We start from the raw sequence: 72,089 nt of genomic DNA, 5'->3' as shown, positions 1-72,089 counted from the left end.
CGTATATTGTCATTTTAAGAAATATAGCAATTTTTTATTCATACTCATTATAACAAAAACATGCGAATATATAAACGGAATAGTTGCGAGTGCTGTGAAGGTTATTTGCGTGAAGAGGCGATTTATCATAAAAAAAACTAACTGGATCAAACTATAGTTATCTGCTAGCTATAAAAATGCAATTTATGCTAAAGTGATTTATTGAAACTGTATATCGTGGCATTAACCATGACAAGGAAACATTTGATGTTAATAAAGTACTAAAGCAAAAACAAAAGCATGTAGTAACGTAAATACTAAATAAGATATGAAATATAATAATAGCAGCTCTCAATTTATGCTGTAAATCAGAGTATAGATTGTTCTCTACTAGTAATATTATTATTTCGTTGAGTTTTCCAGGGAGGGTTTTGATTTGATTAATCTGATACAGTCCTCAATTTTGGAAATCTGCAATCTTATATCTTCAAGTTAAGATCAATATTTTTAGATTTCTCTTCGTTCAGTGGTATAGTACATTATGGTTAAATTACAATTATAGAGTTCTACCTTCTCATATCTTCAGGTAACACTAATGTTTACGTTTGCATTTGTTCAGTGGTACAGTAAATTAATTAAACTACAATGTTTGAGAGATTTTAATAAACCGGAACTAAAACTAGTTTTTACAACATAAAACTATAACTTAGTTTTCTATACCCTAGATAAGTACATATAATAAGACTTTTTACCGTCAGTAAATGCTCACTTCATGGCACTTACCTTCCATTAAATAGAGCGTGTCTACTTTAAGTGTAATAAATTAGAAACCTATTTAAAAAGATTTAAATAAAATATTAGTGTTATTGTTTAAAACTGTGCAAAAGGATACTTTTATACATTGTTCTTTGAAAAACAACTATGTAATTGTCAATTATTAAACAAAGAGTGGTTGGCCCAAACAAATGACGTAATAACACAAATAACCTCTCGCCCCGGGAAGAAAACCATTGCACGTTCATTTTGCTTATTTGTTGTTTCATTCATTCTCTCTTGTAATACGTTTGCATTGGTTGGATGTATGAAGCTGGTGGAGATAAAAGCTTTGCTTCTGAAAATATATATCTTGAAATAAAATTGTACTCGAATAATAATTTATGAGAAAGTAATAATTTCATTAAGGCAGTTGATGTGCGAAACAGATTCCTAATGAAACTACAGGTATGTCTGACACTTCTTTAATATATGTAAACTATCTGTCGTAACTCTTGAGTAGCTACAGTCTGTTTACTGAATACGTAGACAAAACAAATCTGAGATAGCGCTTCATTACAATAAGTCCTTACAGGATTTATGTCCTCTGCAGGAGTTACAATATACAAGATATAATAATATGGGTAAGGTTTTTATAGGTACCACCTCCTGTTAAGATGCTATCTTTCATCCATTAATAGCAGAGCACTGTATTTCTGATAAGATATCTGGGAAGAAGGGGAAGTTCTATTCTGGGCACTTGTAGTAAAAGGTAGCAGGAGACTTGATACTTTATTTATCATGTAGAGCTTTGTACAATCTTTAATACTAAGAGAGCTCTCTTAGTATTAAACCAATATTACCATCTTTGCTAACCTATTCTAGCAGTCTGCTTCCGCAGTATACTAGACGTAGCGACCAACCCCTTTATCTCAGTAGCTCAACGTTTATGTGTAGTGACGTACTGTTTCTGAAACACTTCGGGTTCCTAAGATTTGCGTGACACTTATGTTGAAACCAGTGTAGGTTTAACTTGAAGATAAAAACCAGTTATATTTGAAGCACTTTGGTTTAGAAGTATTTGTTACCCTTTAAAACAAATTTGAATGTGAAAATTCATGCTACAAAGATAAGAAAGATGTCTAAAAATGTGTTATGAAAGAATAACAAAATAACAAAATAAATAATTATGAAGGGAAATAACTTTATCAAATAAGATAGCGTAAAGTACTTTAGCACCCAGCATTTGATTATACCCAACACTCAAAATACATTAACATCTGTCACTTTAAAAACTAACATGTACAGGGTGGAGCGCGGTAATTTGCTTTTTTGCACTATAGGCTGTGGAGGCACTATTGGTTGAAGAGAAGGGAGAGTGGGCGTGGCTTATAGTGGCTGAAGGGAGATTTGTATTCCTCCGCGTTCCAGTTGCCATCATGCAGTGGACACGAGAGGAGAGGTCGTTGTGTGTTGAAGCGTATTTTTCAAATGCCCACTCGATCATTGCAGTGCAGCGTGCTTTTCGTTTACGATTCGCTGTTCCCCCACGCAGACCTGTTCCTGGTCGGCAATCAATTGTGAATTGGGTAACTGCATTCAGAACAGCAGGGAATGTGTCATGTGTACGAAGGGGACCTCAGAGAAGGATTATAACACCGGAAAACATCAACAGAGTTAGAGCAGCAGTACTGAAATCTCCAAAACGCTCTGCTCGGAAGCAATCAATTGCTCTTGGCATTTCAAGACGTTCTCTCCACCAGATTCTTCGTGATGAACTGAGATTTCACCCGTATAAAATGTGCGTGGTCCATCAATTGTCAGCACGGGACTATTTTACACGGCGTACTTCTTGTGAAGACATGCTTGCAACTATACCGCGTGACGCAACTGTGTTCTTTTATGATGAGGCACATTTTCAACAAGCAAAACATACGCTACTGGAGTGAAACAAACCCCAGAGTCCTCTAGTCCACCAGAGACCTCTGCATTCTGACTGCGTCACTGTGTGGTGCTCCATATCACGAGTAGGCATCATTGGCCCTTACTTTTTTCAGAATAACCGTCGTGCCATAACTGTGAACTCCGAACGGTACTTGACTATGAGACAGGATTTCTTTCAGCCGGCTCTTGAGGCAATGCAATTAGAGGATACATGGTTCCAACAGGATGATGCCACTGCACACACAGCGAGGGTTACCATGATTTGTTTGAGACAAATGTTTCCTGGACGACTTATCTCTTTGAGGGGTGATGTGAACTGGCCGGCACGCTCACCACACTTAGCCCCATGCGATTTTTCCCTTTGGGGTTACCTGAAGTCGAAGGTGTATATCAACAGTCCCACACCTTGGCAGACCTAAGGAACAATATTGAGGCTGAAATTCGCAGAATACCAGTCGACATGCTTTTTAGAGTGAATGAAAACTTCAGAAAACGTATGCAGCAGTGTGTGGATGCCGAAGATCGACATTTGCCAGATACATTATTTAAAACTATGTAATTTAAAAATTCCCTTACTGTTCAATATAATTAAAATAAAAAATAATTTTTTCTAAGCTTCATTATTTTTGTGTTTCATTTCCAAACCAGCAAACATACGAGCTCCACCCTGTACATGTAATACCAGATGTTTTCCTGTTTTTTCCGTTATTCCCTTTCCTAAATTTATCCGTAACCGTACTTTACCAAGACGAAGGACATTATGTTACGTGATTACTTATCCAAACATGCAATAAATTATTTATTTATCTATATCACTCCTAATTTATACTCGAATGTAAAACACATTAATATTAAAGTTGTTACATGTTGCATAGTATTAATACTATATCGTAGTGACACAGTTTCTTGCTCATAATATAAAAATGATTTATTTGTTTTATAGTGACCTGATGAGGGTTACATCAAATTTAATTTAATGAAATAGGTTATTTAATTTTTGAATTCTAAACTTGCATCAATATATATTTGTAAGAAGACATCAGGGAAAAAAGGATGAAGCTGATATTTTGAGAAAATTTATTTTTATTTTTCAAATCAATATTTCTCAAAATGTGCGCATAAAATGGATTTAATTTGGTTATTGTTTTGTTCATATACTTACGGAGAGCATACAATGTATTTATTCGGGTTATCCATGCACATAGGCAACAATAACAAATAAAAACATATTTTAAAACTCACGAAAGTTTTGGCTAAAAAGATGAGGGTCCTTAAATTTCTATTAAAATGAAGCTAAACTACAGGTAAGAAAGGCTATATTTTTACATACAACAAAATTACAATTCTGATTTTTTTGTTAAATGAATACAGTTTTAAGTATGTGGGAGTGCTTCAAAATATGTTTGCCATTTCACAGATCAAAACCTTTTCAAATGCTGGATATCATCAAATTTTGTTTTTGAAATGGTCCATCATACGCCAGCTCTGGTAGATGAAAACATCCTTCTGGTAGTGATATTAGTTTCCTCATGGGCGCAATGGCAATACTCTCTTCATCTCTGCCATTGTAGGTCTGACGATGTAACATAATTCTAGGTTGGTGCAGAACAATGCTCATTTTCCGTATATGTCGTGTTTTGAAAGGACAACTTTTTGTGTACAAAGTAGAAAGGAACGCAGTCCATGACCTAAACATTCCATTAATGGATCCAGTAAACCCATAGCGGTTGCTTTTTTTGTCTTTTCTTTTTGTGCTTCATGCCTGGAATTTCTCTTGTTCTTGTAAAAAAACATCAGCTTTCTTTGTGTGTAATAATTTTTTTTGTAAGAGAATTTTAATTTTCTGCTTTGCATCCTTGGTGGAAGTAAGTATGTTTTAATGGAAAAGACATTTTTTATATACTTCCACATTAAATTTATATTTAATTTATAAATTTAATGTGGAAGTATATAAAAAATGTCTTTTCCATTAAAAGAGAATTTTAAGTTCAGAGTTAAGTTTAGAAACATCAGTGTGCGTATCTGTAGGCATGGATTGGCTTAGCTTAGTTTAATTAAGTCAATTTTTACAGTTAGCTCATCACATGTGCTACATGTGTCGCACCTAGGGTACATAAACGATAAGTTGAAATTAGAGTTAAATATTTCTCTGTACTTTAGAACAGATAAAATATTGTTTGGAAATGCTTCTTTGTAAACAGAAAACATTTTAGTGACATTAAGTTCTTCAGGTAAGTATTGTTTTTTTATTTTGCTAACTCATAGTGGGGCTTCACGTTTTAAAGGATTTAATGTGATTAATTACAGAATAAAAAACATCATTGGAAACCTTATGAGGCCTAGAACTATGCTTTCCATGTGTAGCTATGTATGTCTGTTGGTGTAACACCTGTTGATTTTAGGCTTTTTTGTAAGTTTTGTATTCTTTTCGCAGTGATGCCATGATGTGACATAAATGCCTTGTAGCATACTGGTATTTCTACTACACGCTCACTTCTTCATACTCTCACCTTAAATGTATACGAAAAGGTGTGAAAATCAGCTTTAGATTCTGATTTTCTATGACGATGACGCATGACAGGACAGGACAATATTAAACCACAAAGATACATTGATTGATTTCCATATGATTGAATTGAATTGAACTTATAAATAATATCTAGTCGTTCATTTACACTTATGTTTTGAAAGCACTCAAGTTTTATACACTTACAGTCTGGTCCTAGTTCATGGCTACATAACCTCAACTTCTTCCATGCGACCAATGCTTTTTCTTTTCTTTGAACACTTTTGAAACGTTCACTCTCTCGTACATAACATTATTTTATAAACTAATGAATTAAATTTGTATTTAGTAAATAAATTGTATTTATATCATTATTTTATCACTAAAATGGATATGTTTTTATTTTATACTACTAATGCGAAGGGTGCTTTTTTCGTATATTATGTTTAAGGAAATAATGCAATTTATTTCTAAATATTAGTTACCATTGACTCTATTGAAGATTGTTGTTTGTAATTATATACTTATATTTTGTAAACTGTTATTGAAAATAATTCCTCAAAATGATTCGATATCTTTATGTCCACCTCTAAATGGTTTAGTTTATGATGTTTGCTCAAAACATTTGAATGAACACAAAATAATGATCCTCTCCTCCAGGCAACGCTGGGATGTGACATACGTGAGTGATTGCCAATTCACAGAACTCACTCAACGGTATTGTCTGTGCGCTGTTATGCGTGACAGGCTGTGAGGCGTCATTATCGCGTACGCTGCATTGAAACTGATTTGCTTTTACAAGAAGTATTCTGTTTTAAAATCGAGTAAGATAAAGCTTTTTTCAGCGAGTGATATATTTCGGTAAATATTTTACATAACTAATAAAGGTTTCACCAATTCTCTAATATTCAGAAAATTTATTCAGTGCATGAAAATAATATTGGAAATAAGCACGAAAAGGTTTTGCTTGACGTAAAAATTCTCTTTATCTGTTTTGTAAAGAATTATATCGTTTATAAATAGTAAAAAAGCACGAATATTTTTAAATTTTGCATATATCCTGAGGTATAATAAAGACGAGTAGAATGTTTAATTTTTTTATAAAAGTAAAAGTGATAATAGTTTTTAAATTTCAACAGAAACTTTATTACAAAGTACTGGATTTAGCAAAATATACACATGTTATTTTAATACTGGGAGCCTATAAATGATAATAATTCATTTCTTGCCGCTTAATAAAAATCAAACAAATAAACACAACATTAATAATATCTTAGGAGACCCTAGGAAAAAGATTATGTATATAATAAACTTCTTTGCATCTCACAACAGGGGTTTTTTATATTGCAATACAAACTAAGTTATGCTGAGTGTAATAATGGAGTTATTTTCATCTTCTAACTCTTCTAGTTCAAATTATAATTATTTGTCGAAATGGAAGCTAGTTTAAATAGTAAGTATTTATAATAAACGTTATTTTCAATATACATTTTCTGAGTGTTAGGAAAGTCATTCTGAGGACTGCAAAGATTTCCTTTCTATATGCCTATCTGACTGACTGACGTCTATTTCACTGTTACTCCACTAAATCTATAAAATTGACAGACCTAGAGACTTAAGCATGAAGCTTTATTTATATTTGACTATAGTGTATTTTACTACCTTGAACCTAAGTAAGCGTTATCGAATATTTATATCCTGGTCTTATCAGTCACCATAAAGGATACGAGGAAATATTAATATGTAAAACAAATAAAGATTTTCAGATGAGATTTTAACATGTGACATATCTACTTATGGAGTTAAACTATCACATGATATCCCACATAATTTTATGCTGACTTGTTAAACAGAACGTTATTGTTTAAACATAAGATATAAAACCCAATGTCAAGAAAAACTTCATGAATGTGGTATTTGGCACCTTCAGATCTGAAAAGTTCTTAAGAGACTTAATTTAAACATAGATAAGTTATAAATTCTATGGCAACTAAATAGGCTGACATATTTTCTTTGTGGTTTCCGTACGAATTGATGTAGTCATATGTGAAATAATGATCTAATCTGGGGATATGAATTTTTTTAATCGAACTTAGGTAACGGGTGGTGTGTCGGACTCCTCACTTGATTAGACAATATGAAATTTAAATGTTCAAAGTTTGAAGTTGATAATCTCTATGCTCTATTTTTACTTACTGTATATGTTATTAAGTCATTTACCTGCCAATATATAATATAATATATATATGTGTGTGTGTGTGTGTATGTGTGTGTGTGTGTGTGTGTGTGTGTGTGTGTGTGTGTGTGTGTGTGTGTGTGTGTGTGTGTGTGTGTGTGTGTGTGTGTGTGTGTGTGTGTGTGTGTGTGTGTGTGTGTGTGTGTGTGTGTGATACATTTTTAACATAAAATTTGTATACATTTTGATTTGAAAAGTAAGTTTTTGAGATCAATAACAGGGGTTTATCTTACAGAATAGTTAAGTTGTTTAACTATTATATATACGTCCTTAATCTGTTGTAATATCAATTTAAAAATAAAATTTAAGACATATCTAAGAGACAGATTAAGCATACCTCCCAATGTCAGAAATTTTTCTATATTTAATTTTTTGTGTGTGAATATCATTATATGCGTGAGTAACAGAAAGATTAACCTATTATCACAATAATGTTCGATATACTATGTTCAAACACATACTAAATAGTCCATCTCATACTTTGTACTTATTCAGTTATAAAGCATTAAAATGTTCCAATTGATTAGCTGGAACCTACAAGAAACTCGTCTAGCAGTAATGGCTCACTTCGCTATCTGTATGGTAATATCCAGCCACTGTCAGTAGCAGTATTAGTTCTTAAGGCACAATAAGGACTGGCTGTGGCAAAACAATATCCGCCTGCATATTTACAATGTTACTGTATAAGAACAGTTCTCATTACTGACAGGAAAAGGTAATAATTGTTGGTTTAATGTACATCGATATTATGTTCAATATCTCATTTTATTGGTTTAAGGTTGTAGTGTAGAAAACATGAAGGAGACTTGTAAACACCATCGTTATACTCTAATTATATTACATTAAAGGAAGCAGAATTATTAGTTTTCGGTTCTTCAACTAAAAATTATTGCACGCACTTGATGCTTTTGGTTGACAGTATTGATCCCCTAGCTTCCAAAAAATGTTGGAGTTGTGTTTCAAAACTGACTTCAAATTCCTTATCGGGCTAAAAGATTCCAAACAGAATGTTCTCGCGATCTAAATCTAATTTACTTGTCAGTTTTTCACGGTAATGGCATGTGGCATATTTTGGATTCTCAATAGTAGGTCTAAAGTGTGCGGGTTAATATTATATACCGACATGAGCGTAGATCAACATGAGCGTATTTAGAAGTAAACACAAATACTTGGTTCAAAAGTCCTTTGCGAAGGCCTTTTGGACAGAGCGTTGATGCCGTTGGCTAAAGAATCCTCTAACAAAAGTAAGCAAAAATTATCAACAAAGCTCTAGACCCATTTTTGATGTGAAAATTTCACTTGGTAAAACAATAAAAGGTATTGAAACATAATAACTACCACTAGGTTTACTAACTATCAATAGATTACAACCAGGACTAGTTTTTGAGGAAATCAAGAGTATTTACTATCAATAATTTTAATTGAACAAAATGTTTATAATTAAAACAAATATATTACAACGACATTCCTATTAGAGAAAATGTGTTCTAAGCACTAACTTGAGCTAAAGGTATGTGTGCACTGGTCTGAATATGTAAGTAGGTGGTTTTGGATTGTATCATTTTCATTCATTTCTTAGATTAAATGTACCATTTCTTACATTAACACATTAAAATGTAAATTTCTCTATATTTATATAATTACAAAAAAGCTTTAACATACATTTAAAGAAATGTAATTAACATGATTTGTACATAGTCTATGTACGTGTTTATACAGTTTGATCAAGTTAACACATAATTGAGAGTCACGACTTTGAGGGCAAAGTGTTACTTCTTTATAATTGTACGTTTGACATGCATAATCCTTCAAACCGTGTTTCGTTAATAAATATTCTACGTGAGTAAATGTATCAAAATAATATCAGAAAAATATTGTAGAAAGAAGGTCTTATACCACTTTATACTCTAGAAATACGTGAAATATAGATAATGATTTGCTAAAGTGCAGATTGATTAAATAGTTGTGAATAAAGTATTCTAATTTGGAATATGACGCCTAATGTAGTGGCGTAATGTAATGACGCCATATTATTTTGTGGTGACACCGATATATTAGGTATTATTAAGTGCCAACAACCTTATTTATTGAGAGTTTAATCAAATATACGTAATCGTAAAAAATAATTTTTTTTTAATTATTAGATTGCGATTTGTAATGCATTTGAAATTTTAAAATAAGATTTTTAAAAAATTTATAGTTCCACATGTATTTGTAACTAATAATTGTAATATATATCTATACGATTATTTCTTAGATAATCCTCTAAAATAGATTCAACCATAGAGGATAAAAATCACACTGCTTGTTAAAGAAAATGCTTTTTTAAGAGTTAAAATAAATTTAAATGGCAGAACACAACAATATTGTTTTAAGATTGCACAAGCATGGAAGAACTAAGTATCACTTTTATCTTAGCCACCAGTTTCCATATGGATTAGAAGGAGCTCAAACACTTTGAGGGAAAGGGGAATTACTCAGGGTAAGATGGAATGTAAATGTATTCAGGGTGGCATAAGACAAACAGCTGTGTCAGGAGGCAGCCATCTTTAATCAGCTGCTTACAGCAGGCGTGATTGTAGTTAAATATTCATTAGCAGCTGCTGTTATTGCAGACGGCGCGCTGAATCAACATTTGTTCTGTTTTAGAGGTAAATATTTGTTCTCATAAATTTAATCAATTTAGTCAAAATTATAGAATATAGTGTAAAATATGTATGTGGTACTCCCTCTTTTTATATAAACAACAATAAGTATATTTTAAGTAAAAGGCGTTTATGTTGCTGCTACAGTAATTATTCAAAGTTTTCATCTACATATGCAGTTTTTCTTCTTTTAACTATTGTCATTGAGGTGTATGACATTTATAACTTGCTTACCTATATTACAATCAGTATAATAGATTTTCTATAATTCATTGTTTTTGTCCCAGTATTGATTATCATTTATCATATTATCATAAGCAGCGCAAATATCATTTTACAAAGCAAAAAATGATTAGAATTTTGAATCTTTTTTAGTAACATTCAAGAATATTTTCATGTAACCACAGAGAAGCCTGTTACATGCACTCGGAGAAGCGTACTACTAACATTTTCTTTCTGTACGATCTTTATGTATTATTCCAAAACAACAGAAATGGATTATTTATGTAGCAGAAATGTTTTAGTAAAGTTCTATTTTCACTTGATGTTGACAGATTAAACCAGTGCACGATACAATAGTAATGATATCTATTTTACTTTTCACTTATTTAATGGGATAAGTTTTGTGCAGACTGTCTAAATCTAATAATGTGTTGTGAAAAGCAATTAATATACATGAATATTTAAATTTACATGCCTTATATGATATAGCAGTAAAAGTTAAAAAATGTTAGAATTTTTTGATAATAATTAGATATATTAGATATTTACGTATTATGTTTATTTCTACAATGAATAGAAATAAGATTCAATATTAAATTAAAATGAGTAATTATTGATGTAAAAATACCTAAATTGCAACTTGTATTTTGAAATTATCTAAATAAATTAATAATTCTAAACCAGTAAGAAAATAAATTTGCGTACACGATGTATTTAAAATAATTCTAAGGCAAGAGAAATATATTTGGTGGGATCAAACTTTAATGGCCTTGTGTATACACAAGGTATATTTTCTTGATCGGTGCATCAACGAAAAACAAACTTCCGTTTCAAAGTGACATGAAGCCCCATTATTCATGAGTGTGTTAAATAAAATAAAAACTACGAACTTCAATGTAATAGTTCCTCTATTGTGGCAAAAAATAGATTAACTCTTATTGAAAACGTTTGTTAAGAAATATTGGAGTGAAATTCTAGTGTTTTTGTAACATGTTTGTATTCGCGATACTACTACTATTCATGGTACTTATAAAAACTCATTCACTCTCCGATCTGGCCGCCCAAAGTTTTAACCATAAATACAAAATGGATTAGATGATTGAAATATTTATCAGGGATTATAATCTAGTTTAGTACTGTTTAAAATGTAATTAAAAAAGAATTATCCAACGATAATCCTGTTTTTCAGTAGGATATTGCGTGCAGAGCCTTAAAAAAAGTGTATTTTTATAAAGACTTAATGATATGTAAGGACAGTTTTGTTTATAAGTCTCAAGAAATTTACATATACATAAGAATTAATTAATGAATGCACTTTTGTGTACGAAAACAATAATTTTGATATAAATGATTTTTATAGTACAGAAAATTAGCGATTTCAAAGATAAATTCCAGTTTCAGTCTTAATGATTTATAAGTAAAATAAAGAAATAAATAATTTAATTCTTTTAACGACTTGAACTGTTTTCTTGACTGATTCTAAACGTCATTTAGTTTAAATGCAAATAATTTTATCATACGTTATTTCTATAACCAAGGCTTTTGCAGGTAAAATGATAGGACGGCTCATAAAACGTATTACACCCTCCCAGATAACTACTTATTATACGTGTTCTTTGAACTTCTTACGTTCACCAATATGTGATAACGCCGCGCCATCTCATCCCTTGATGGTATTACTTCTCCCACGTGCTTAAGATCTCATTCAAGCCCTAACAATGCGAAGCCAGATAACCTTAAGGTGGTTATTTATAGGAGATCTCCGTGCGTAGCTTGGTAGATAAGATACATCGCTGAACAATGGGAGTAAGTATTTAAACGTGAGAGTCACACAATACCGATTTAGAGCTTCATTAAGTATCATAAGTTTATTATCCTATTAGTAATGTTCTACAAATACTCATATTATATTCTTTGTGTTACAAACTACAGTGGTATTACACTGTTTTACAGTGTACATAGTCCGGTACCAAGGTTTTTACATTAAAAACTGAAGTCTTATCAATATAATAAGAAATAATTACAGATATCGAAAAGGGAATATTCATATGAAAAATTACATCTAACATGTCAATGTATCTATCTTATTGACCTCTACACAATATGTATGGTTATATAATTAAAACAGTCATGTCTTTTTAAAATTATAAGTGTACAGATAGATATAAAACAAACCTATATTACATGTTGTATAATAAAGAGTTCCAATACGTTTTGTGCTCTATATTTCTTTATAATGATTAACAGTAGAGTCGACTACTAGATGTTTAAACTTTATTTCAATTAACTAGGTCAATATATTTGTAATAATAATATTTAATATTTAATTATTGAACTTTGTTTTCAATATCGAAAAGCTGCTAACGTCCATATTGTATAAACTCAATATATCATATTGTACAGATTGTATAAAATAATAATTTTTGGGGTAACTGGATTACCGGTGGAAGGAGTAGGCCCAGAAGAATAATAAGGACTGGACAGTACAAAAGAGGCTGCTATCAGCGAGGCGCGCATCGCAGATGGCAGTGTTTGATAAAGAAATTGAGAGGTGGGGTGAGGTAGACGTGCCGTACCTTCCGTCTCAGTTGATCGGAAGTTATAGTAACGAGTAGACTTTGAAAGTGCTTAGAGTTAATCTTTTGCTAATCGTCATCGAACCTGCGGTTAAGTGAACCTTTTAACTGGAGTCCAGTCAATATTCATTCTTAGTTATTTTGAATAATTATGGGGAAAGAAATATTGTAAAAATTAAATTTAATGGGAATTTAGGAACTTGTCCTTTTGATATTTGCAATATAAAACTTGTTGGTGCAGTGAGCACATGTACATAAAATTGTATGTAAAAATACTAAAAGAGTTTTGTGGTTGTTACTGATGCTTTCAGCAATAATTTTAAATCTCTAACACTGAAGAATTTTTATAATAAAAAATTCTAACACTGAAAAGAATTTATATTTAAAGTAAAGTAAAGAAAATTAGTAACAAAATAAAATTTAATTTTAAAGATAAATTAAAGTAAAGAATTGCCAGATCAGATTAGAGTGTGAAAGTTTTGAATTTTGAAAATTGAATAAAAGACAAGCTGTAAGAACTTTGTACATTTTTGGAGTGACAATTATATTACAAGTTTGAATTTAAAAGTCATCAAGAAGTTTTTATTTTAATTTTAAATCCAGTAACTATTTATAAGAAGAAGTTTTATTTTAGTTTGAACTTTATTTATTTCAGAACATTTTCGTTTTCCTTTTTTTTTGAACCTTCACAAACATTTAAATTTTAAAGCTAACCCCTCATGTGCCAGTAAAACGGTACAATATTAATTGTAAAAAGACTTTATAGTTTATCGAATTATTCAGTTTTCTTCCAATAATTAATTCAGATTACAATTATTTATGTTAAAGATGTACATATAAACAAATATGGACTAATTTTACAACAATCACTCTCAACATTAGGTTATTAATCATGTGTTAAAATCGGCAATAATGGTGTTTATTATTCAATTGTTATAAGCATTTCATGATACAACAGCTGGATACCACCACCCACTTCAAATAATATAATCGTGTTATTAATGTTACACGACTTAGCCGGATTTACCTTTTTTTACATCGGATCATTAAAAGTTAAGATCAAAGGTAACAATGAATTAAAATAATATAATTAATAAGTACTAAGCATGGAAAAGTTAAAGGTTTTATTTTTTTTTTTTAACCAAAAAAGACTTTTGAGGAGTAGACTACGTGTAACATATCTCCTTAGTCTTTTAACTAATGCCTAATGCAATTAATAAAACAACAAGAATCACCATAGAATTTGATAAGAACTATATAGAAATGAAGGTTTATGAAACATTTTACGTCTACGAATCACGGAAGTATTGTGGGAAAAGACAGGCAGATATACAAACTCCAAGCCTCTCTAGTGATAGCCTTCAGCAAATCATGAGAACTGAGTGATTTTATAAGTTTTATTATCTCTTAACTGCCTGTTTTTTTTTTTGATTTCTATATAGTAGTTCCCTATATCATATATCGATAGTGTCACTCTACATCAATCTCACTAATCCCGCTGATGTTAATTAAGATTCATGAACACTTAATCGCCTTTTATGGAGATTAGCAATCTCATAAATTATGTAGTTTACACTTTGACATACACTAAAACAAATAAACGCGTCTGTAAGAAAGACGATTACATTTCCTGAACACCAAGCATGATTGAATCTAAGGTTAACTCCAACAAAGAACAAAAGCTTCTGTCTAAAATTGATTTCAACATTGTTTTATAAATCCGTTTCTCTTCATTCAAAACATTTAATTATCCCAACTAATTAGTTAATAGACCATAATTTAACAGCAATATGTATTGTGTTTAAACAAGTACTTTTAAACAGCGTAGATTTCAGCGAAAATCATTGGCTAAACTTTTTTTGACCAACCATTGCCTCTTGTAATAGTCTATTTTCTGACTGAGCAATGAGACTTTGTGTAATATATAACACACAAAGACATGTTGACGTCAGTTGAAAATCTATCAATTCTCATAACCATTATAGTAGCCTGCACGAGAAGAGTCCGATTGTGGCTGGTGGGTCTGAGTCACCCCCCTCCACAATTCCATGCGACAAACATTGTTGCCAGTTTTACGTTTATGAAAAATAATTAATCCGTATCTACTTGTGTTGCAATAAACCACCATTACCAGCTGTTTCTTTTAACAAAATACGGATACTTAACTTTATTTATATGAATCAAGTAAACATAATGAGACAATAGTAGTGTCAGAGTCGGGACCGCCGGTGCTTAGCAGCGATATGGCATCACCGCCTTAAGTGTCATCAGAATATTTTCGTGTGGGTTACACTAAGAAGAGTCTAATTCAATTCATTAGTGAATACCAGCATAAATAATTTAGTAAGTGAATTGCAATTTTATCAATTTATTACCCTCTCGTACTTTCAATAAATCTCAGTTGATTTCACTACGAAATGATCCTTCTTTAGACTTTTCAAAATTTGTCAGGTTTGTTAATAAAACAAAGTGCATCGTCTTTCATATCCATATATTTTATTAAATTATGTTCGTAATATACAAATACATTTTTACACATTCTTTACACTAAAACAATAAATATTTATGCTATATCACAACCCATATTAACCCTTTAGGGCTAAACTAATTTTCCATATACAAACGTAAAAAATCGATTTTGTATGTTATACTATATGTGTCCTTCAGCCTGTTTTCAATTATGGTTAATCACATATCTTTAAAAAATGATGTCTCTTAAGTCCAGGTTTTAAAATGAAATAAAGAATGAAAACATACACAATCATAATATAAACCAGATCAGTGGAACAAATTCAATAAAAAAAATCTATTGGTTAAAATTGTATGCAATACTACTATTGAAACAGTATAAGATTAAAACACCTTTATAATGTCTATGTAATGTAACATAATTATGCCTCATAGTGTTAAACATGTGTAGTAAATAAAAAGGTGTTTCTATTTAGAAGTTGAAATTTATGCAATACAATGTTTAGAATAACAATATTACAATTACTTAAATAGGAATTTACTTTTAAATTAATATATTAAGTAGTAACAATAATAATATTTAAAACCGTTTTTTGCTGAAAAACCTGCTGAAGTGTACCAATTATTATTGAAATAAATACGATCAAAAACAGCTAAAATAACTTCAAAAGCATATATTATTATTAAGTCGTTTGGATATGTTAAAATATACTGAGGTACTTACATATACATTAGACTGATATGGAGTATGATATTACCTTTATACATAGTCCGTGAAATGTCTAAATATTAGTTTCATTATAATTTACATATTACAACCTAATACCCTAGTAAATGGAAGTAAATTATCACATTACGTCTCCTGTAAACTTTTGTTGTTAAAACTATGTTAATAAATAACTCTTGAAGAAAAAGTTATTTTTAGGCTACTATAGACTTATAAACTAAATGATAATTAGAACAGTAGGTATTTAGCAAATTATCAATAGGGAAAGCCTATATTAGAAGTGTTAAATAGTTTCAGGTTTTTACAGATTACCATCAAATTAACATTATTATCTATCACACGTTTCACAAGTATTTGAGCCAATTTTTTTATCAAAACGAAGAACAAATCACGTAAATTTTAGCAGAACTATTTCAATATAAAGCTACAAACAAACAATTGCATGTTTTTTGTACGTCATACAATGTAATTTTCTCAATTTAAATCTGTAATTTAATAGTTATTCCTGTATTTTTAGTATTTATTTCTCGTTTTATAATCATAATTAATGTAGGAATACATCAGTTAATCACTTAAATAGAACTTTGTCTAAAGTAGAAATCCAGCTTTATTATAGAATTGAACAGAATTGAGAGCTTTTATTTGTCTGTTATTATTATTGCATAAGGTTACTCAAAGTATTCTCATACTGGATCTATATATGCAATGAAGATTCAAATGCTTATTAATAACGTAAAAGGGTTTTTAAGAAAAAAATTATACATTAAAAACTTACAAGTTAGTAACCATGAGTTCTTCATTGGTTATTTTGTATTTTGTTTTAAAATATTTCGTTTAACTATTTTTATGCATGAATAAAATCACTATATTATACCAATGTGATTACCAAAAATGAATCACACACTCTGAAGCAATATCGAAAAAAAGGATATGGAGTTTGTGAAAAACCCATAATAGTGGGACGGTGGTAAAATCTTAATTCCATCGTTAAAAGTATTAATGATTAATCATAGTTACTCAAAAGTATTGTTTTCCTAAACTTAATCAAAGTGAACCTTACAAATAATTACAGACAAATGTTTATGTTACAAATGTACACTTTAGTGTTAAATAACAACAAGTATTTTACACGTTCATCAACAACGCCGTACAAAACGTAATGTGTATTTTCACATCTAACACTAACAGCATGAGGGCAAGCCTCTTGTAGGAAACAAATATGGCCGCCACAGTGGGCAGCTGTCCAGGACTAGACTAGTGAGCAGGATGTTCGTACGTCAGTGCTGGACTAGTGGCGTCATCTAGCGGAAACCGAGAGAACTAGCAGAGAGGCGAGCATCCACAGTGGTTCCACAAGTTGCCGAGAGATCCCGCTAGTAATGTGTTGTCTGCTGGATACACCAGATATCTCGTTGTCGTTGTGATCCTGGAATATGTCCCGTAAATGTGGCTCCGTCACGTAAAGTGGATCTGCAAAATTATATCAATTTTATGGTAAGGTTTTTGTTATATGTAAAATTAAAATAATGTCTAAATACTACCCAATAATTATTATGTATGATAAAAAGTTATTTTCACATATGTTTTTAAAAAAAAAAAACAACAACACAAAACATAACAACAAAAAATTAGGTGTTATTTGTTTAAAAATCAACTGGCAGTATAAAAACTATGAAATATGAGAGAAAAAACTGGTTCGTTATAGGCAATTACAATTTGTATATATTAGAATAATATCTTATGTATTTTATTATAAATTACTAATAATTTAATTTAAAAATAAATTTTACACTCCTAAAAGTTTTATAAAGTGGTCTTGGGTAATTTGGTGTTTGACTTTGTTTTGGTTTTAATTATAATACTGACTGTTTTTAAATCTTTAGTAGACTGAAAATATAAACTGTGAAACAAAAATTAAGTAAGTAAACTCGTAAGTAGAATATTATTTAGAATACTGTAAGGGAATATAACTTTCCCATAGCAATTACGTTGATAGATCAGAATCGTCAATGGAATTAACGTATGTAATAAATTTGGTATAGATAATTAAATTTCAAAATACCAATTTTAGATATATAACTTTATATTTTTAACTTACATGGAAAGTATATTTATCCGAGCGTAGAGTTTGAATCTAAATTAATATACCTAAATTATTTCATTTTGTTGTTTTTCGTTATCGTGGAAATATGTTTCTATGAAGTATTTTCTTCTTTAACATAAATGAGTCTCATTTGAATTATCGTACGTATAAAATATAGGTTTAAACATTATAGTGTTATTAGATTAAAACCTTATATATTACAATAGTGTTTTAATAAAATAGAAGTTATGAGATTAAAAATGTAATCTTAGTCTAAGAATAAAATAGTATACTTGCTACTTACTCATAGTCGTAGGCAGAACTTCCTTATATACTTCGGTTGTAGTCGTTTCCCGACCTGTGAATATTCAAATTATTTTTCACAAATACAAGACTTCTGGTTATTTACATGGCTTAAATGACAACCTGTACATTCTGAATAATGAGAACATAGCCTATCATATTAAAATCTAATGTAAATTAATTACAAAGGAATATATCTATTAATAGGTATTTAGAAATGTTTTAAAAATGTACCACTATTGCAAAATATTTAATATAAAATTGCATTGCATCACAAGAACGGATATTTTATCATTCAAATCCTAAGTAAGCTATGAATATAATAGTATATTCGTAAGGTAGGTCCTGATGGTTTATCTTTTGCCTAAAATGGCTCCCCACAGTTATATTGTTCACCTGTATTTTACGCCGATTGAAACGAAAAGCCTTGTTTATAGATATGACGTCAACCGCATAAACATAAACATTAAGTATACTGAATAAACTTGTAATACTTAAAAATAACAACCATAAGCTTAAAATAATAATAACATTCAGTATTTAGAACATGTCAATAACATGAATTACAGAAGATTTTTCCCATAGCAATTGCGTGGATAGATCAGAATCGTCAATGGAATTAACGTATGTAATAAATTTGGCATAGACAACTTAAGTTAAGTATGAATATTTAATGTTACTCTCCTGAGGAAGTTAAGTTTTTAAATTTACAGTCTAAACATGTATCATATCTAGACTCTCATAAGGTTCATTCATCAATAAGCAGTGTATATTACTGAAATAAAACGGCGAAAATAAAAAAATGTCGCTAAACACATTAGTATAGGCTCCGTAGCTGCAATAAAATCTACACTTGTAACGTATACAAGAAGATAATGCTTAAAAGTTTGTCATTATAAAAACGCTTTCCCTCATTTTTATAATAGACTTTTCATCAATCTCACTTAATGAATATGTTTACATTCTTTTTTATAATTCATATGGGTTATTTGTTAGCTATAATAAACATGTAATGTAGAATGTTTGAAAGATTAGCTTTTTATAAGTACATACAAGGACAAATTAAACACTGCATGTCTAACGTTATAATGCCACATTTTACATATACATATCAGTATATGCTTTAAAATTTGACGAATCTTATTTTAATTTATACATAACCAGTTTTAATTTTATAATTTCTATTTCGAAAAGCGTGAATAGTATTAAAATTTTACTAAAATATCGTGTATTGTAAGACAAAAGGCACGTGAACTAGAATGCGTTGGACTCAGTTAGCCTTTTATAGAGTTAACATAATTAAATTGTCGAAATGCAATTAAAATGAGACTGTAATTTACAATAAAAAACTACAGAGTTCAAATTTTAAAAAATGGTTTATATCTCTGTTTTAACAACATTTTTCAGGAAGAAATCTGTTTCATATAAAAACGGGAACAAGTTTTTATAGTTTTCTCAAATCATCCTTTGTGTTTTAAAAGTACCTTACAGATTTAAACTTATGATACATAATACGAATTCTAGTAAACATATTGCTCAAAATAATTTAGGTTTCCACAACTATCAACTGTGTTTAAAAAGTCTAAGAAATAAGCAGAGACTTTTTACACGTAATAAACGCAAAGTTCTTTGATAAGATTCTTAAATGGAATATTAATTATTGTCAGTGCGTGTTTAGAAAGTACTATATTAACTACAGTGTAAACTTACGTGGAATAGTAATCGTAGTTGGCTCCGTTGTTGTTGTAGGAAGGATCGTTTGTATTTTGATTTCTGCAACACAAAACACCCACTTTTAATTATAGACCGTATATAAATTACAATAATATCGTCGTAAACTGAGACATCAAGCATAGTAAACATAAAAATATATACGCTTATAAAAACCAATTATCTAAGTATTTTTTTATTCATAGTTAAAACATATGTAAATATAACATGTAAAAAAAGCAAAGGCAATTGTTACAGCCTTTATCATTTAAGGGGTTCATTAAGTTGACGCTAAATCAATGAACGTTACACATAATGTTTTGTAATAAACGTTATTTTGTCATATGACTGATAAACTCTTGGATATTCTTTTCTAAATTTTAATTATAAAATTTTACTGTAATCTAATAATTTGCACTAACAGGTGATAGTATTTCCACTGTTAAATTGTCATATGATCTCATTGAGCTTGCTTGCAAAATTAGACGTTTCTGATTGCCACCATGGATACCGGCAAAAGAAATGTAAAATTATTTGCTAAACTTCAACTACATACAATGCAGTGACATGCACCATCATCAAAAACCTTGATGTTGATTGTATAAAAGTGATGCTTCACACACAATTTCAAATCTGTTTATTATTTATCGTGAATAGAGAAAGACAGACAGACTTGAGCTATTTCCAGTAAATCGAGTATAAGGCTTCGCTAACGCTCAGCCAAGATAAGGTGATAGAAGATTAACTTCAGATCGCTCGAGTAGAACAAGAAGCTGATATGATTCCCATTGTATTTTGTCTTAAAATTAACTTTGGACATATTTGTGAGACACTTTTGTAAGGCAAGAGATATTGGGGTTGGAGTCATCTTCCTTTCGAAATCCCATGAAGATGGATAGCTAGCTATATCTCAGTAGTGTAACCTTGGAAAAAGATAAACTAATCTCTGTTGCAGCTTTTCCGGTCAAAGCGGAAATAGGACAGCTCTCCCTCATGTCCTGGCTAGGAACACCTATTAATACTAAAGGAGTTCCACCCTATCCAATAGTAATCCTTCGCAGAGGACTTACTATATTGGATATAAAGATACCATCTTTTCACAATCTTACTAATCCATAAATAAAGCTCCATACAAAATTGCAAGACTATAAGTCAGTCTTATTTTTAGACATCGTGCGGACATTCAGACATACATGAAAGAACTTTTACAGCCCCACAACGATAGGCTTCGCTAACGCTCAGCCAATTAACATGACCTGAGCATCAATAAACGACTTAAAAACTGAGTAAAGTTATAACTAGAGGTAACGAATTGTTGCTTTACATACAAGAAACTCACCATAGAGCCTGACTATTCCTTCGGCATTCCCCATGGAATTGGATGAGACACACATGTAAGTCCCAACGTCGCTTTGGTTGAAACCTTTTACGATCAGTTTCATGTGGACTTTGTAGGAGTTTCTGATCTCTTCTATCACAGTTTTGTGACTGAAACAAAATATTTTATCAACAGAATTTGCTCTCTTGATCTCCTTATCTTTCAAACTTATAGAATGTGATTTATTTTATATGTAAAGATCAACTTAAACTAAAATCAAGGTATATAGATGAAATTATTTTATTGAAACTTTTATTGAAATTAACGTTTCTTAAGCAGTATCCTAATATAATTGAATTAATATATATTTGTCAATATGGTCGTACAATTAAATTAGAATATAACGAGAAACGGGAAAACATGAAACTGAATGGAAAAAGCTCACATAGTATGAAATTGATTTCAGCGTGCACAAATAACATGTTTGTTTACGCGCGTACGAATAACACACGCTCCCATCACTCAAATCGTTATTTACCCGTGTTGTTCTACATATATTGCTCTCGTGAATATCTGTTTTTTTTGTTTTTTTTTTTTATTAATCTTTGTATTATGACAACCAATGTTCAGAATTTCCAGTGATTAGTGTACTACAATGCTCTACATTAAGCGTACTTTTATGAGCTGAATACAAATTGAGAGTGGTTTCTTTAATAAATAATTGTAAATTATTTGTCAGAAACTATTAGAATATACCTTATACTTGTGGTATAAATAGATTTTGCTATTTAAAAATATATTTTTATTTTAAATGCTGAACCTTTTATGTAAGTTTCTCTTAAAACGAAAACACTTGATTCCAACAGAAAACCTATTGCACTGATATAACATATATATAAGAGAATTTGCTCTACAAAAGGTAAATTCCCATCAAGCTGAAAAATTAGTAGGATTTAACGTTAACAACAATTATGTGCGGTCTGTCTCATCATGTAAAATAAGTTTTAAATCTTAATTAAAACTAAAAATACCCATAAAAGTTTTTATATTTAAAATTTAATCACTTTCAGAAGTGTTTTCAGCACCCACAATTTTGGTACCTATATGAAAAACTCACTGGTAAATTTTTTCACCGACCTTCGAGACCTTATATAATATCAATTGCAGGTTTATTTATATTTCTATTGGATTTATTATATTGGTTTTGTAATGTGGAATATAACAGGAAAAATACAAGTTGCATTTTATTATTCTGAAGGATTGAGATTACGTTTAGGTTTAATCATATTCAAACTCAGTAGGCGTTTAAAGTAAGAGCCTATACAATAGTCTTTGTATTTTTTAAATTTATTTTGAATCAAACTTTTAAAAATATAATAGTTGTTTACTGAATATTTTAACCCTCTACTTGAAACTGCGGAGCGGTTGGTTCGTAAGTGAAATATAAATTACTATAATTATAAATATTTCGAACAAAGGATTTTATTTTTATATAGTTTAACTATTCCTACAAAAACTGTAAAACTAGGGGAAATAAGGTATAAGGCACATATTATGGTTACGTTAAATCTTAGTCGTCAGTGTTTCTCACAACAATTTTTAACGCTTTCAAGGGATTAAGTTACATAAAACTGCGATATAGATGGATAACGAGCTCTATACATTACTTAAAAATTTCATATTTATTTAAGGAATCCTAATATCTCCACTCTATCCTTAAGTTGGCCCTGGCAATAAAATTGCTCACGTCTTCAAACAAGGACGTAGTAAGAACCCTGGAAAACAGAAACATTTTCTCCTGCGACCTTATAAGTTATTATCAGGGTACCAGAAATACCCAAATATGTACAATTAATTGGTTTTAAAAGGTAAACATATATTTTATACAACGTGTGGATGTTATCATACATAGATTAAAATTCAGTTAGTATAATATTGATCCCTGTGAAATTCCATAACTTGCACCTGCACTTTGGATTTTTAGGTATGATTTTTTTTAATATTCGTAAATTAGCGTGTTCATCATTTTTAAAATAAGCTATATAAGGAATAAAACTCTTAGGCATAGCCTAGTAAGGGGTAATTGAAAAATATATGTGAAATTGTAGGAGCTCATTAACGTAAAAATAATGACCAAAATTTATAAACACTGTTTTGAAAATGCTTAGTTAGTGAGTTACAGCTAAGGAAAGATTTCAGCTTATAATGTAAAACACAATCATCTTGAAATTCTAATAGGGTAGATTGGAGGCTATTTATATATATATTCTTGTGGTTTTTTAATCTTATACAATGCATGAGATCTGTAAGTTAAAAAGTGTGTTTTAGAAAACACGTGTCAAATTAAAAAAGATAGAGTGGAAAAGTACTCTTATTATTAATATATATTGTAAACAGTCTCAAGCTCTCTTTGATGATGATGTTGATACGCGCTTTAAGAACATATTTCTTCGGGACCTGATCACGGAATCTTACAAACAGGTGACGAATATCAATATCCTTTGACAAAGAAGGATGATTCTAACGTTCTGAATGGTTATTGGAAAGGATATGGTAATGCAAAAGGTTCTCCTTCTTGTAATTTAAGACTATGTTCAAAAGGCCTTCAATTGCAATGAATTATGGAATATTTCAATAAAAATCATATTTTTGATACAATCTCAAAGTTATAGAAGTACCAGGTGCTTTTTAGTTTCCATAATGTAAGTCTATGCGCGCTCGATGTTTCGTAACATACATTTTAAATGTAATCGATATGACGCACTTTATTAAAAATCACAACAAACGAGTTTCAGGTATACTCTCAAGATACCATCACTAAAATATGTTTTAATTAAACCTAACATTAACAAGTACAGTTATAAACGAAACATATAAACCCAGCTCATAACAATAGAGCAATCAACGAATCAATTACATGTGGACAACCGACAAGTGTGAAATAAATAATGACCGTAACGATAAAAAGTGATAGTTTACTATGTGGTGGATCTTATTTAATTGTTCAAACTAGTCGCTAACTTAAAGGCCACAATACTTACTTTCGCACTAACCAACTACAGGCAACTGACGAATGTCTAATAAATGGGAATTGTAAGGAGTATATGAATAATTGTGACACATGACAAGAATATTACGATATTATATTATTCGTTCATTCAATGTGCTATCGTTAAAGATACGATATATGTGCTTAGATAACCAGCCACAGAAAACTGAGCTATGTCCAGTATATGAGAATTGTAAGGGGTATAGGAATGATTGTGGCACCTGACAAGAACCTGATCGGTGCCAAGGTGCGATATCATATTATTGGTAAATTCAATGTGCTAACGTTAAGGATACGATATATATGCTTAGATTACCAACCACAGAAAACTGAGATATGTCCAGTAAATGAGGATTGTAAGGGGTATAGGAATGATTGTGGAACCTGACAAGAATCTGATTGGTGCTATAGTACCATATCATATTATTGCTTCATTCTATGCGCCAACGTCAAGGATGCAATATATATCCGGTAACGATAGTTACATAATTTAAATTAGAACTAAGGTTTACATGTAAAGTTAAATAAGTGATAGTTATGATTAAGTAACCCACCACAGAAAACCGAACAGTGGGCAATAAATATTGATGGTAAAGAAAGAAAATTGATGTGGCAACTGACGAGAACGGTGGTAGTGTATTATATTTTGTGTTCATTTTCGACGATAATTTTTAGGCCATAATACGTGTGCTCACAATAACCAACTACAAACAACTGACCAGTGGGAAATTAATAGTGATCGTAACGAAAGAAACATTATGGAGGCAACTGGTGGTATATTATATTTTTAGTTCATAGAGGATGACTTCAAGTTTATACATAATACGTATGAAAACAGTAACCAACCACGTACAACTGACCAACGGCCAACAAATAGTTATCGTTCAGAAAGATAATTGTTGGTTTATTCTTGGCGCTTACTTGAAGCAAATGATGCCTATAATGTGGAACTAATTTTTCATTCTACTTTTACTACTAGTCATCCTTTCAAAGATGTCAACATATTTAAAAAATAAGTTATAAACACATACTTTGATGTCATATCGCCAAAAATAACAGGTATATCATAATGTCCTGGTGCACGCTTTTCCCATAACCATAATAAACCTTGTTGTTAGGGAAAGTTGAGTCTGTGGTCGCTGTGGCTATCGAACTGTTACGGGAAGTTTCCAAACTGTACTTCTAATACAGATAACCGTAATTCATGTGGACACAAGTTGTACCGAAGTTTGTACCGTGTTCGGGATCTAGGTGGGCTCAAGTCTCATTACAAGTGGTCACTACTAAAGCCGGCTTTGGAACCAGCCTTAGTTGGCCATATTTGTCAAGGATCTTTCATTGTAATGCTTCCTTGTCTCCTTAAACTTTCGAGCCTTGACAACAGAATTTGTTTTAGTAGTAGTTTTGAGTAGTTGAGATAACTAAATTAGCTAGTAAACCCAAAAAGGAATAAAATATGTAAGTATAAATGGAATATTTAGGTACACAACTTAATTTTTAAAACCTACAGTTGTCCCATAGCACATTTAATGCATATATGCATTTATACACACCGGAACATGGGTTTTTGAGTGTATAGATTAACTTTAAAGTGTTATATATAATGTAATCAAAACAACAATTCGAGGGATTTACATTGTACAACTTTTTTAAAAATGTACAATTAAAATGCTTCTTTAAAAAAAATCTTACAATTATACATGCTTAAATTTACAATTAGTTCTAAAAATTTATATTTCAAGAATGGCTTATACTGTAAGAACGTTACAAGTAATATAAAATATTAAGAATCCATTTAAAATATTTTCAACAAATATAAGGAACAAAGTATGTTTAAACATGTTCAAATGTCTTCTTTTTTCAATATAAACAAGTAAAATATGCCAAAACTTTTAAAACTCTTTTTAGTGTAGTGGGTTGCATACATCATTTGCAGTTTCTTAATAGTAGATAAAGAGAGCAATTGGAATTGCAAACACCTGGTATCCTTCATGAATTGAGAATAAAATTCTAAATGCTGAGTTTGCAATAGATGCACTTTAAAACAACACTGGTCGCCATGGAACAATTATACAAAGATTGAGGATGGTGAATTTGCTTTAGTACTGAGCTCTTATTACACCGTTACTTCTTAATTAATTTCATTTATATTTAGTAATGGTTTTATTTGTAATGAATACAGTACTGACCTGGGTAATATCACCTGATCCATATTCTTCTTCCAGTAATTTATGGTGTTTGGAAAAGCCTCGACGAAGCACTCCAGTTGCACGTCAGTACCCAAAGGTGCCCCAAGGAGCTGATTTGGTACTTTGATAACAGGAGCGACTAAAACAAAGTTGTTGTTGAAGATATGTTTTTATTGTTTTTCAGAAGTTCTTACTTAGTTTTGATACTACAAAAACATATAGTCGTATCAGTAGATATATATTTTTCAACAAGGCGCAGTAAGAATTTATTATATTTATGTTGTTTATAAACATAAATTCGGAATAGTTTTTATTAAAATATTCTACTAATACGTATTACCTCGAGTTATAATTTTATCTCCTACCGAAGGTACTGGTAAAGCCAGCCGCGGATCGTCGTAAGAATTTTTGTTATGCGACCGCGTTTTTTCTAATTTCTTGAACAGTAAAGTTCAGCCAATAGTATTTTATCTTCTCAAGTTAATGGTTAGTACTAGAAATTGTTTCTTTATGTTATCATTTACTTATAGGTACTTCCTCTGTGTTCACCAAATACAAGTAAACTCCATTCATTTCATAAACAGTTTCACCATTTCAGGTGAGACAAGCTACAACATATTATTGTTGTTTGAATATAAAATGGTTAAAGTTTATTTTATATACTCAAAAAATACACATTATTTATAGAAATATATTTCATTGACTAAGCATCAGTATGCCACACACCATAGCGGCTGGAGGAATTAAATTTTTACTTGCTTAGTAGAAAATATCTCGAGTATAAATTAACCTAGAATAAAAAACTTTGCATAAATATATATAAATAAATATTATAAAATCTAGTTAAAAACGGTTCAAATGGTGGCAAAATTTTCTCCAAAAATGGTGCATGTGACATAGTGGAATTTGACAGAGAGTTAGTGTTCATGTGTGAATTTGTCTTCTGGGCAACTATAAGGCAACGATAAAATCTCAGAATAAATCAGTTTGTCAAGAAACTAAGTACAATCATATAGCACTTTAATGTGTAACATTAATGTGGAAACTAATAAATAAGGTAAAGAATTTTAAATGTTGTAGGCTTATTCCTTCATTGTTTAATAATAGAAACTCAAATTCAGATTCGAATCATAATATAGTCAGAAGTAAAAAATATCCAGCGCTACACTATAGATAAAAAGATATTATAAAATATAGCATGATTTGTTACTTTTAATGGGCTAGTGGTGATATTACCTGATGATATTGATATTTACTAACCTTAAAACACAATGACCCTTAGCAAAATAATGTATAATAGCAGGCGTATATCTCTGGCCTAGGCTGAAAGTAATGGAACCGATAATGCCTCTGTGAGAGAGGGCGCATTATCATGACAAAAGTCGTATCAGCGAAGGTATTATGCACCAGACAAATATGGAGTCCGTGAGGGGAAACCTAAACATCAATATTCTATTCCTGGCAAATCCAATAGCGATGTCTGGCATACGAATGGTATTTTTAGTACAATATATGGCTGAGTGTCTTACTGAAATATTCACACACTAACAACACAGTGATGGAATTAAATTACACAAATATTTGCTCATAATTTACGAATAATCCTAATGCCTACAGGCAATATTAATATATATATATATATATATATATATATATATATATATATATATATATATATATATATATATATATATATTAATCTTCAATAAGAATTCTTCAATTATTGTAATAAACATTTTCTATATTTCGGCTTAAGCCGTCTTCAGGAAATTACAAAAATTATATAAATAGGGCTATAAGAACAGAATAAACATAAAACATCAACACAGAAAATGAAAAATAAGAATGAATTATGTATAATGGTGAACATATGATTTAATTTTATAAATTCACTTTGTTGACTAAGTCACCTTAAATTTAATCCACTTGGAAATTTTGATTTAGTGACGAGTTGATGGGCTTGTTCCATGGTTCTCAGACTGTGTGTACTTAAATTTTGTGATATTTTTCTAATTGGTTTCACTGAAAATGCTTCTTCAAAATTTAAATTATGTATTAAGCCATGTGCCACTACAGGTTGCTCTGTTTTTTTATGTTTATATGCATACCTGTGCCCAGTCATCCTTGTTCTAAGAGAATTTATCGTTGAACCAATATAATCTTTAGTGCATAACTTGCACTGAATTTGGTAAACAATATTTTTTGATTCACATGTTAAGTCTTCAAATATACTGTATGATTTTTGTGTAGAACTACTTGTAAATGTTTTTGAAGTAGAGCACATATTGCAAACTAAACACCTGGGTTTATTGCAAGGATGTGACCCAACTGTCATGTTTTCTTGGTCTTTGTGCTTAGGTAATTTTGGATGGACTAAAATATCTTTCAAAACTGGTGGTTTTCTAAATCTTATTTTTGGAATGTATTTGAATATGTTTTTAGTTGAAGCAGAACTGTCCAATAAACTGTATGCTATTCGAAGTATGCTAAATTCATGTTTATGACTTTCTTGCATATAGCAATATGTTCTTAAAAATTTCAGCTGATATAAAGAGTCTATTTTAAATTAGTTTTCAATGTTAAAATATAAGCTTTGTTGCCTGTAAACATACTGTAGTCCCCCATAAATTTTAAACTTAAAATGAACAATTTACTTTTAAAAACAAGGCTTGTTCGCATTTAGTATTGAAACATGACAAAAAGTTAACCAATTCAAACATTAAAGAAAGTATTAAGAATCAAAATTTATTTCTATATAATATTTTTAATATGTCTATACATTGCATAAAGTTTAAGTGTATACTTTATTTCAGCCACATATAGGTAAATACGTTTGAAAAATCAGGTTTTTACGAACTTCTAAATAAAATGAAAGATCAGAAATTCAAAGAATTTGTTATTCTTTCTCAAAAATTTCACGAATCACCTTTCAAAAGATTTACAATCCAAGAGAAACTTAATTTGAAGTCTATATACATTACCTATACCGCCAAGAATCTTTGAATAACTTATTACATGCTAAGATAAGTAATTGGTTCGGAACCTCGTTTTGTCAAGCTTAACTTCCAATCTTAATTTGCAGTATAGTGATTTAGGGGCAACACGTATTTTTCCAACGGTCTTCTAGTATTTATGGGAATTATGAATGAATCAAACAAGAGTGTTATATAATCTTAGAATTATTCATATGTTACATATACTGTCAAACCCCTAATAGTACTAGACAAAGATACAAGAACTGTTATGATATAATAATTGTTTTATAACACTTACAATTGACATTGAGCGTAATCCGTTTGCTAACTGCTGGGGGAACATCGTTGCTTGCAATGCAGAAGTATGCTCCCATCTGGCGTCTGTCCAGCTTCACCAGATGTAGGCTCTCACCACTATAGGACTCTACTGCAAACGTTGTTATATTTATGGTATCAAAGTCGTTAGAAATTATTATTTTAAAGCCAAACAAAGTCAAAGAATGTCTTTTTCTAGGCAAATTTAGACCTAAGTCCTCTGGAGACAAACAACTTGAAGGTAACTTCCGAATCACCAGCAATGGCTGGGCAGGCAGGCTATTTGCAAGACAAGGATCGCTCATCGGCCACCCATCCAAGTAGCAGCCACGCTCGACGTTGCTTGATCTGGTTATCTTGCGAGTACACCCGTTCTCGCTTCATTGCGCCAGTGTTCATTAAAATGTGTTACTGATAAGTATGGTTTAAAAAGACAATACGATTTTTGACGGCTGCCATTGTTACGTGTTACAAAATGTATGACACTACTCTTTGAAGATTAAAATGTACCCTCCACCTTACGTGTAAAACACTTTTTGCCGTTTTTGATATTGGCTTTTTGTACTGTTACAACGCCTGGGTTCATATTCTACAGTCTGTAATTCAAGCAGTGGACAAACTTAAAGCATATTTTTTTGGTACAGCCACCAGATCTGCCTAAAACACTTATTATTTCCTTATTCTCTTCTCCTATTAAATCACTTATATATATGTTATATATATATATATATATATATATACTGTTTTAAGACATATATATATATATGACATATATATATATATATAGATATATATTATTCAGCAACTAGATCATCAAAGAAACTGTAGCATTAAGCTTAATAAGGTATTGTAGTAAGGGAAATTGCTGTTAAATTATTTGGTTCTTTTTATCTATAAAACGATAATATATGTAAATGTTACTAAAAATACTCTAACTACAATATCACAAGACACATAAATTAGTAGCTGTACCAGGAGAACCAATTTGGATTTTAATTTACAAAATAATACAGAATACATGATAAGAACATTTAAGTACAAGGTAACATTCTCATTTTCTTTCCACCATATGCTGTGTTCACAGTTGGGAGGCGATAACTAAATCATTGAAGTGAACACGCAATAAAACAAAGTACAAGACATCGAGAAATGGGAGAACTGCCTACAAGTTAGCGTATTATTGCCCTTATTTTCAGTCAGTATAATGAAGTTATGAATAAACTTTCCGGTGAATGAGCAATCTTTCGTATCTGAAAGCCCACTTCACTTCAGCATGGAATATCTGAAATAGTTCGTTTTCAGGCTTTATTGTTAAACTTTCAGCTCTCGTGAAGTTTTTAATTACCTCCACCGTCGGCTATCAAAAGTCAGAAATAATTTCAAGAGTAAATGACTGTTATTTACATACAACATTACATATTACATTTATTTATAACATTACATTCCATGCATACTTATTTCACCTATTCCAAGGATATTTACAACATTTTACAGAATATATGAAACTTAATATAATGCGTCTAACACACACATATGGCTGTTGAGCAGTTTAATGATGTAATATCAGGTACAAATAACAACTCCCGTATTGTTGTATTCACTCGTTTATTAGACTATCTTCACATGGTGCGTGAGAACAGTTCGTTATCAAGTGTCATTTATCTCCTATCAATCATATCAGTATCGGTAAATAAACAACTATTTTATTGTTTCATTATTTTATCCTTTTCAATACGACCATTCTTTCAGATCATGTATCATGTTCTAAGTATTAACTTTATTTCACGAAATATTCTATGACTAAATAATGTTGTTTATCAGTACTGAAATGCCACTTATAATTTACTGTAATATAAATTTTCAATGTATAATACATGTGTGTGTGTGTATATATATATATATATATATATATATATATATATATATATATATATATATATATATATATATATATATATATATAATGTATATAAAATATCCGACAATCTCCAAATTTTTTTACCACACACAATTGTTGTTTTCTTAAGATATTTTTCCCGCTATTACTATTTTAAAAACACCATTGGTTGGTAACAGTTCACTAATTCTTAGTTTTTTAGACTTGCAGAATTCCTTTCATCCCACGTAAATCTATTCTTAGAAATAATCACGAATGGTTTTTATGTCACAAGTGTTATGATTACTTCCAGTACTTTTTACGTCAATATACATTACTGCACGTTTTTAAAACGAAAATACTCGGTAAGTAAATCCTATATAACTATGTAAGTTTATATAGCTATTTATTAACCAAAAACAGGCAAATATTTTATTTAAGAGTTTTAAATGCGTTCATGTAACATTTCTTTTGGTACATAAGATTATGTTTCTATGTTGGAAGGAGACGCAATACTTACATTTAAAACTTTCAGATTTTTTATATTATTGTGATTAGAATTCAGGATGTGCTTCCTATGGTAATCAATTTATAATTTTTGTTTAACTAATACATTTACCTTTTGCTTTTGTAAAACTTGGTAAAAATATTCAACAGTATTATAAAAATGTAATACAAATTATAAGTGTATGACATTAAAGCTATGTATGAGAAATAGCTTATTCGTAAATATACGATAAACATACTATAACATTCACAGTCTAAAATAATAGTTATTTAACTAAATATACCTTTAGTCGTTTCTTTCGGGGTTTTTCTGACTACTATGTGCTCGCTGTCCTCTCGCCTCCAGTTGATCCTGGGTGGAGGATGTCCTTTAGCTCGACAGGTCAAAGTCGCATTTTCTCCTTCCTGAACTGTAACGTCTGAACTCGTTCCCTCGTCCTCTATATCTGGGGGTACTGGAATAAACGACCTCTTTTTATATTTCTAGTTATACCCTTAATTCACGCCAAATTCATAATAAATCGGGGATACGGTGTATTGGTATAAAATAAATTTCCAGCATTCAATTGATAATATTGTAAGAGAAGAATAATTAAATTTGTATATGTATATAAATAAGAGGCGATATATAACTCATGAAAAACACATTTTAAGTAGTTTACGACAAAAACATTAAGGTCAGAAGTCCTCAAACAAAGAGGCTATAATGGGGAGGTTTTATTAGATGTGAACGGCGAGTTAGGCTCCAGTTCTCCATCTTTTTAATACAGCGTCTGAAATGTCACGGTTTTACAGACTTTAATCCTGGAATCTGCCACTATGTTCGTCTCAAAAGATCGAAAAAAGTCAACGAAGAAGAAGCTCAAAACCAGAATTTACATCGTTTTGATATCGGAGACTCCTAGATTACAAAATTTATCATAATATATTATACTATCATCCAGGTGATTTTAATTATAATTGTTGCAATTTTGCAACTGATAAGACATTGAAAGTTCCAGCTCACTTGGATTCCACTATACGTTATATTATGTAATCTAGGTGGCTCTAAACTCAAAACGATGAAAATTTTTCGTTTTGAACTAATTCATCGTCGAATTTTTTCGATCCCTTAAGATGAATGTGGCCCCAGATTTCAGGAGCCAAGTCTAAAACAGCGCGCCATTCTAGACGATGCATAAGCGGGAGGTGAACTGGAGCTTAACACAAATTCAAGGTATCAGTGGTCTTGCTGGAACACATTTCACAAGCTAGGCTTAAGAACTCCAATTTACTAAGTAAAGAATGCTATTTGGTCGTCCAAAACTGAGTAAGATGTTTTATGTTTCGTATGTATTTTTTGTACGGGAGTGTGTCTTATGTAAATGAATTATTATGAAGATTTAAAATAAATTTATTTTTGAATATTCAGAAATTAAATTACTTAATACCACTCTATATTTATAACTACTCCAAGATTGAATATGAAGGGCTGGGATGGAAATCATATTATTGTTGATCTACCAGTATAAAAACATTAAGTAGCATTAAGTAGCAGTTTTGTATGATAAAGTAAATTTTAACACGGAATAAAAATTACTACCTGTTTATCATAGATAACATATTTTGGTAAAAACTTCCGACCATCAATGAGAAAAATTTTTAAACTAATAAATGAACTGTTCCCAACTAGGATTTTCATAGTATTGATTAGTTTGAAAAGGATATTGGGAATGTATAAAACCCTTTTACAATATATACAATGAAATACGATTAATATTGTCTTCTTAAGCGTAAAGCAACCTTAAAATTCAACTTCAATCAAGTTTATATTTTATCTCAGTTTTTTAAGTGCGAAAAAAGAGAGCCGGTTAGCTTAAGTTCCGTAGGCCAAGATTTATGCGCTCTGAGGCTTTTGGTAACAATCCAAGTCTTGAGAACGTATTGCAACGATTCATCATTTGGTACATCAACAGTAAAAACCGCTATAGGAACTGAGCCTATTGCTCTTTCTCTGTAACAAACAAATAACAGACTGTACGTATATATTTAGATAATATTTTACTACTGCAATGTCAGTTCATACAGCGTTCTTTAATCATTGATTACTATCAATTACTTTTATGAAAAGATGTAGTGGCAGGAAATATTATATATCTAAAATACATACATATAAATGGCTTCTTTTTCCAAACCCATTTATACAAAATTATATTTAATTTTAAGCTTAACTCGATGTAATCAGCTCCTAGAAAGAAATATACTCAATGTTTAAGCCGATTGCTAGTATATCGATTAAAATTTTTTTCAGCCAATGTCCATAATGATCAATTCTTGAAATAAAACGATTGTACGTATTTTTTCATTATATATATTTTTAAATAATCGCAACTGATATTATTTCTAAGCTGTAATACAAAATTTAATTAAATGCATACTACAATTGTCGCTCACAGATAAATGCTATATAACAAAATCTTGGATAGATTACTAGTTTGATATTTGAAACTGAATACATTTGCTAAATAGGCATATTCTTTAATATGGGTTAAAAATGTCCTGTAAATGTACTGAACACAATGCACGTAACCTGGTGAGTTACCTTAAACTGTATTAGGTTTTAGTTTGAAGGAACAAATATTTATAGGCCTAGATGGCTAAGGGACTCCAAATTTGACTCGAGTTGAATTATGGTGATTTTTATTACCATTAAAATTGTCGTATTTAGATATATGAGATGATTTTTTTAATTTTGCCATCAATATACCACATTAGTCATAAATAAGCTATATTATTATGATAACAAATCAGAGTTATAGATATTTTAGTATATTTCCCCCTTTGTGGAGAAGCATTTTGGAGGAATTCAGGCCAATTCTTCGTTGAAGCCTCTTAATGAAGTACTGCACACTTACGATAATTATGAAGTTTTAAAGATGGGCAATTTTTCACTTTATCCTTCTAGTTTTGTACAGAGACTACTGGTGTAAAACGTCAAGCGACTAATGGTTGTTTGTAAGCCCAGATCCAAATTTGTCTGTAAGAATGTTTTTATAGTTTTTACGAATTACAACTAACTTATAGTACTTCAAGATGAATATAAATACTCTGGATTTTCCCACCTGGTGGTAAAAGTATTAAATAGCAACTTGGACTTGGGCTGTTTAAGATAAAAATTATAAATTTATATTGATTTCAAAACAGCTTTATAACAATAACTCAGATGGACAAAGAATGGCTTGTTAAATCTAATACGTCTATAAATGGATTTGGTTCCACAGTTAATCTTCATGATACTGCTGCGTTTAACAGATTTGACTTCTAGAAAATGGAGTCAAGTTGGTCTGGAGGGATAAAGAGACTAACAAAAGGCTGGCGACGAAGAAGTTGAAGTATACTCTTTACATCGTTTTTACAATTGGACTACAAAATTTGTGTAATCTGGCTAAACAGTATTCTCATTGTCTCATCAGGTGAACAGCTGGATTATTATGGATGAGACAATGTGAATACCTCATAACCTAGATTACACTATTGTTTGTAGATACATCTGATTTAAAAACGAAGTAAAAGGATATTTGAACATCTTTGTCGCCAAACTTCCTTATCCCTTCAGACGAACATGACTCCACGTTTCAAACTTCAATTCTGTAACAGCATCAGATTCCAGATGCAGCACTAAGAGGAGAGTCATCTGGTGATAAGCTCAAAATTCACATCTAATATATCTGTGTTTGACTCACTATGGACATCTATACAGCCGATTTGTTTCTTCATAATGCTCGTGTTGATCTGGCACATGTAGCACCCCTTGTCAGCTTCCTTCACCTGCCGGATGTGGAGACCCCAGTTGTTGTTGTCGTGGGTGATGCCTATCCGGGGGTTGTGGGTGACAAGCTTATTGTGTAGTGTCAGTATCGTCTGGTCATCCGCCTTCATCCATCCAACCTGAAGGCATTTATTGTATTTATTATGTATGATTATGTATACTATGTATATTGTTATGTATATTATGTAATTATTTGTATTTTAACAATTATTATAAGTTCTAATTAAAATGCATAGCTAGTAAACTTTTGGAAATATATTCCTGAAAATTTCGTACGTATTTGCAGAATTATTACTTTAATAGTAGCCTTTCATTCTGTGGTTCATTTCTACCATGGAAATTGAACATTCGTTAAACACAACTGGCTGGAAATAGATACGGCAATTATTAAATTATAATAAGCATAAGTATATAATAGTACAGTAAGTAAGATAGTATAGCATTGTTTTATGTTTTTAGTCCAATAATTATCTATCTATTTATTTACGAGCGAGTAAAATCGTAACAGTTACTAATATTCAAATGTTTTCAATAAGCTCATTCAAGCTCATTATGCAGACTTTAGTTTTAGTTATGCTTCTTAGAAGACATAATAATGATAATAATGATCAGTAATATTGTAAGATTTCAGACTATTAAGTGAAGGGACAGTAATATTTTCAAATTTTACTTTTAAAAAGTGAGCGCCAAAATATTGCTTCTATGTCTAAATAATATGCAAAATTTATATTCTATTTTAATAGTTTATTTAAATTTTCTTTCCATAACAAAACTTACTTACATGTTTCAGTGTTTCTCAATTACTGTTATTAGAATTTTGAAAAATAAATTGTCTCCTTATTTTGTAATAACTCTCAGCCAAGAAATAAAATTAGATTCATGAAAATGTATAGATTATGTATTTTACTTTATAAATATTTTATATAGGAGCGCTGTGAAAATGAATTACAAAGACGACGCCCACACAGTAAAAGAAAATTATTATTTAGTTAATCCACCTATATTGTTCAGGAGTTATTTTCTTGCCATGCAAGACAGTAAGAACAAAATCATGAGCAGGTTGTTTTTATATTCTAAAAGAATTGTAAAATAAATGGAATAATACGAAATAACTCAATAGTTATTTATAAATGGTATTTTGTCTCAAACTAATTAAGAAATAGAAAATATAAATACATTTTGTCTTTTATTCTTTAACAAAGGTACTGCAAAATTTATGTTTTTATTACATAATATATACAGAATTTCATATAACATTAAGTATTTTGTGTAGGTTTGTTCTTAATGACATTTAATTTGCTACACTAAATATTTAATTACGTTTCCAAGACATGTACTTTTGTTTTACCTAATAAAAAAAGTTATACATCTCTATGTTTACATGAGTTGTTACTTAGAAAATTAGTAAAGGTACAGATGAAAAGTTGTGGATTACCTAATTTTATAAAGTGAAGTTGTGGAAGTAAATTACAAAGGAGATAGAGAGACAGTAAAAGGTACACCTGCAACTTGGTGATGTATCCTGCACTCAACGAAATCCTTTTAATGGCGAGAGCCATCCAAAACTTGAGCAATTAAACTCGCTGAACACCTTTCTTCCCTGAAGAAAAACATTTAATAGTTGTTGTTGCTTTTACATCCGAGAGCCACGTTTTAAGGTGAATACTTTTGAAGATTCTTGTTTTTTCCATTAAGTAATTAAAGCGAACAGCTACTATTTGTTGTAGTAATTTCACATTTTAAAGTTAAGTATTATTAGGAGCTTTTTAGTCCTCAATACGTAACGTTTATTAATACCTAGAATGTACTATACAATTTGCAACTTATAGTAAAAACTAAAAAAATTTCAAACGATAATTTTAAAAATAATCATTTCATGTTTTTATAAGTACGAGTACACTCTGAAAATTTATGTATTTTACTACACTTAGTTTTACGTTATATAATTTCTATAGAGTTGGTCAAAAATCTCCTTTTTTAATTAATTTGTTTGAAGAATATAAAAAAGAATGTTTTTGCTGTAATAAAAATAAATTTATACTCTAGTATAATATGTCCCTTCATTGGACAGGTCATAAAATCATTTTTGAAAGTTATCTTAAAAGACCTCAACTATTTTTATTCCATAAAATGTTTTATTTAATATTTTAAATCTTTAAGTTGTATGGAAGTTTTGTATAGAAAGTCTAATTCCACCAATATTTATGGTGTTGTTTCATCAGTAAAAAGTGTTGTAATAAGTCTAATATACTTATTTTAAATAAATGTTATATTAAAAATATCCTAGGAAAATTATCTCACCCTATAGGTTCCCAGATCCGTTGTTGGGCAAATTAGAATGGCTTCTCTTCCCAACGCCACCGTGACATTTTTGATAGGACCATTGAAGTCTGGGTCTTCTTCACCTATCGTGAGAGGTCTGGTCGGGGAAAGCTCTATTCATACACACTTGCGTCAATAAAATAATGGAGGTACAAAGGATACAGAGTAAAGTAATTAGTAGATGTAACGTTGAAACAACACATTGAATCTCTTATGACTGAGTAATATTCATTTATTGAAATAAACCAAGTTTTGATTGTTCCTTACGACTGTGAAATAAAAAATCTTAAAAAGATCTTTAAATACATATTTATAGAAGGATATTTCAGTTTTAAATAACTTACTATTTTTAATCTTAATTGAGCTTTATTAAACTTTAATTAAACCCTGCTGAACAGTAATGAAAAAGGTGGTTGTAATTGTTTTAATATATTAGCATACTATTATAATCATCAACATATATTACAAGTCAGTCGGGTTGTGGCAACAAAACACCTTGGTTATTCCATTTATACTGTTTAATATTGGTATGAGTGTTAAAGATTAATTTCTTTTTACAACATTATTAATAAAATAATTAAAGATTCATTTACATTGATAATAAATAATAAAATCAAACTGCCAGGCCTGCAATGATATGTCCGGTATAACAGTATATTCCAGGAGCAAAAATAAAAGTTCACAATATATCTATTTAAAACTGAATGTTTTAAAATTATATTAAAACATATCCAGTATTAATACAGTGGTATCATGATCAATAATTCTATTGTTTTAAAACAATAATTTGGTTCGATTACATGTGTTTCGTGGATCGTATATTATATGTTTTAATATAGCTCTAATAGTTAGAATAAGGTGACTGTAAGTTTAGCTTTTGTCATAAATTTTATTTCATTTTAATATGCCACGAGACCAGTTTTTATTGTTACCTGACGGCTGCAGATTGCATCGACGTGTGTATTTATAAAAATGCCTAATAATGTTAATAATATTTCTTATCCACGACACCTGAACATTTAGGACGTTCTCCTGTTTTATTTAATTGAAATTATTATGAAATCAGCATCCGTATAAAATGTTTTGAGTAATGGCTTGAAATGCTGTAGTATGTAATATATAAAAAAAGACGGAAAATGTTGGAGAAAGTATAAATTTTTCTTTAAAACTGTCTGGTTATATTAGTCACAAGATTTCGGACCTATGGCATCGTTGTATGTTACAAAGAAGAAGAAAAACAACGTTTCAAGGACTGAAATCTACTATCTTCATCACGTGAAAAAAATGCCTAAGACACAAAAATATTGAAATGTGCCATGGGACTGTGACTCAAAGTTGAATAAATTACGTGATACCTGATGAACTGCATATATCACTTAATTACTGTAACCTTCATCTACACTTTATCACAATTTTTATTTGGTAATGCCTTAAGATCTCACATGAAGAAGAGGGCAGATTTCAGTCTTCGAAACTTAGTGTTATAATGTTTTTTATCATGCTTTACTGGAAAAATATCCGAAATTCTGTTATCTATTTATACCTGCCATCATCAATAACAAACAATTTCATAAAAAACATAAATATGGTAAACTCAATGGCAATTCCACTCATGGCCAGTCGTCGTGTAAACATGGTTTCAAGTATCAGCGAGTATTTATTTTTCATTTCAGCAGACATTTAGAAACTGTAAAATATATGTAATTTCACCAACATACCTATGGTGGAGTATCCAAGTGTGATGACAGCGGGAAAAATCAAAACAAAATGTGCCTGCAGTAGATTCATGATTTGATTCAGTGACTCCAATCACACGGTAGGCATAGTCCGGTGGTGAGGCTGACGCTGTGCAAGCGGTGCGGGTTTATTCACTACGTTGACCATTATCATTCTGGAACAAAATATAATGTTTTAATATGGAGTTTTACTTACCTTTAGTACTTCAGTTTGAACAATAAAAATTTCTGTTGGGATATTTACTTTTTACTTGACAAGGATACTAATCACAGGCCTTTAAGATATTATTTCAAACGAGTAAAAGGAATATTTTATTATTCCTTTACGAGTAGGACGAATTTAAATATAAGTTTTAGACATCTCACAAAGAGGCTCTAACGAAAACAATTGTATATATAAATACGACTCACAGTATTTACTGGAAGGAGTGATATGTTTTACTTACGAGTACCGTAATAATTTCTAGAGATTTTGATAAAATTTATGTTTTTAAATTATTACAAAAAATATAGCATACAGCAAACATTTTAAGGTTCAATGGTTTTTTTAAACACTGATTATAAATATGCCAGAATTTCTAAATTTGGTTACCTCTAGTTTGTTGTGGAGCAATAGAACAGTTTTTGTATTAAGGACAGTTATCTTAAAGTGGTATGCATTCAATAAATACAATTATTTTTCCAACGACGTTTCAATACCAACAACGTAAATAAATTGTACAATTTTATTCCTCACTGCTTAAGAAATTTAGTATAAAATATTTAAAATGGTTTATTAAAAAAATAATAAACTATATAGGAGAATTGAAACAATAAAGTATTATACATTGTTTAACGTTGTATATTTTACATATTTAATATATTTTACAAGTTATAAAGGAAAAAAGCTTAAACGTGTTCTTGTTATGTGGAAAGAGTATATTGATGTGCAGCTATACGATGTATTATGTACAGAACAAGTATTTCATCCAGTACTTCTTACTGCGTAATAATGCTCTTAGGAGTAAACAGATACGGCGCGGTATTAAATAAATTGTACAATTTTTATTCCTCACTGTTTAAGAAATTTAGTATAAAATATTTAAAGTGGTTTATTTAAAAAATAATAAACTATATAGGACAATTGAAACAATAAAGCATTATACATTGTTTAACGTTGGATAATTTACATATTTCATATATTTTACAAGTTATAAAGGAAGAAAGCTCCAACGTGTTCTTGTTATGTGGAAAGAGTATATTGATGTGCAGCTATACGATGTATTATGTACAGAACAAGTATTTCATCCAGTACTTCTTACTGCGTAATAATGCTCTTAGGAGTAAACAGATACGGCGCGGTATTAAATAACTTGCCAGAAAATAACGAAAGTCGCACCAAAAATAATTTTAATACTCTGTTACTATATCTCATATATGTTAATTCTTTTAACAAAATAACTTTTCCTGCGATGTTATTGATGTTCTAGTGGTTATTTATAAGTACTGTGTGTAAAGTTCTTAAATTATATTGTTACGTATAATTTTAACTTTTTGTCCCAAAAAGTAAGAATATTTCTTCGTTGAAACCGCAGAATATTATTATTCTTTTGCATTAAGGGTTGTTGTAAATGCAAATGCAATTTTGAGACAGCCCTCTACGTCTTGAATAAATCAATACTGGCCTATGATCAGGACAATCATAAACTGTTCTTAAAATATTGAGGACATTTTAAATATTTTTTTAACCCTTAGAAATAATAAGTTGATTAAGATATTCTTAGAAATGATATATATATATATATATATATATATATATATATATATATATATATATATATATATATATTCAACACTTAGGTCCTATACTAATTAGAAAAATATGCTTACGACGTCTAATCTTTTAGAAGACTCTATTTAAATATTTTCTTCAAGAAATACAACCATTAAAAGTATAATCCTACTTAATCATTTCAAAATAATGCTTAAAGAAGAATGAACAACAGTTTCAAGTTTGAATTTATTATAGTTCTTCATTAAGACGTCCTTTCTCAGAAAGGTTGAATTACAGTTTTTTGTACGGACGAAATAAGCTTATAATGAAAATAATGTTAAGATTTAAAGGGTTATCTTTAAAAGGCAAGTTAACGGTTTTGAGTGACATAAATGCTTAACAATAGCCGACGTCTTGAGACCATCATTTATTTCCCTGTAAATTGCAATTTAAACTCCCTTTGTCTGTTGATGGCCTGATTATCTCAGCGTCTCTCGAGCAAGCGATGTTTCTCTCTCTTCGCTCAATATTTTCATATCCCGGTGGATTAGGTCTCTTAGACAAGAAATATTTGTTACCACGGTAGTGCTCATTTCCTTTATTTAAAGTTTCATTTTTTTTACAAATGAAAAATGCCGTGAGTTTTTTTATTCAGTATTAAAGACAAAATCTTTCCTAATATAAATAATTAATCATTGTGGTATTAACATTCCTACCATAGTTACGCAGTAAGTTTTCATCATTCAGTAATTATGGAATTACAAATATTTTCAATGTGAGTACCTATACCAATTATTGGTAATATAAACTGAGGAATAAAAAACTTTTGATCTAAGTAAAAAATTTAATAAATAGCTTTCTTTGTTTTGTGTAACATTTTAGTAATGTATATATTAATATAAAACAAACTCTCCAATAATGTAAGTTTTTATTTTCGTGAGGCCTTTCCTACTCAATGAGAACATCCTCGGACCCACATAATTGAATAAAAGTAATTTTATTTCCAATAAGAAAAGAGCTTCAAGAATGTATTTTAGTCATTTTTTAAAAACCAGATTTTAAAATTATTTCTGGACTGCTATTGGCAGAGCAGTATAGGCTTTTGTACTTTGGCACGGAGATAGAGATAGTGGAGGTTTAAATCCTATCTGTGACCGCTGTTATTTTTATCAGCACCATCAGCATTGTACTATATTGACTATCCCATTGTACTGTTTTATCTGACAAGGTCAATGCACAGGCCAGTTGACCATGAGGACGGACAGCATTAATACAGATCAACCTCATCTCTTTATAAGCATAATTGCATTGACTTGGTCAATACAAAAAAAAAAAAAACAAATATCCCGTGACCAGGAAAATTTTACTAATCTAAGTATTAAAACACTGATGGTTGGTAAAGTATAAATTACAATGAACAATTATGAAATTCTATCGTTGCGACAACTTATAACAACCAATTCGTTATAATAGTTTCCTGTAGTTAAAAAAACCTGAACGTTTTTCCTAAAACAAATTATAGTTTTCTTTTTACACGTAATTACTTAAAGCAATTCTTTGGAATCGCATGCATATTAATAAATTGTACGATCGCTATATCGGAAACCTTACGAAATATATGGATTTTCTGAAGTTTAAATCCGGCAGTTTATATTCATATTCTCAATATAACGGATAAATTCGTGTTGTGTGACAAAACTTTAGTTTGAAATGCTTTCTATTTGGTGAGTGAGTGGAAAGTTGCATATAATTTATTCGTTTTATAATACAGGATATTATCGTATCTGAAAGGAATAAACTGAGTAACTGCTTGGTGAAATTTAAGTTAAGTAATGCATGATACAGTTCAGTTCTAACTCAATGAATATTTTATCTCTTTTTTACAATCAAAGTTAGAGCTAACAGTAACCTAAGGACCAACGGCTTAGAGGTGACTTTCAAACCACCACCAATGGCCGGGCAGGCGGGCTGCTTCCAAGTAAAAGATTGTTAAACGGTCGCTCACTCATCCAAGCAGCAGCCATGCTCGACGTTGCTTGATAAGATTATATTGCGATAACCAGTGTACTTGCTACACTGTGCTATTCGTACTGCAATTACTAATGACCATTATAATACTTTATACTGTGGGAATTCAGTAGGTAAAAATTGTGATATAAAAATATTGTGGAAAATATTACTTCTTGGAAAATAGCGTTTTAAAACAACCACAATTTTTAATCGTCAGGAAATGTCTTGTTACAGATGGATTTACTATTCATAAAACGTTTATATCTCTATGTATTTTCTTTTTATACTAATGCTACGTTTTTTTTTTAACAAAATCACCAATATCTTTATTAAAAACGTGCGTTTAGACTTACAATCTCAGAACAATCATAAAAACATTGATCTTTTTCTTCTATAATATTAAGCTATAAGTTTACTCATATTTGTTACCAGTTTAATTAAAATATCCCCAGTAAACCTATTTAGGGTATGTCAGATATGTTTCACTACTTTAGTGCGCCCCTATGTGTAAAACGGTTTTGAGGCATCAGTATTGGTCGTGAAATTATTACCTTGCTGTCTGGTAGCAGGTTTTTAACTACATTTGTGAACAAATCTTCTATTAGAAAATTTATGTTCACCATTTTGTAATTTCCTAAAAACTTTTATATTCTTTCTATCTATAAAATGTGTTTTGAATTTTTAAGTAATGTAAGGCATATTGAGGCTTAAGCATAAAGATTTTGAAGAAAATTAACAAAGGCTATAATCGTAAAGCTTAAAATTAGATACGATATGTTTTTTTACATAAATGCTTAAGCACAAAGATTTAGACGAAAATTAACAAAGACTATAATCATAAAGCTTAAAATTAGACAAATATGTTTTTTACATTTAAACAACTCAATAAGTAACTAAATGGTTCGCTTACCCCTATATTTAGAGTAAGTGTTAAATATTAAACTTTATTTCTCACGATATCACAGTTAATAATGCTGAAATTGATAGCAGATGTATAACCCTAATTCTTTTTACCTCCAGGTGTTGTTATTATTATTGAAATATTAACAAAATTCAACTTAAATAACAAAACTTCATGGAAACATCTATATATAACAGTAAATAATTTTTATTGGCAACTTAATCTAAATAAAATAAATCAAAAGCTTTTACACGCAAAGTAAAAAGATTCTTTAGGAAAATATTACTGATTAAAATGGGGAGAAATATATTTAAATCGTGTGTAATTTTGTACCTTTGATGAAATAAAAAGGAAATTATGTAATACACACTCAATAAGAGTAAACATTCCAAATCTGACGCGTGCATATGCAAGATTTAAAAACAGGTGTTTCCAACATAGTAACGTAGTAGCGGAATAAAGAGTGATGAAAGATAACCGTAATATATTGCCCTCAAAGCGGAAACTCGGCGACGGAATTATTCACAAAGCGAACGTCTCGCTTTATCTCGGTCTCCGTATTTTTATTTACTTTAAACTTTTTGTAATATTCGCGTCAAGGGTAGAATTTCAAATCGAAATTCAGTACGACAATAAATAATGAAATACATATATTGTACGTTTAAAAAATTGTTATATAATATTAGGGGAAAACGAAAGTTCATTTCATTTTAGGTATGGAATACCATTTAAATCATAAGGAATGTTTATTGGTAAAGGATAATCAGGGCCAAAAATAGTTCTAAATTAGAATTATGTTGTAATTATAACTTTCGATTTAAATCCAATTCATATATAAAAATAATTATACGTTATAGGTTTTGTAGTTTTTATCCCGGTTTTGGATACATATTCTATATAAAATAATAAACAAGAGTACCTTCTAGCTGGTTTTGGATCATACATTTTATAAATAACTGTTTAAGGCAATCTACGGTTTCGATGGGAGAAAATAAATTAAAAAGACCCTTTGAAAAGTAAACAGTGTGGTCAGTGTGCAACGAACTGATAAAAGGAGAAAGACAGTTAATGTAATAATCTTGTTATTAGACGTATTTAAAATAAAACATTCAGGGACATTCTGTATTATACATGATGACCAAGAATTGTTTTCTGGGCACCCTTTCCGAGGTCGTAGTAAAGATCTAGTATCAAACGCATTTTGTGTAGAGAACACAAACGCATTTTGTGTAGAGAACACAAAATACCGAAATACGTATGGTTTTGAGTGCTTTCTTATGTAAATCTGATAGAAGCATAAACTATATGATTGGAATTACTAACGTACTAAATATATCTATAATGTTTTGAATTTTTAATCGATTACCAAGTTCTTCTTCTGCAACTTAAATCATTTCTTAACACTGTATCTAAATAATTGTTTTAATTCTAAACGCTTTGCAGGAAACAATAGAGGTAAATAAATTAATGCGATTATTAGCTGAGCTGTAGCGAAGCCTAACACTCGTGGCTGTGGAAACATTTTATTTCTTTCTGAAAGTTTGTCTGCCTGTATTTCTACACGATAGCTCGTAAACGAATATGCTTATCGAATTGAAATCGTCCATAAAACTTTTCTATAGGAGAAACACTGCGTTTGATGATGGTGCATGTCACTCCATGGAATTTGGTTTAAAGTGAAATATTTACATAGGTTTCGTGAAAACCATGATGGCAAGCAAAAAGTTACAGAAAAACTAAATTTTTAAAGAAATTTGTAAGAGATTGAAAAATGTGACAAATTAATACAATTAACCCACACAACATAATTGTATGGTATAATTGTATTTGATGAATAGAATTTTATAATTTAAATAGTGATATGAGACAGAATTGAATGAAACAATGTGGCAAGATGCGTCAAGAAATATTTCATACGAAGGCTTCAATTTCAACAAGAGTGAGTTCCTGTACTGTATTTTATTTTAAAGTGAATGACCTTATACACTTCAGTAGAACTGTATTGGCACAGAAGCAAAGGTGTTCTATCTGATCGCAATATATTCAACAGGATGTATCTACTGGAAACGAAAAGCACGGGTTCAAGTCCATTTACACTCGACTTTATCTGCAGTTACACCGTACCTACTTGAGCTCATGGGCATTAACACATTCTATTTATAGAGTGTGGTCGATTTAATAAAACAATGGCACATGCAGTCACACAGTTATGAATTGAGTTTAATAACATTTTAACTGAATAGCTGTTGCAATGTTTATGCCAAATATTTAGGGTCTTGTTCTTTTAATTATCCTTTATTGTAATAAATTAACTTATATACTAGGGTGCTAATTAAAAATATCTATGTAGTAAATGTGGTATAAATCAAGAAATAATTAAATTGTGTTCCTTATATACAGTGCTGATACGTGCCACAAGAACTAATCTCTAAATTGTAAAAATTGTAAATAAAAACTGCTTTAACAAATCAGGATTAATATATGAAACAATGGATCTTCCCACTACACCCTAAGATAAAATTTATGGAAAATGTGTTACACATCACTATTCTTATGCGAAATATCGAACTATCATCCAGCTTACAGGATAAAATGTTTTAAAGGGACATAATTATTTTTATTTCATTGAGAAAATCTACCAAACATAAAGTTTGTAAAGGTTTACAGATGAAATAACGAAATTAATATGGATACAAAAATGTTTAAACCCTGCAGATGAGAAAGGAACAAATTTATTAAATCTTAAACATTTATGAGTATTAACAGGGAAAGTGCATTTCGTTTAAAAATTAAACCTGCTATTTTAATTTCAAATAGTAATTGTATTTTATATACAAAATATAAATATTTTTTGGAAATGCCAAATTTCTGGATATACTGAACTGCTCGATACAAAAACGTTAAAATTAATCTCCTTTAGACCCAACCTGTGACTAAATACGTAAACGAAGCTACGCATTTGTATAATGTGACCAAATGAAGTAGTATTATAGCTACTTAGTATAAAGTTTGTTTTTTTACGATGGAAAGATTGTGAAGCAAACAGGGCTTTTTCAGGACGTTTTCCATAGTTCAGTGATACAAAAAATCAGTAACAGTGTGTTTGAGATCTGCAATCTGATCTCATCTTCAGGTGAACTTTAGATTACAGGTCACAATAGGTCTGCATTCACCAACCAATCACCTACAACTTAACTGGCAAATGTCAAAAAATATTTTTTTCCTTTATTTAGTTTTTTAAATCATATTTTATTACAATTCACATTTAAAAAAAGGAAAACATATAATTACTAGACCGTAAATCTATGTAAAATAAGCAGCGGTTCTTAATACGAGTACCAAAGCTGGTTTAATTTCTAACTACAGTATATATATTTCAGTTAATTATAAAGGATTTATAACAGATTATTTTGCAATGGTACACAACCACACGTGTTGCATACCAGACTTCGCTGTGGTTGTATGTAACACTTTAATTCCATAACTGCATATTTTGTTCCGTGTCATGTAAAAATGTAACAAGTTCTACATGTTCGCAATTGTTTTGCAAAATCTGTTATTTCTTTGTTGAAATTACCTTATGTAATGTGACAGTACACATAAGACCAATATAAATATTTTCCTTAAAGTGCGTTCAAATCAAATGATTTCAGAATAAATGTTTCCTGTATGGAAAAGGATTTCATCAACATTTCTAAAATAAAGTTTATAGTTTAGTTTGTTCTTGATCCTTCTTGCAAAAAGGAAGTCATACAATATTCACTCCCTCAGATGACAGGCTTTGTTACCGCTCAACCAATGGCCGTTTTCTAAAAATATAAAATACTGAACAAATTTAAATTATTAGATGACTTTCTTGTTGCAGAAATAGAGGTAAGATTCTTCAATGGCGAGATTTATTTTGTTACATGTATATATTTTGATACATACCAAATAAATTTAATACTTTAAATAACGAAAATACACATGTATTTTTATAGAATTAGTGGTAATTATTAAAATTAAAACGCTCACATTACCAATTTGAGTCTGCTCCGTAGAAAAACATCTTTTTGAATTTTTAATTTAGCTTACATAACATAATAGTCTATCGTCTGATATATTACGTTGTCACAAACGCACTTCGCGTAGATTACACAATATTATGTAGCATAGTTGCCCCTGGTGTTCAAACGCTGTAAAGTTAATTAAGATCTTCTAACGAATATGACTCAAGAATCCAAAAGTAAAGTTTACGACATCGTAAGACTTCAGATGTTGCACTATAAGGAAGGTCAACTGGAGTTTAAATCAACACTCAGATTAGTTTAAACCTTTTGCAACATAGCCACGTTAATCGTTGAAGATCCTTGTAGCATTAATGTTGTAAGCATTATACTAAAATTAATTATAAAATTATAACTAGTACAAATGTTAAAAGAAAAAACACAATTCTTGAGATCAATTAAAAATATATATTGTATTAATATACTGTGTTTTTAAATTAAATCTTACACGTGGATCTATAATATACTGATATATATATTATATATATATATATATATATATATATATATATATATATATAATTTCAAAAAATATATTCAATATATATGTTTACCTGCTTGACAGTTGTTCTAACCGCATAAAGGAACACCGAGGTAAATATAGTTGTTGATGACAGATAAGTAAGAATATATGGCCCACACCGGAAACTGTCTGACAGGACAATTCTGAACGGAAATTCCCTTTCCTTTATCAAGCACTGCTACAATCGCGCCAAACATATGCGTTTCAATAACCATAAACAAAAACAATTCTGATTCCGAGGATATATTTCTCTTCGCATTTGCGCTAAAAATAATTGCAATCTTATGTGCATACAAAGTAACGGGCTATCCAACACGATAAATTTTACATTTAATCCGTGTATCTGACCTGTTACAAGTTTTAGTCCAAGATTAAATGCCTTTCAATATATATATATATATATATATATATATATATATATTTATTGGACTGTCAGCATATATATATATATATATATATATATATATATATATATATATATATATATATGCTTATGCTCAGAGAAACACAGATTAAAATTGGTATTTAACAATTAAATAATTAAATTGAATTCTAGACGTAGTGGATACTGCCAACCAGTAATAACCAAGATGCAAACTATCCGTTTATTCAATCCTGGAATATTATCCTCAGTAATGGGATATCAGATAAAATAAAAAAATTATGTAGAGATAACAACATTACAACAGAGTTAAAACATACACTCTCGTGAAAATGGAGATAAATCATAGTACAAAGATTTTATTAAATTGAGTTACGTTATAAAATGTAGTTGTAATGGAGAATATATAGGTAATTAAGGAATAAATATACTAATAAACGCTTCGATCAGGAATACACGAGAAATGGGCTTTCCTAGTAAAGACAATAATTTTATATCATTAACCCTCAAAACAACATCGTATAAATTTAGATGAAGCCAATATAAAAAATCTAAAACTTAATTAAATTAAATTATATTAACTGAGGCTAATAAATTAATTTACTAGTCTTACCAAACAAACACTTATCGAATTAGGCCCATTTGTATGAAAATTATAAAAAAATAAGTTAAAACAGAAAACTGAAGTATCATTCAGATTGTATGCGTGCAATAATGAAATAGGGGGTCATGGTATGTTTTTAAAAATTAATGCAAAGCTGACCACATTTGACGACACATTTTTGATGCCATGATTATCGCCAGGTACTGTTCAGTTCTCTGTGATTGGTCTGTCAGAGAAGACTTATTGTGACTCTTATTCATTAGTTAGACTGTATTAATTAGTTTTTTTTTTCATTAAATGCATGTTTTACATATAGTGTACATACAGATAACAGAAAACATGCTCTGTGTGATTCCTGATGTGTGTTAGAGAAGGTCTATATGATTTTTTACTTTTACCTAGACTACGTGTTGTTAGTTATTTACCTGAGTAAGAGATCAGATTTAACACTTCGAAACGTAATGTTACTCTTGTTTTTTGTTTCACTGAACGATGGCAAACGTTCGAAATATTTTCCTTCGATGAGATTGTTTTGTTAAATCTATGATTCTTGTAAAAAGTGTTTTGTCACAATAGGAGACATTGAGAGACGAAGAACTAAACACATTTTGTGGGAGAATCAGTAGTTTCAAGAAATAACACCGAAATCAATATTGTATTTATGGAATAAACAAAGTTACTACAGTAGTATGCCTTTCCTAATACATATTGAAAAGAAAGCCAATATAGATAATATGCAAATTAATCGCGAGAAAGCAAACGTTATTTTTATATTTAACTTATATTATAATTAATAATCTAGATATAAACGTTAAAATACAAGTACTTTACAGTACAATCAAAACCTGTTAGAGAAATGCCATCTCAACGGTTTAGTCTGGACCGTGACAGGAAGCAATTCAAACAGGATAGCAATCGGTTCCTCCCGGTCTTAGGGCAAATTGTAACAAGATATAGTATACAAACTGCGAGTTTCTGTTACACATATAGTATATATGTAAAATCTTTTCCATAATATTTATTTAAAAAGGTAATATTAAATTGTAATAATTCAAACCGTAGATATAGTTTTGTAGAACTAATTCAATACTTAAGTCAATTTACAATAATACACTATCAATATAACTTATAGATAATAAAAGCAACTATTAAACTAGAATTTAAAGCCTTCAAACTTTAAAACATTTACATTCATATTCAGAAGTATGTAATAATATTGATTACCATTTAACCCATTTTATCTTACCAACACCTTTACATTCTCATTATATTGTGTTAGCTTTCTTAAGTCATCATGGTAGCAGTATTATAATAGTATATGTAAGTTAATTTATATAGTTAGTTTAAAGAAACATTTGTCTGGAGATAAAAACATATTTTATTTAATCCGCTGCAGTAAACTTTATTCAATTCAGGCGTCAATATGCTGTTAAACATATTGAAAATTGAAAGAGCTTCTGATTTTATTGCCAACGCTCCTATACTCGCTCTATCCAAGCTGGCATACATTACGTGTTTATACTTAAGTACAAAATAGTGGTAACTGCTCTGTACACTTTGCTTTATTAGTGATAAATGTTACTTGCTGTACATAATTTTTTTAACTTGAATATAAAACAAAAATGAGAATGTTGAGTTTAGCTGTAGTTGATCTTCTTCTCTTAATGCAGAGTGGAATGTCAGATTGACTGTCAAAAACTCAACTCCTAGAATCGGATGCACGATGGAGCAGCCGAGTGTTTTTTACAGATAACCTAGCTATGAACGGAATTGCTGATTCAATGTGAATGTGGAGATCTTGCTTTGAGATTATGCCTAAAACATCATACTGCTCTTAGTCGTGCATCTGACAAGACAATAAGAAAACTTTTGTCCGAACTTAACTAAACATTTGTAGCCTTGATGTCTCTGATGTCATAAAATGTGATCAGTTGTAAGCTTTTTGTCCATGAGTTTTTTTTAGGTCACCTCAAACAAAATTGACTCCAGATTCCTGGAGTCAAGACTGTGACAGCGTGAGATTCCAGACGATACTCTAAGAGGAACCTGAACTGGAGCTAAACCTAACATTCTCATAAAATAAATCCTTACCACCATAGCTACTGTACGTGTAACCTTATGAGCTTTGTCAATAAAAAATTATAAACAATTTACAAATATTTAGGATCAATAAGTTAGTATAACGTTTTATTTTCGGTCATTCAGATATTTGAAATATATAAGAAGAACGAAAGTTTGTATCTTATATTAAACCTCAAATCGCTTTCAGGTTTACAAGTAACTAATGAATTACGTTTGGATTTACAGATTAGTGATAAGTTAGTTTTTGATTCATAAATGCTTTATTTATAAATTATATGAGCTACATGGAGTTTTATATTGTGATGTATGAATCAATTTCGGACGAGTGTCGCTGAAGCATAGTATTGAGTAGGCTAGCAAAATTATTTACCTGACCTTATAATCTAAAGGTGTAAATATTCATATTCTGTACGATTGACTGCCTGCTAGTCTCACTGCAGGACATCTCTAAAATAAAAAGCATGCAACATCACTTGTAGTCGAAGGACCCTTATGAAACTAGAAAAAGACTTCATATTTTTGAGGCAACCGTTAATTTAGTACAGTAATTACTTGTGTGTAATACTATTTTTCAGTTAATTACAATAAAAAAAGTTTCAGTTTCGCCACCAGATAATGGAGTTTCACAATTTAATCTTCAAAAGTTATGTAAAGACATACACGTTACACTCTGTTGGCTATAGATGGCAGAAGGTTGATATAAAGAAAATACTATAATAATATTAATATCAATCCCTTATTATAGAAATTAAAATCGACTCAGAAAATATGATAAATTACCAAACAGTACTACTTTTATTTTATTTGGTGAAAGAAAGGGAAAAGCATAAATTTACGATTCAGCAAGAAAATATTACAAATCAGCTGCTATTGAAAGGATAGTAGGATTTTGGACGTTGGCCATCACTATTTGGTACAATAACATATACCGATGATTTTATACTTTTTGTAACACATAAAAATGGCAAATATTCGAAAGCCAACTATCCTTTTAAGTCCTAAATGACAAACCTTAAACAATTGCTTTTTAAGTTTTGTTCTTCGGAACTACGTTGCAGCTTTTGAGGTATGTTTTCAAATGAGTTGAGTTTATTTTTAGGTATAATTTACTGCTCAAGACTCCTGCAGTTTTAAGTCTCAACAGCATCAATATCACACAAAACAGTTATTGAAATTACCTGTTAGTATGAATAAATGTTTGTTTTAAAAATGTATGCAATGTTAAATTTAATATTCACCAATAAATAATTATTTCTATAAGAAAGATATTATTAAAAAAATCATGGTAACCTTAATTTTGATGAAAGCAAAATTATAAAATCTTTAATTGTAAACTTTGAAAAGTCACAGCTACGAAATACAATTATAAAGCAATAATAAAAGTTTAAAAACTTATATCTATAGGGCTAATTTGCCAAAATATATTACTTTCTGTTTTCTTTGTAGTGATATCATTTATAATTAGATACTGCTTGAGTAGTGTACATTACCACACATTGTATATTCTAAGTTGATGTTTATGTATTAAGTTTTCACAACATGGGAAGAGGGTATATTTTAAAGCGAGGGATATTGAGTTATACATTTTCTAACATCTTATTTAATATAGTAAATCTTATTATAATTTCCAATTAGACTATTTGATACCTGATAGATGGAGAGTAAGTATTAAGTCCAATACATTGTAAAACATTTGTGAATGGGATAAATAAACTTTTTGGAATGTAGCAACACTGTGGTGACGTGGACAATAAAGAGTTTACACAGCCGAGGGAGTTGAAAGAAGGGTTGTGGGGAGTGTGGCAAACCAATTGTGGTGTAAGAGGTAGTATCTTTGTTCACTACTCGCAATTTTCTCTCTTTCAACTTTGACTCATTGATGACGGATAAGTGAAATCAATTGACGTCATTATTAACATGAAAAATTACCAAAGCCGAATATTTCTACTATGAGTATACGAGTCGCTTTAACAATATTTAATGTTAAACTCCCATTGTTAAAATATAAACTTTTACTATAACTAACTTTCTATTTTAAACTTATAGCAGATCTATTGAAAACCAACTATAGAACATAATTGTATAAAATTAATCAGTAATTATTAAATAATGTCATTTTAACTATCACATATTAAAGGAAGTTATTTTAAGTTATTTAATATCATAAGAAAAGTACAGTTTCTGTACTTTAATTGTCTGAAGTGTTGTTGGAGATGGAGAGATTCATGGTGAACCCACTGAAATGCTTGAAGTGTAATAGAATTCAATTCTAACTGATGACATCCGACGACAGGGATTCTGAGGATCTCCTCAAGCACCTCCGGTATCACTCCAATCCTTTCACCTACCTCACCCGCTTGACACAACCTAGCTCACATATTCTTTGCTAAATTTATGATAAATAAATGTTTTACTACAGCATATTCACTACTGCAATCTATAATCCTGATATGCTATTAGAATATTGTGGTGATATTGTATAGAGTGTGTCCCAGACTACGCGTCCGTTATTATATTAGGTATACTATATAAGCTAGAACCACAAACACAATTCTACACTCGTAGAATGAGCTACTGGCAATTAGATACAAATCGTTTTATCTGTTGTATTGCACGTAATATTACTGTAACTGAGAAGTCGATATGCAGTTGGAGAATATAAATATATGTACAATTTAAATTTGACATAAATTTATACTGATATTTTAATTTTACAAATTACAAAATCAACATTAGAAAATGTTTTTTATGGCTATATCTTTAATTGTTTAAAAATATCAAAAACCAAGGGGTTTCCTGTTTTTCAAAGGTCAACCATGTACACTAATCTAAAAGGATTAAACTTTTAAATTATATTTTTGAAATTGTTTCCAATTCATTATAAATTAAATAAACCATTCACTATTCAATGAGTTTGGATGCAACATTTAAAGTCTATTATTCATAGGAATTACTAAGGTAGTCAGGAAAATGGGGAATATTACATAAAAACCAAGGTATTATTTTAAACAAATAAAGCCTTAGATGCGTTTTTTTGCTTACTTATACCCTAGCACAGGATAAATTAGATATTGATGTCTTATAACAGAAATTAAGTTAAACCAATACTCTATGCCTAAAGTCTAACATGAAGGAATGAAGATGAAATTTTAATGTTACGCCCAATTTGTTAATGTTACATATAGAAATAAAGTTAAACTAATCCGTTACGCCTAGTGTTTCTCAAAAAGAAAATAAGGTGAACTATTATACTGTCAGACTTCAAGATAATAAGTTAAAACTAGTATGTTACACCCAATGTCTGATTTTTCGCTGCTTGATATAGTTACAGATATGAGAAATGCCACGATACTAGCCTGAAATTGGTAATCACGCTTACCTCATCCTAAAGTACACTCTTTTCACTATGAAGACATTTTAATGTTAGTAAAGGTATTAAGCAATACAATATTTGATTATGAAACTAAAAAGTGTATAATTACCAAAATTTATGTCACTAAGTAAAATCTAAGACAAAAATACTTAAACTTCATGAAATATCGTGTATTCCCTCAACGGTTTCTCAGAAGATGTGCTCACACCTAGGAACTTTGTAATAGCAAATTAAATTAAATTTTCATTTTGTCTAACGTTATATAAAAACTATAAAATTATTTCTACTGCAAGCACTTGTATATTGAATGTTAGACTGTCCATGTAGAAAGACTTCTATTTTAAATATATATACAGGGTGAGTGGCTCTTGGTGTGACAACATTTTTTGGGTTATAACGCAATGTAAATGTGATACAATGGTTGATATAAAAAAGTCTAACTCCAAAAATTAGGTCTGAAATGAATTATTTTCAGTTTTTCTAAAAAACCCGTGTTTTTGTACGGAAATCTGATATTTATCAGCAACGTATAGACATATGTGAGCAAACTACATAATTTTTAGATTCTCCGTTAAATTTTAAATTTGAAAAAGTTATCGGTTTAAAAACGGTAAGAGAATAAAATTAAGCTTCAGGTCGATTCAAATGGCAAAGTTGCTAAGTTCAGAAAAACTGAAATATCATTGAACCCCACATGTTTAACACACCCTGTACACAAGAATGTGTCAAGTGATATTAAAAACTTTGCCATTTAATGGGCTTTAAAATGGTATGCCATATGACCATAGTGAAGTATTCGGTTACATACTTTTATCGGTTTGAATATTAAAAAAACATGCAAGCTACAAAAAGATTAACATAATTTAATAACAACTGTACTTAATTTTTATGTTTTATAAAACTGCCTCATAAAACAAGGAATTGAAGATTACAAAAAGGTAAAGCAGTTTAAAATAATTTGTGGATGCTAGTTACAGATTAATGGTCACATCCTTTATCAATGTTTTAATTTCTTATCTTATCACTTTCACCAGTATTATTGTACATTCATTCCTTATTATGTTTTAGAAGACCAGTGTCCACATGAATTATTTCTACCTCCAATAAACTATTTTTCTGTCCAATTCAGTCAAGTATAGGCTGCCATGGAGTTCACTACTCAAGAATACGCTGATATGCACTTTATTTACCGGTTTTGTGATGGAAATGCGCGTGCTGCCCAAAGAGAGTATCAAGCTCGCTACCCTGATCGCCGACTTCCCAGTCATTCTGTGTTCTCAAGACTCCATCAACGTCTTGTGGAGGGAGGTACAGTTCACAAAAGACCTAACGAAGTAGGACACATTGTTCATGATGTAGGATTAGATGAAGTAGTTCTAAATTCAGTTCGGAATGATAGTAGTAGACAACTTGCTAGAGACGTAGGTGTATCACAATGGAAGGTTTTGGACATTTTGCATAAGAATAAGTTCCATCCATACCATTGTACGCCTGTTCAAGGTCTGAAAGCAACTGATTATGCTCCTAGAGTACAAATCACCCACACCGGACAAGGGAACAATCCTTTCAAACGCGTTTTAGTATTAATGTTTGGTGTCGAGTCTTTGGCGACCAATTGATTGGCCCTCATATATTTGATGGAACTGTAAATGGAACAAACTACTTAGCTTTTTTGCAGTACGACCTACCTAACCTTATAGATGGTTTGAACAATGCTGAAAGAGACGAGCTTATATTCCAGCAGGATGGAGCCCCTCCACATTTTAATGCAACATTACGTCAATGGCTGACTGAAAACTATCCCGAGTGGATTGGACGTGGGGGAACTGTCGCATGGCCTGCCCGATCTCCCGACCTTACACCTATGGGCTTTTTTGTGTGGGGTTTTTTAAGCAGGAAGTTTATTCCACCCCAGTAAACTCAGAAGAAGAATTACGAGGCAGAATTGGTCTGGCTGCTCAAAGGCTTCGGGAAAACTGTCTTTTAAAATGACCGTAGGAGCAATGAGGAAGCGAGCAAGAGCTTGTGTGAGAAAAGAAGGTCGCCATTTTGAGAATGAACTGCAATGATTTTACATTTAATGTTTTGTGTTCATGATGTATTCTAATTTTAATTTACCTTATTGATAATTGATTAAAGTTCCATTATTAAATATCTTTATTAGTGCTCGAAAATTATGTTTATTATACCGTCCTATGACTACTAAGTGTTAACCTTTAACCTATAATGATTTTTTAAAATTACAAAATACCTAAATAGTTGGTATGGCATACCTTGTTTTATGAGGCAGTTTTATAAAACATAAAAATTAAGTGCAGTTGTTATTAAATTGTTTTAATATTTTTGTAGCTTGCATGTTTTTTAATATTCAAACCAATAAAAGTAGGTAACCGAATACTTCACTATGGTCATATGGCATACCATTTTAAAGCCCATTAAATGGCAAAGTTTTTAATATCACTTGTCACATTCTTGTGTACAGGGTGTGGTAAACATGTGCGGTTCAATGATATTTTAGTTTTTCTGAAACTTAGCACCTTTGCCATTTGAATCGACCTGAAGCTTAATTTTATTTTCTTACCGTTTTAACCGATAACTTTTTCAAATTTAAAATTTAACGGAGAATCTAAAAATTATGTAGTTTGCTCACATATGTCTATACGTTGCTGATAAATATCAGATTTCCGTACAAAAACACGGGTTTTTTTAAAAAAACTGAAAATAATTCATTTCAGACCTAATTTTTGGAGTTAGACTTTTTTATAACCGCCATTGTATCACATTTACATTGCGTTATAACCCAAAAAATTGTGTCACACCAAGAGCCACTCACCCTGTATATGGAAACACTGGAAAAAGTTTAACGTAAACAAAAATATGTAGAGGGAATGGGAGAGGTTCGTGAATTATTCCGTCGCGAGTTTCCGCTTTGAGGGCAATATATTACGGTTATCTTTTATCACTCTTTATTCCGCTACTACTTACAATGGTGAAACATCTGTTTCAAAGTGATGCATATGTAGCGTGATATTTTCATTCATTATTGATTTCTCACTTCAATTAATGCTTATTTAGAGAGGTATGAATGTGAAAACTTACTCCTGAAGGGAAACCAGATTTTTTAACTAAAACCTTTCAATATCGACTAAGCTTTTATCAATGTAAGGAAAATATAAATTTAAAATTATTAAAAATGTCATTATTATCATATTCTATATTATGTTATCATATAAATATATCATATTATTATATTATCAATATTTATACTGATCAACGCAAGAATAAATAATTAGTATTTTTGCCAATAGTCCAAGAATTGCACCAAAGTAATGTGATTTAATTGTGCATGGCATAGAATTAAAACTCTTATATAAGAAATTTCAGAAATTAATTTTTAAAGCAGACTATCATTTTTGTTCTTATTACATAGATTTTCAATATCATCCTTTATAAAAATACATAATATAGTATCAGCAAAAATCTGCATTTCAGTCTCGATCTCTGCACATATTTAGGCAATATATTATGTGGTTACCAACGATCAGTCGTAATATAATCAACATTAAAAAGTTTAATATTTATCTACAATTTAAAATTATACTTACCCGTATTTAAAATTGCAAATGCAACCGTAATATAGTATCCTTGCCAAAATTAATATTGTATTTCAAAGTTTTAGTTAGAAATTCCTACCGTGTAGAAAACCTAACAAAATGCTCTTACTTAGAATAGAATTCCATAAAAACAATTACTTTTACAAATCGTACCCGACAATGTTTTATTCATCAGCCACTCCTGTCTTGCACAAATTTAAAAAAAAGAACAAAGAATTCGTAAAGAATAAGTAAATTACATTGAAACTCTTGGTACCTGTTATAATTTTGATATTTAATTTAACTTTTGCAAACTCTCTTAAATACACCACAGAAAGTTGCTTTATAAGAGAACCATCCGTTTATTTTGTGTTCTTTCATAGTTCCACTCCAATTTCTTTTCACTTTTCTTAGTAACGATGTTTCAAATTATTTTTTATCTTGTTTTATAGCAAAACCAAGTAAGCTGTTTATAATATACAAATGTATAATACATTTCGATTGCTGACAATCATGCAATATAAAGTTTATATATATTATAAAAAATACCGCATTATTTTAAGAAAACCTAAAGTTGAAAAATAAATATGAAAATTTATAAAAAACAAGCTTTATCTCCGCATAGACCAATAAGTTATATAAATTAATGTAGTTTAAACATGGACTTGAAAATATGAAAAATGTTTCCTCACACATATTTAATATTTCCAAAAAAGCTGTTGATTCCCAGCGTATGTATTTACATTTAATTAGCATTTCATTATTATTATATTTTCAAAACAAAGTCATTTAAAAAGTCTTACATATGAATAAAACTGTCTTATAAAAGTAAGTATTGATACTACGAGAAATTGTATCAGTTTTGATGATTCTGGCTCTGGTAGTTAGAGTCTCATTTGATATGCTAATAATGTTACCGGAATAACTTAGGAACAGTGTTGTTAATTTTGTTTTCCTCAGAAAATGAATTGTTTGCTTTAACTGAAGCACTTGTTTTGTCTCAGCTCTTGTTTTGAGAGAGAGAAACGTTTGGTGAATAAAAAAAGCTCGTAAATTTGTATGCACGTTGCATATCGCTAGTTCATTTTGTCTCACAGAGAAAACAAAATATCTTTGTAATTTTTTGGGAGAAATTCCATCTTTAGTGCTTATTTGATAACAGATAACTGGTCATTGTAAATTCAGTAATTACAGAATACAAATAAATGTACATAATTATGTATGTATAGCTTATTATATATAATTATAAGGAAATATATTGCAAATTTAATGATAATTTAATAATACCTATTTTTCAAATTCTGTGTTGTCTGGTGTAAAAACTATGTGCGAAAAATAGTATTTTATTATTTATCAGTATAAAAATAGCATAAACGTTGTTAATAACTAGAAATTTTCTTGACGATCAAGTAGTTATTTTATAAATAAATTAAACAAAATTAGTTTACAGGGCTATAGAAGTGTGCCCTCTTATGTGTTGTGTACATCATTGATTTCATCAGAGATTTCAGAATGGTTCTCAGAGACCTGGAGACAAATCTGTAGCATATTCAGGAGCGTAGAGTTTAAGGAAACTGTGAGGTGGCATTGATTCACGAAATTAAAAAGTTGTAAAGGTGAGGTAAAGTGTTTTTAAGGAGAGTTAAATTATTGTGAAGGTGATTTTCTTATGAAATATGACGGAAAGTAAGGAGGAAGTGTAAAAAAGACGAATCTCAGACAGAATGCTTTTGACAGCTAAGAGGCCATTTGAGGATTTTAAGAAATATTATTGTGTACGTGTCAATGATAAGGATAAAAAGGTTTGACCCTTTTTTCTCCAGAAGGTTTAAATCTGATAACCGGATTTAAAGTAAGTTTTCTCACTGGCACCCACATAATAACATGATAGAACAAAATCGATAAGGAAAATATGTTTATTGAATGAAATACATCAGTTCATCGAAGATTATATTTCATAACTGACTAGATCTAGGTTAAAATATGAATGCATATATTACCTGTGTTTGGAATAAAAACATATTTCGTACAAATTATATCAAAATCATTTTTATCTTTTTAAATTACCATGTGGAGCAAAAAGTAATTTAATTCAGTTTTGAACGGAATGATAAACACTGAAGAGTATGCGATGTATTTCATAATATAGAGTAGTATGATATGGAAAGTAAAATATAGTTAACAAAATATACTTTATGAACAAGTTGTTGTACAATATTATACTTATAGTTGGTGTTTGTAGAACGTAGGAAATTTATATGATCTACAACATTTTCTGAATACAAAATGAGTGTATAATTTTATGTAATATCTTTCCATTTTCACATATTTAATGAAATCGTGTAAATTTAAATATCACGATTGTAAAACAACATTTAATTCGGGGTTTCCTCAATTTGCACTAAAACAGACACTTAAATATCTTGAAAGCAAAAAGTGCATAAAAATGGTCTATAAACAAACAAATACAGTGGAATCTATTGTGGTAAATGTACTAATGTGTGAATTATACATTCGTTATATAAAGTAGTAATCAAAGAATATATAGTAAAGAAATTGTCTACGTAAACCCAATAGACAGTATTGGCAGGAAGTTCAGAAAGTCCATCTGATCGCAATATATTTATCACGACTTATCCACTTGAACAGAATTGTTTCTGTTCAGTTTTATTTACACTCGAAATTTGCTCCAAACCTGGCATCATGGATATAATTAACTAAATATTTATGAAGTGTAGGCATGTATGAACACCAACAATTGCATAATAATTTGACCAATAAAATCGTAAAGAAGGTTAGTTAAAATTGTGCAGATAAAACATCAACCCTATATTAATGTGACAATGATCATATTACCAAGTAAAGGATTTTAACATTTCAATACTGGAAATATTAAAAATTGTTAAGTATTGCATAATTTGAGTAATCTACACCACGAGTTGCATAATATGTTTGCATCCAATTTTGAACAAAGTTTTTTTTTCTGCCATTTTATAGTTTCCGTTATTTTTACCCATAAAACAATTTAAAATGCTCACTTACCCTTTTAAATCTTCTAACTGTTCTTATGATATCCTTAAATCTACATGAAGTGTATATAAATATATATATATATATATATATATATAAATATATATATATATATATATATATATATATATATATAAATATATATATACATCATGTAGGTTGTGCATATATATATATATATATATATATATATATATATATATATATATGCAATTAGAAATATAGGTATATGCTCACATTAAACAGCTTAATGATTTTTTATGAATTTCAAAAGTTTTTTAAGCTATTATTGTTTTGCCCTGTAGGTGCGTTTTTCAACAATCTTCCATCTTTGAATTTGACACACATGTGATTTTTACCCTAAACAGCTCACCGTCAACACCGGTATGTTAATGTACGTTGAAGTGTTAAATCTATCTTTAATATATATATCAGTAATAATTCCGTTACTTTTCAAAACCTTATAGCTAAATCATATACATATTGTAACATAAAATAATGTCACTTTACTATTATAACAACCTACTTTAAAAGTTTATGTAATAAAGTAAATAGCTTTATATACGTTTCTGCTTGATAAATAGTGACATGTTGGAACCTACTTTAAAAAAAATCGGCATTTTTATTTACCTGAGGCTATTGTTACATTTTTACCAACTAAAAATGGTGGTAAGTTATAATTTAACACCAAAGAGATGAGTCAGTAAAGTTACGCAGAGCTTAACAGTTAAATATCATAAACATGACCAATGCATGTAGGGAGGGCATTCTGTGACATTTTCGTGACAGAGTCTAGCCTCTTCAGTGAAATATGTCCTAAGTACACTTTCACTCTTCCAATACACGGATGGCAAAGTAGCCTATATAAAGAATTATATTAACTTTGACTAGAGTAATAATATTTTAAACCTGTTAAAGAGTCACAATTATTTCAATTCCATGTGTAACTAACTTTCTGTAACAAATGTATATACAAAGTTTAATATACTTTTAGATAGACCTACGTGCTATTTTAATAACAACACAGAAAAGAGATATAATTCATATCTAATTTTATAACTAAATAACTCAGCGGATAGATGTGTATAGTTTTGCATGGAAATAAGCCATTTTAACATTAAAAGATATATATATAGTATATATCAAATGGCTAATAATAAATAATCACTGTTCCAAATTTGAAACAGAATTTTAGGATGATCGGTCCATAACGTAGGTCTTCTTATTGCAATTTCACTTTTTGAATAAAGTGTATAAAACTTGAATTACAATAATGATACTAGACCATAATGTGATGTAGCCTAGGTTGTAAAGTTTCTGAACAAGAAAGATATTTTGGCGATGTGTCAACTACTTATAACCGTGGTTATAAAACAGTAAACAAGGTAAACTTCAGCAAAAATATATTCTATAATTAGATGAAGTAAAGAAAAGTGATTTAGGAAACTATTAGTTTACTACCTAAGCTGATCAATGGCCAACCAAACTAATGCTAAAATATACTAACAAAGGTTTCCATTATTAATTTGTGATATTACATATGAAAATAATACATATATATTTAAATTCAAATTATATATTACTGAATATATACATTTTATACGTGAATATCTCAGACCTCGACTGTAAAACTGTAACATAAACTATTCTTACAAAAAACAATTCATACAATACAATACAATCAAACCATACATTGCATAATACTAAATAAAACTAAGTGGCGTTTAAATATATTTCCAGGGAGTTAATCTCCCTGTCTATAAGGTATTTTAATGTGATTTAAAATTATTTACCTTCGTTTCTTTTTCAGAATGTAACCTACTAAAGAACACAAATTCCGCACGAGACACCAGACCCTCGGAGCGAGAAAAAGATATCTGGGAATAAGGAGATCATTGGCGTGTCTGGTAGGAAACCTGTGATCGGCATTAACTTTATGGAGGGTCAAAGAGTTTCTTAAGAAATACAAAATAGACTTAAAAACATAAAGCCCGGGAAAGGAAAAGTTTAAAAGGTATACGTGCTCTGTAAACACCCTAGCATGAAGTCAACAAGGGCAAACCTAAAATAGCTTGGAATATTCTTTTTTTCAACGAAAACCTTTAATGTGTGAGATGGACCACCCCAAACATCTGTTCCATGGGACCTAAGGGGAAAGAAACTACCATAATACACAATCAACAATGATTTATGGTCCTTATATAGATTTAATTTCCTAACAATGGAAGAAAGCTGTACTTAACTTGCTACAAAGATCTGAGACAAGTTGAGATAAGGACAGTCTACTATAAACTGTTAACTCAAGGAACTTACCCCAGCATTTCTTAACTCCAATGTATCTAAAGAAAATGATTCGACATTTGTTGAGTGTTCAAAATATAAAAAAAAGTTTAATCACAGTTAAGATCTAAGATTTTATTTGATAGTCATTTATTTAACGTTATTATAGAAGGGAAATTTAGACCTTCAAATTAACATTTCGTCATTGCTTATAGTAAAGTTTTTTCCAATGGAAGGTCTAAAACTATATCATATACATTAATGATAAATAATTCAGGTCTAAGAATAATTCCCGTGTCACTCCAAACTTTAACCATCAGAGAAGGAAGCCCCTACACCTCCACTAACCGCTGACGAATTGATAGCTACGAACTAAACCATAAAAAAGATATTTTTCACGCCATAGCCTTGCAGCTTGTTCCAGAGAATATAATGATTTACCCTGTCAAATACGCTTGATAATTCACAATAATTCCCAGCATGGGCACGATTTTCCGACAGTTTCACCACTTCATCAACAAAATTGCACACTGTCTGCGTTGTAGATCGATTCGGCTTAGACCCATATTGATAGGATATTAAAATAGTATACCTATTCAAATGGTCTAACAATCTTTGATACTATTTTTTCATTTCCTTTCGATAGAGAACATAAGCGGGAAACATATAGGTAGTTTTTAACATTGCTTTTTCACCTTTTTAGAAAAGGTAAACAGTTTTGGCGATATCCGACTGTATACCTGCAGACTTAGATTTATGAAAGAATAGGTTTGTAATTATTTTTAAAGAGTAATAGACATCTCTTCAATACCGGCCAATGTTTTTGATTCAAAGGAGAGGTTGTTGACAGAAACAAATGAATTAAGGGGAGAGTATGTATGAATGGCCGATGCTCTTAAATGAAATCCTGCTTTAATAATCAAAATACATGATAAGTGACTGTTAAATATTTTTGTTACCTCAGTTGGTGATTCAGTGTTTACCCCGTTCTTCTTTTTTGTAGGATATGCAGAGGGACATACTTCACATGTCTCCCTCCTCACAATATTCAGACAGTCTTGCATATAGTCAGAAGTCTAGCGTGATTGATCTACTACTAGTCAATACAGTAAAGTTGACATATATTGAGTCTACCACTATTCAATGCTTAATTTAGCCTTTAGCACGTAATTGACTCCTGAAATTGAACGTGTAAGGGATGTAAAATGGTGTCGAAGATGTTTAAAACTAACTTTTTTAATCGTTTCAACATCAGAGACACCTAGGCAACACAGGAACTATATCTGGTTTTTTAGCTGTTATCCAGTGAATCGTCGTGAAAAGGTACTCTGATTCACTCATCAGATGTTTTACGATATTTCAGACACGATTATAAATCATAGCGGAACAAACGACGTTTCTCACATAACTGTAATGGGATTATTTTAAATTCTACACGCTGCACTAAGTGGAAGGTTGCAATGAGGATATTCGCTTTTATCCAACCCTTTTTGACAAAGAAAGAAGTTAAAAATTCCATGGTTTTATTATATTAAGTACAAGTATTTCAACATGTAATTTTATAACTTTAGTTTAAAATCTAAAATTTTTAAATTTCACTTGAGAAGCGAACCAAAAGTAAATAACCAATAAGTTTAATTTACATTAATATCTATGGAATAAGTTAACAGTACAATACAAAATTCACATTATATATAGTCTTATATTTATATGTGTAACTAAAGTATGTTGAACATCTATTTACATTGAAGAAAATAATAAACAACTAACAATGGAATCACGTTAAACGGATCTTCGATATTCATTACCATTTAAAAATACTGAAAGCAAAATTTCGAACCACTTAATAGATATTTAATTATCAACATCTTAAAAATGAATATAGTAACGATAAATAATTTTAACGACTATATATTTGTAAAGAATATTAAAACCAAAACAGTGTGTGTGTGTGTGTGTGTGTGTCAATTTAATTCTTTTTATATTCAATAGTTTAGATATTTCTAATCTATTACTACCGTTTATTAAACTGGAAACTTCCAACCTTATACGGGAAGGTTATGTTTATAAACTCCTTAATATATGGATATAAATGGAGTCATAGAAATGTTTTAACAGAAACACAAAAGCCACAACTAATTACATCATACCTTAGATTAATCAGCACGCGTCCTTGGTTTCTAGTGTATATCTGCAACACACATAAATAGAGTTACTTAAAATATTTATTGGGTTGTTAAATATTGATTAATTGAAGTGTAGTAGTATAAAGTATATGATTCCATTCGAAGATAACAAAAAAATATTTCGGAGTAAAATACTATGGAATTGATAATATGTTGATATATATATATATATATATATATATATATATATATATATATATATATATATATATATAATTATGTAATAAGAATTATTTTAAAAAAAATATGAAAAATATACAGAAACATTTTTGCAAACAAATATTTAATTCGGAGTGGAATACTGGGAATTAGCTAAATATCCCAATAATATAGATAACATTACAGAACCGGTGACATTTATTATAGGATAACAGTATATATTGTAACTTGAAAATTAAAATATGAAAAAATTGTATATAAGAATTAAAACATTCTTAAACATTCATCAAACAATTCACAAAATACATTTGGTACACAAACACTTATAGAAATTATCCTTCTCTTTTAAAGAGAAGATTAGAAGTTGGCAGTATCTGTTAACTGTTTCGTCAGAGAACCGTCTCTTAAAGGTCACGTAATTTGATAACTGGTGTTCTGCTTTGAAGTACCGACTTTACGTTAACTTAGTCAACTACAGGTGAGAGAACTCTGTTTAATTTCCTGTTTCTTTACAATCTCTTTATATCTTATAAATTGCGCAAATTAATACATTAAATGAAATAGTTACCAGTAAAGTTTCGAATAGTTTAAATTACAAGGCTTACATCATTATATGGACACATATACACAAACGTACTACTAAGAACAGATTGGAAAAAAATGTTGGTTGAATATGAAAATCAAAATATTGTATAACTTTTTTTACATACAATACCACAAAATTTACAGCTGGCACACAACGTTACAGTTTTATATTTATTTGAAATTAATTACCAAACAATAAATTATTGTAATGCAACATTGCATAACAATATAGGATTGTTACATGAGTATTTTCATCATTTCTGACAATGTATATAAACAAATTCAATAATATGTTAAATAAATGTTATTATTATTCCTGTTACTTTGGTAATTTGTAACCAAAGCACTGAATAATATGATACGTTTAAATAGATTTACTAGAGTACCAATATATGACCTACTAGGCAACAGCAATACTGATTTTGTTACACTAGATCGTTTGTACACTAAATGAATGTTGCTCTTTGAAATATCCATTATTATCTTTCAGCGAACATCAATTCCTTTATCGTATTTACCAATATTTACTGGAAACAAATTTAGTACATTTTTTTAATTTTTGGGCTATCACTTTTTACAGATTACACCAGTTACAATCTAGAGAACAATTAAAACCAATTTGAGAATGGCCACCCCAATTGTTACGCTTGAGTCTAAGCAGAAAGCAATTAAAACGGGATAATTGGTTTCTCTCCTCTTATCCCTCAAGTGTGACAACGTATACTGTCTACACAGGGTTTTCTGTCACACACATTGCTTATGTATAGTATAATTATATTATATTATATATATATTATTAACAAATAGTAAAGCTGGTTTGAAACAATAATGTATTCGTGATGTTAAAATTTGTGTTTGTTTCAATAATATTAAGCAGTGGGTTTATATTAACATTAGTGAATAATCAATATGAAATTATATATTGAAAACAAGCGAAATGAAGAATATACATGGAGCAATATGGTTTCCTTCTAACTCAGATATGAGAACCCAAAATGTTAGATTTCATATTATAGTGTTTAACATTTACAAAATGCTTTTATACATAGGCATAAATGCTCTTAACTATGTAAATATAACATCTTAACATGGCAACTTTCTTTTGTTTACTAAATAATTACAGACGTTAATTTAAAGGTTACATCTTTGCGAACAATTTGGTAGCTTTGAATTAGTAAATAAGAGAAGCATTGATTGGACAAAGAGTAATTTTTTATTGAATGAACGCAAATGCTCTTAAAACAAAGGAATTTTCAGAAAATATATGTAGAGTTAATATAGTAATACCAATATGAATGCTTATAGCAGTTTTTTCAATGTCAAACTCTATGATAAATATCAGCATTTTGAGGTCTCAATCAATAATAAAACTATCGTAAAATACTGTTCAAACCTGAAGCATTAAAATTGTGGATGACCAATAAAACAAAAACCTTTTATGATGTAAACTCTATGAGAAATTTCTACATTGTGAGCTCATATACCTTCACTAGAAAATATAAACATATATTATATATATATATATTATATAATACTATACATAAGAGTTAAAACCTGTAATGAGACTTTTAGTTGAACATTATAAGGAGTTACACATGGATTTGCAAGCAATTTCGTAGGCTTTGCTCGTCTATGAGCCCTCCTGATTCTAGCGAATTATATTTACGACACAAATGAGTTTTCCTTGGTGCTAGGATCAAGAAAATGTATTAATAATTGAATTTATATCTGTGTTTATGGCCACTGTATTATATTTCGGTCCTACTATCATTCGTCCTATAGCTGATTTTGCCTTATTTCCTGATCAAGAAAATTTACGCAGGTCTGAAAAATCTACTTCTGTAAAAATTAATTTAAGATGGATTTTATAGAAATTTGTAAATCTACATTAAATTATATACTTAACATTAGCTAAAATATAGGGTATATTTAAACTAAAACCTTTTTGTTATCTGGATATTTTCTTACTATATGCTTAAAAGTAGTTACAGAAAAGATTGAAACTAAATGTTTTGATGATAGCAAGCCTACTCTATGCTTTCAAGACTATAAATGTAAAACATTTTTGAAAATATTTAAATTATTAAACATATGATTGTGCCATAAAATTTCTTTACACAGAACAGCTGATCAAATATAATAGGCTTTTCCAGTATGTACTATTATAAAACAATAAAACTTTTTCTTTTTACCTGATTTTTGTCAACTTTTACGATATTTTTAATAACTAATTTTTACTCAGGGTGGTAAGAAATCAAAAAAGTCAGAGATAATACTAATCAGTATAGATATTGTTTCACTAAGGGAAGGTTCCCAATTTAAAGTTAGCTATCGGATTTATATATTCTCTAACTAAACCTTTTCTACTAAACCTTATTTCTACATCACACCAAGCACTTCAATTGGTTTTGCGTACATTCAATGTAATTTTTTGTCATGTTACATTATGAAAAGTTAGGTTAAATTTAAGTTTATACTATAACAAAAGTTTTGATCCACCTTTGGTTACCAGTTCCAACTTTCAACGAAACAAAACGTGTTCGTGTTTCACGCTACAATTCCACTCGTGTTTGTAAACTTGACAGTACTGGAAATGAATAAGTCACCAAGGAGATTAAACTAAACGAAACGGAAGAAGCATTGTACGCTGTTCCTGGCATGTAATTAGAAACCATCCGCTTTGAAATAACTTTAATGTTAAACTTAATAATGACATAAAGATATTATCTTGCATAAGCTTTGAATAATTGTTTATGGTAACATGGTATATTTGTATTAAACATTAATACCAATATTTTAAATGTCTTGCAATTACAAAATTTACAATTTTACCATTAAAATGCCAATTAAAATCCAGCTATACCTAAACTAAAGAGCAAGTTTAAAACTTTTTTTTTGTTTCTATACTCTGACCATAAAGTTACAATAAATAAGATGAAACCTATGTTTTTAAGTATTAGAATTATTAAACATGTGTTTAATCATCTTTTAGTTTGGAAATAGCGGTTAAAACGTAAACACATTACAACATAATAAGAATGGTCATACAGATTTTATTATTGATATTTCTTTACACAATTACCTCAAAGTAATACGACATGGAATGTTTTCCTTTCCAAATTTAGAAAAAAATTACAAAATTAAAACTAAAAATAAATGAATAATATAATTTATACTTTCAAACAAGAAATAATTTTTTATAAATATTTAGTTTCAGTGTATTCTTGTTAGAAAATCCAACAAATATATGTTACTATGAAGAGGACGATTTTTCATGTGATGTATGGAACTTTCCAGATATCCAATCAGAGACGGTGAGAATGAAAGTGTTTTGCCGAGACACTGTCATATTGCTAGTCTGAACCTAAGTAGAAAAGCAGAATTACAGATTTAATCTATTTTAAAAAACCATACAAAAGACATAGGAGAACGTTGGCAATAATTTTAAATGTACTAATAATGTTTCAAAAGAATATATTCATTCAACATGTATTTTTATTTACTGTGGAACAATCATGTCAAAGTTTTTAGATTAAATTTTTGATAGAAAACGTTCTAAAAGGCTCTTAATAAAAAGACCGCTCTGTTCTTATGATAAAAGAGATATTACGTGGACAAATACGGTTTGGAGTCTTCTTATTCCTTATGTATGTTCTGGTTATGGCTTGGCCATTAGATTTAGAAAATTTTTGTTAAATTATAATACACAGATAAATATAAACTATTTAATCCTATTTCATATTTTCACTAGCTATGCTCATTTCAAGTAAGTAATAAAGATCGAATTTAAGATCTGAAAAGACGCAAGATAAGTTTATTTCCCCAGAGAGAATGTACGAGAAAATATACGAGCGATGAGCAGTATGCATACAAATTAACCAGCGTTACTTTTGTCACACGTTTTATTCATCGGAATAACAAGTAAAGACTCTTTATGTAGCTTATTATATCACATTTTATAGGACAGTTGAAATGGATTTCAATGTAAATATAAAAGATAGGAGAAAGACACCACAGATGTACAGTAACACGCCTCGCTAAGTTATTGATTAAAAAAGTGTTTAGCTTATTTCACTCTTTTGTAAAGTAAGTTATCCTGCGGATAGACAAACATAAAACGGATTTCAATGTAAATATAAAAGATAGGAGAAAGACACCACAGATGTACAGTAACACGCCTCACTAAGTTATTGATTAAAAAAGTGTTTAGCTTATTTCACTCTTTTGTAAAGTAAGTTATCCTGCGGATAGACAAACATAAAACGGATTTCAATGTAAATATAAAAGATAGGAGAAAGACACCACAGATGTACAGTAACACGCCTCGCTTGTTA

The 72,089-nt window shown here is 29.9% G+C and overlaps 1 protein-coding gene across 1 annotated transcript; it reads right to left on the bottom strand.

Annotated features, from left to right (window-relative positions):
- Nucleotides 1–15,341: 15,341 nt before the first annotated feature.
- On the bottom strand, nt 15,342–67,018 carry LOC124365794 (lachesin-like). The gene is made up of 11 exons (XM_046821814.1): nt 66,976–67,018; nt 40,231–40,403; nt 38,492–38,625; nt 36,105–36,309; nt 32,667–32,837; nt 29,983–30,111; nt 26,710–26,848; nt 21,493–21,641; nt 20,154–20,216; nt 18,445–18,498; nt 15,342–17,527 (listed from the first exon to the last, which is right to left on the bottom strand). The coding sequence occupies exons 2-11, from the start codon at nt 40,298–40,300 to the stop codon at nt 17,355–17,357; spliced, it is 1,287 nt and encodes a 428-aa protein (XP_046677770.1). The 5' UTR covers nt 40,301–40,403; nt 66,976–67,018; the 3' UTR covers nt 15,342–17,354.
- Between the last annotated feature and the right edge of the window lie 5,071 nt (nt 67,019–72,089).

Source organism: Homalodisca vitripennis, chromosome 7, assembly GCF_021130785.1.
Source record: "Homalodisca vitripennis isolate AUS2020 chromosome 7, UT_GWSS_2.1, whole genome shotgun sequence".
NCBI lineage: Eukaryota > Metazoa > Arthropoda > Insecta > Hemiptera > Cicadellidae > Homalodisca > Homalodisca vitripennis.
The sequence above is the reverse complement of the archived record's forward strand: the minus strand, read 5'-3'. Positions and strand labels throughout refer to the sequence as shown.

What these genes read in the sequence shown, in the direction of transcription:
- LOC124365794 (XM_046821814.1), bottom strand. Translation starts at nt 40,300, where the DNA reads ATGAATCTACTGCAGGCACATTTTGTTTTGATTTTTCCCGCTGTCATC. An exon ending in ACTTGGATACTCCACCATAG is followed by an intron (nt 38,626 to 40,230) that starts GTATGTTGGTGA and finishes GTGTATGAATAG; the next exon opens with AGCTTTCCCCGACCAGACCT. An exon ending in GATTACGCTCAATGTCAATT is followed by an intron (nt 26,849 to 29,982) that starts GTAAGTGTTATA and finishes ACTTTGTTTTAG; the next exon opens with TCGCTCCTGTTATCAAAGTA.